Genomic DNA, 72,089 nt, shown 5'->3' with positions numbered 1-72,089 from the left:
GGACATAAACCTGCCCCTCCAAGGGCTCACTCTGTTAGCGACTTTCCCATACAGCGGCTCCCATTCCGCTATGGTTAGTTTCTTGGTCGAGATCGGGAGGCCCAAGTATTTAATCGGGAAGCTCCCTAGCTTGCAATTAAGTAGATTCGTAATCCGAGTGCTTGCTAGATCATCCATCCCAATGGTGATCACTTCGCTCTTCAGAAAGTTGATCTTAAGCCCCGATAAAATCTCGAAAGCAAGCAGTAGTAACTTGATGGTAGCTATGCTGTGGTCGTCGGGTTCGAATAAGAGCATCGTATCATCTGCGTATTGCAGATGTGTAACCCCACCAGGAATAAGGTGGGCTACCAGCCCTTTAATGTGCCCCACTGCCCTTGCTTTATTAATCATGGCCGCCAGGGCATCCACAACAAAGTTAAAAATGAGCGGCGAGCTTGGGTCTCCCTGACGGAGACCACGTTTGTTACGGAAGAACTTGCCCATTGTGCCATTGACATTGACAGCCGTGTGCCCACTACACACGAGGTGCATGATGCGATGTACGAATCCTGCCTCAAAACCCTTTTTGAGGAAGACCTCTCTCACGAACTCCCAGTTCACGCGATCGTACGCTTTCTCGAAGTCTAATTTAAGCAGCACTCCCTGTGCCTTGGTCCGTTTCAACTCGTGGACGATCTCTTGTAACGCAATTGGTCCCTCGAGGATGTTACGATGTTTGAGAAAACCCGTTTGACTAGAGCTAATAACTCGTTGAGCGACCGGAGCCAAGCGCGAGGCATAAGCTTTCGCACAGATTTTGAACGGGACGTTAATCAAGGTAATGGGTCTAAGAAGCTTAATGTTATCCGCCCCTTTCACCTTAGGAATAAGGCTAATGGCTCCATAGTTCAAACGGGATAGGTCAACCGTGCCTAAAGTGAAGCCGTTGACAATATCATAGAACAAGTGTTTAAGGCAGGGCCAAAACTTCTTAAAGAACTCGACAGGCCATCCGTCCGGCCCAGGCGCCGTGCTCGTTTTCATGTCGTGTAAGGCCTGGTCTATTTCCTCAGGTAGGAAAGCAAGGGCAAGCCTATCGTTCTCCTCCTGCGAGACACGTTCCGCGGTATCCCACAGATCACCGCGCAAGCGTAACGGTTTTTCAACGGCCGTCCCCAAAATACCTATGAAAAAGTCTTAGATATGAGCCACAATTTTTTCCTGCGTCAACAGGATACCGTGATCTGTTTGGAGACGCAGAATGGAGCACTTCCTTTTCCACCCGTTCGCATAGGCATGGAAATATCCTGTGTTTGCGTCTCCTTTCGTGACCCATTTGACTCCGCCCCTGCGTCGCCAATATTCCTCTTCCGCGCGCAATATCGCCGTTACATGATTTTCTAATGCGTACCTATGAGCCCACTCGGCCTCCGAGAAGGGACGGCAATCTGCCTCAGCATCTAACAGCGCAATTGTCTCTACAATGCGCTCGCGCTCTTTCTTGGACTCGCTACCATGGTTAGCGCCCCACCCGCGAAGGAAGGCACGAAGCTTGCCGGCAGCCGCATTCCAGCTCTCTGCTGGCCCGCGTTGGGGCCCCAGATGGGTACAAATCTCACCCCAACGATCTACCACCATCTGGGCAAATCCCTTCGCTTTGAACCAAACCGTTTCGAAGTAAAACCTAGGGCTACGACGGATGAGATCCTCCCCTGAGGAAAAAAATCAGCGGAACATGGTCTGATCCGATGCGCGTCTCCGCCACGAGAGAACACATGGGAAACAGCACCTCCTATTCAGGCATAAAAAAGACCCTATCCATCACGCTACGGACCGGCTGCGTTTGTTTGTTAGTCTAGGTATATCTGGCACTAGTCCGTGCTACTTCCCGCAATGCTGCTGCCGCAATGGCATTATTGAATAAGGACACCCTAGTCCAATCAATATTAGCATTATTCTTATCCGCCCCCGAGCGAATCAAGTTAAAATCACCCCCCACCACCACAGGGAGGTTGATTGCCCTTTTGGCCCCGACCAGGTTGGTCAGTTCGAGCAGGAACGCCGGCGATCTGGAGTGGTCGGCAGGTCCATAAACACACACGACCACCCACGACAAACCAGATACACGATGTTTAATAGTAGCGGATAAAAGGAAAATGCCAACATTCCAATGCAGAACATCACATACATCCTTATTACAACCCAACAAAATGCCACCAGAATGCCCAACAGAGGGGACCCAATGCCAATCAAAACGTTGTAGGGGGTCATAAGCAAGCAGTTCTCTGAAGGTAAAATCAGTTTTAATCGTCTCTTGAAGCGCAACCACGTCAATACATTCTTTGGCCATGTATTCTTTAAGTTGCGTGCGCCGGCCACCGTGGCCACAGCCACGGATATTCCAGAACATGTACCTCATCTAAATAACCCTGTTACGTAGGCGCACACCCCGAGAGGTCACCGCCTTCGCCACTCTCTTCCTAGCCGCCACTCGGCCATTAGAAGGAAGGACACCAGCTTCCCTAGCTTGTGTCACCTCGTCGGGCACTCTCTCGTCACCAGCCTCTACTGGAACAATGGCTAACTCATTGCTGTTAGCGCAGCGCATGGCGGCGGCCGCCAGCGCAGCCTGCGCCTCTTCCCTAGCACGCACGAGCGATATAATATCGGACTGAGACCCTCGGGTCTCGGCACCACAATCGTCTAAAATGCTCGCCAGGTGATCATCCGAGAAGGCATTTAGAATGCGGAAAGATGGCAAGGGGTTACCTGCGGCGTCCATGTTCTTGTCTGCGATGCGGAGTTTGGCGCTCTCCAAGGAAGAGAGATCACTGAGCTTGGCCTTGGCCCGAACGCTAGGAGCGCGCTGCACCACCGGGATCGCCTTGGTGCGCCTGGCCTTGTTGTTAGTACCCGTCGCCCCCAGCGCCGCCCCCAACTCTCCACCAAGGTCAGAAGTCTCCACCTCCGCCACCACCATGGCCTGCTTGTTAGCCAGTTTCCTCCCCGCCATTTTCTTAGGTTGCCGCCCAGCGCTGTTGGAGCCCCGACGCGGAGCAGGCATAAGGTCGCCACCCTCGATCACCACGCAACCAGAGTCCGCCCCCACGGCCACTGGAGAGGATGAGGAAGGAAGAGAAGCAGCCGAGGAGACCCCGCCCGCGCCACTCAGAGTCGCCGCCACCTGGATTGGGGCAGGGTTGGTCCCGAACTCGTTGAAGGAAAGCTCCAGTGACCGGGCGAGCGGAGGCACGCTCACCACGGTGTCCTGAGTCGCCACCCCAATGGCACCAGTCTCAGCGGACAACGCACCCAGCTTATCCCAAGTTTCCGTGTCAATGGATGTATCCTGGATGCTGTCGTCTTGTTCCTCCCCCCTGTCTTGCATCTTGGCATCCTGGATCGCCGCATCACTAGGGCCACCCTCGCACCCATGCAGCTCTTTGCCTAGTTCAACCCTACCATGTTTGTCATTGCCCAGCGGCCGCGTGCCCGGATTCACGTCCTTGGCAGGAGGATTGGAAGGGCCAGATCCAAGCACGGCCCGCTCACCACCCCTTTTGGGCAGGGTCTCACGCTCCACCTTGATTTGCTATCCCTCGTGGTTGAACACACCTCGACGACACCATTCAGCTTCTCCGGGGCTTTGCAAGCGAGCTTCATCCGAACAGGCCCCAACCTGATCAGAGACAGTTCATCGACCACGATTGGCCGGCCCAGCATCCGGAACCCCTCCCTGATGCGGTCTTCACGTCTATGCTTCTTTGGAATGCCATGGAGCCGCACCCAAGTCTCCGGCATCACCATGGGCTGGACCTCCTCGTGAAGCATGTCGCGCAAACGCGTAGTAATGTCATTGATAGACAAAAACAACTTACCGCTTGATTTCGCCATGTGTAACAGATCTGCAGAAGGAAAGACCACCACGAAATCGTCATCGCCCACTTGTGTTACCTGCCAATCCCAATCTCCGGTCACCATGTGCTTTAGTTCTTGTTTGAGAATCCGAAGATTAAGCTTCCCCGGCTCCGCAGAGAGGATGGCAGCGTTCTTGATGCGAGCATCGATGGGGGCTTCGGTCTCATCCTCATCCTCAAACTCTAGGCAAAAGAAACCTTCCCCAGAGATGGCACTTCCCATGATTTGAAGGTGAAGCTACCGGCCCCTAGTCGGACAGTGAGCGGACACGTGCCCTTCTTCCTTGCAGAGCACAGAGAGGGGCAAGAACTTGCACTTGGATTGGTAGTGTCCGAGGCGCCCGCACTTGAAGCACTCCACGTCCGGTGCCTCCTCCACTGGGATGGGCTCCTCCGCTGTACCCTTAGATGTGGAGGGCAGCGCCACCGCCAGTGGATCTGCAGGCGCACGCGGCTTCTTAGCCATTGGGTCCCCGTGGCCCCCACCACAGTTGGGGTGAGCCTCATGCTTCCTCTCAAGCTCGCGCCGCCGCTGATGAACCTTCTTCTTCTTCTTGCGCTCCTGCTGCTGGATCCACCACGGGGGAGGAGGACCCCAATCCCCCTCACGCCCGCCATGGTCGCGAGATCCGCCACGTTCTTCTCTGGCCTCGCGGCCACCCGAACGCTCGCGCATCACGTGCTTCGCCTTGTCGCGCAGCTCCCGCTCCCTGCGCCGCTCCGCCTCCGGATCTGAAATCTCCATCGGTCTCTTGTCTGCACGCCGATCTCCCATCACCACCGCCGTGAAGGAATGGAGGAGGGGGAAGGAGGGGGGCAGATCTTGATCGTGCGGGCGGAGTGAGTGAGGCGCCGCACCTCGCGAGTGGTGGCTGGAAACCCTAAATGGGGATCCAGGCAACCCCTCCTCACCCACTTATAGCCAGTGGTCGGGCGAGTACCGGACCGAGGCGCGTTGGGCCGATGAGGCATGTGGGGCCGCATGTCCGAGGCCATCTCCAGGCCCAACCCCACTGGAGGGTCAGATACGGACCCAGACTGTCCCCACAGCCCAGGCCCAGAACCGTCAGCCAGCCCCGCACCCGACGTCAGCCCAGGAAGGACCCCGCAGACGGCCCGTCCGGCCCAACCCTAGGGCACGGTGCCGAGCGCATCGCCTCCAGACCGCACGGCGCCCCCGCCGCCTCCGCCGCCGCCAACTCATGGGGCGCCGGCAGGCACGGCCAGTCCTCCCTGGACAACTCCGTCTGAGACACCATCAGGCTCGCCGCCGTCTTGGATCTAATAAGCGTCGCCGCCCCCGACGAACCGCCAGCACCCGGGCCCGAGCTGCACGACCTCGTCGGCAGCCAGATGCGCGAGGCCATGGTTCTGAAGCCTCGGCCGCCCGGCGCGAAGCGCCTCCCATGCCCCGAGCCCGAGCCCGCACCACTCTTCTTCGCCGTAAAGGCCACGAAATCTCCGATCGACGGCCCTGCAGGCACCGCGCACAGGCCCCGCTCCGAATCCAGCTCCCCGTCATCGGCCTCGTCCTCCGAGTCCTCCGCCGCCAGCGCCTAAAAGCGGTGTGGCGACCGCCGCCCCCCGCTGCAGGTGAGCCGGCGCGGCCCTCCCCGCCGCTCACCTGGTGGCCGCTCGCGCTGCGCCGGACCACAGACCAGTCCGCCGTCACCTCCGCGGCCGGCTCCCGCACCGTAGCAGGCGCGTCGCCCGCGCTGTCGCCTACCCGTCTCATACACCCAACCTACGGCACCTCAACATGAAACAAAAAGGCATGGGCATGATGTACAGGTAAAGCATTACAAAACATGAACACAGAGCTATCCCCAGAAACCACTAGAACGTGCTCAAAAGAACATGGCAAGATAGCGAATAATAACAGTTCCACAGACTTAGCAGAAAATCACTGGGCATGGCAGAAATAACATCATGTTGCAATGTTTAGAGGTAGTAAACTACCAGTTACAGCAAGCTAACATGGCAACCTTTTGCATGGCATGCTAGTACTGAAAGCACTTAACAACACTTCCTTACTTAACTTATTCCAAGGATCAACAGAAAACATGGTAGCATCCATGTAAACATGGCAACTAATATGACAGATTCAGACTTAGTGAAAATAACAGTTCATGGCAGAAACAACGATAAGTAGGCATGTTGGTCAGCTTGTACCACTCACCACAGAGCATTACATGGCATGTGAAGTCAACCAACAGTAATATGGCATAGTTATGAAGCTAAGCATGGAAATAGCAAGTTCATAGGGTGCACGGATCACTAGGAAAATACATGGCAAAACTGAACTTAAAGTTAACAGGCTGACAGCAACATTATTTAGCAATTTTAGAGCACGATAACAACAATCTACGGCAAGCCATAATTTCAAAAAAGGGCATGAATAGATAGAGCATAACATGTAAAACAAAACATCCTTAGTGAACATCTCCATATTATGCATAGAACTCATGGTAACAGCAGGTTTACATGGCATCACAATGTTTCAGCTACAGACTTAGCAGAAATGACTAAGTCATAGAAATCAGCAACATCACGGAGGCTATTTTGCATGCTTGTGCTACTCACCACATAGATCACAAAAATACAAGACAAGCACATCTGTAAATATGGCGTGATTTAATTCAAAACTCATGTAGAGATCATGCTCATATGATGCACGCACAAAATACAATGAAAAAGACAAATCACCAAGTCATAACAGTCTCAGCAGGTTAACATCATATAGCACTCTTGCAACGATGATTAGGGCATCAAGTTGGACTCAAACAAGCATGGCACAATGGAACAAAATGAATAGCATCTCACAATGAACATTTTTACATATTATATGCACAAATCGGAGCAATATGCATGAAGTTATGGCAGGTCAAACATACATGGAGTTTGAAAATCAGGGACTTAGACATATTTCACCTCGCAGAAAACTGGATGGAGCCGTGCGGGATGGAGGGAACCAGGGCGGTGGCGGAGCGTTTGGATGCGGGGATGGGTGGATCTCATCCATCTTCCCGGATCCGGCGCCGGCGAGAGCTCCGGTGAGCTCTCCGGCGAGGGGGAGGCCGGTGAGGGGCGCGGGACGATGGAGGAGGTCGGGGACGGCGCGGGGCTCCTCCGGTGAGCTCCGGCGTGGGGCGGCGAGCAAGGCAAGGGACGGGCCAGCCACGGCGCGGGGCAGCGCCCGCGGCTAGCGGCGCGGGACAGCGGAGATGCAAGGCGGCGGCGGGGCCACGCCGGCGAGGAGGCACGGCGCACGGCGGGGGGGCGCGGACGAGCGGCGGGCTCCCGGGCGGCGGGGACGCACCAGGCGGCGGCAGGGCAGGCTCGGCCCGGTTCCGGGCCGCGGCGGGTGCGCGGAAGTGGGGCGCGGTGGCGCGGGACAAGTGGCGGGGTGCGGTTGGCTGCGGCGGCGGAGGACACGACGTGTCAGCGCGCGATTCGCTGGGGTGAGGTGGAGGCTGGACGTGTCTGGTGGCGGGGATCTGTCCGATGGCGCGAGGTGGAAGAAGGCTAGGGTTAGGGTGGATTCATCCGCGAATTTCGAGGGAGGGTGTGTTTATATATGTAGAGGGAGCTAGGAGAGTCCAAATGAGGTGCGGTTTTCGCCCACATGATTGTGATCGAACGACCGAGAGCATGGAGGGGTTTGGATGGGCTAGTGGGCTGATTTGGAGGGGTGCTAGGCTGCAAAGAGAGAGGGGTTCCGGGCTACGCGGTTAACCGTTGGGGCGTCAAGCGGACTCCGAATGCGACGAAAATTAACAGGCGGTCTACCTACTCTAAAACAACACCGCACGCCAACTTTCATCCCATTCCGAGAACATTTTTATGCCACTTATAAAATAATATTTCAGAGGTGCCGCTGGCGTGTGCGAGTGTGGTTGGGCTCAGAACGGACAACGGAGAGAACTGGGGAAGCCCGAACGGATGCAAGTTTGAAAAACATGCAGATGAAATGCAGATGATGACATGGCAAAATGCAACACGCAAGCAAATGACATGGCAACAACGGCGAATAACTGGAGGACACCTGGCGCATCAGATTCGGGGCGTTACAGCTGGGCACAGGGGCTGCGCTCGGGTCACGCCCAAGCGTACGCCACCCAGCCAGGTCCCCCGGACCTGGTCGTCGCGCGCCCCTCCCTAGCCGAGCCTCGGTGAGGGCAAAGGTATGAAGGTCGTTTGAGCGTCAAGGGGGACTCCTGAGCATCACGACTCAGGAGCCTAACCGGCCACGTAGCCCCTCACTCCTTGGTCTCGTCCTGGTGATCCGGACGACCCAACGGCGGTTGAGGTATGTGCAGGGTCGGGCCCTGCCGACATAGAACACTAGACCTACTCCTGCATCTCCTTTGCGTAAGCTGTTTGCGCGTCAAGGGGGACTCCTGAGCATCGCGACTCAGGAGCCTAACTGGCCACGTAGCCCCTCACTCCTTGGTCTCGTCCTGGTGATCCGGACGACTCAGCGACGGCTGAGGTATGCACGGGGTCGGGCTCTACCGATGTAGAACGTACAGCAAATGGGAAGGAAATCACAAAATCTCAAAGCAAATATTACAAGACATATTGTTCTCCCAATACCAAACGCAAGTTTAAAACGCCTCCACGAAGCATGGTGCATGTTGCAGGAGTTTAAACAGGAAAGGAGCCGCAAGCAAGTGACCCCTGGACACCGCCGTCGCCCGCAAGGGATGCGCCTTCCTTGGTGGCGTTGCCTTCACCTGCACTGCCTGCCGGAGTGGCAGTATCAGTAGCACCACCGATCGAAGGCGCGGGAGCGAAGGCGTGGAATTTCTTCAGCAGGGCCTCCACCTAACCCTTCACGGCTGTGGCAGCGGCTGCGCAGTGCTCGTCGTCCACAGGCTCCAGCAGCTCGTCAAGGCGGGCGGCGGGATCGCGAAGATGGAGGTGGCTGAAGACACGCGTCAACACGGCTGAGGAAAGGACGCGGGCTTCTCCCTCTGCCATAGGGCTGATACCGCTCAAGACATCCTCAAGCGCCTCGACCAGATAGGGAAGCAGCTGGGCGGGGCCGTCCTCGTTGGTGGTCAGCGGCTCCTCCAAGCCCTTCTTGCAGAGTGCCCGCAGTGCCGCGCGGGACCTCTCCTCTAGAAGTGCGAAGGCCGCGCGGTCCTCCACCAGGACCTTCGCCTTGGCATCAAGTTCGGCCTTCTCTGCCTCCACCTTTTGCTCCAGCTTCTCCAGCCGGCTCCGTTCCGTGGCCTGCGCCTTCGCCAACTCCTCCAGATCGGCGTCGCGACCCTTGATGGCGTCCTCCCGGGCCTTCATCTTCTCCTCCTCCGCCTTGCGGCCATGGTCTTCTTCCGCACGCTCGTTACGCAGGGTCTTCAGCTCGGCCTCCAGCACCCGGCAGCGATCCTGGGCGGCCTCAACATCCTTCAGCGCTACCTCGCGAGTGGCCGCGGCATGGGCGGTGGCCTGCTTCTCCTTCTCGGAGGTCGCCGCGGCCTGGCTCAGCGGTGCCCGAATGGACATGTCTAAGTGAAGCCAGCCGGAGACTAGCTCCAAGCGCCCGGCTACCAGGTGGGGGTCGGCGCCCTGAAGATCTTCTCGCAGCCGGGTCATCTTAGAAAGACTGCGCTCCAAGACGTCAGGGGAGGCGGAAGGATTTGGAATCTGCGGTGCAGCAGGAGGAAGAAGAGGCAACATCGTCACCATAGCCTGTGAGACTGGGGGCTCCCGAGCTTTGGGGACCCCAGCAGCCGAACCGGACACCGGCGCCTTCGGAGCCAGCGGGGCCACGGGGGCTGACTCCTCCCGAGGATCCTCCCCCAGGCCTCGCGAGGACGCTCGAGCCGGAGAGACGTGAGCGCCAACACTGTCCCTCTCCACGGAGGGAGGCGCAGCCGCGGCGGGCAGATTGGTCCCAAACAGCACCACCGCCTCCTCCTTCCTCTTCTTCACCGCAGGCGTCGGCCTAATTGCACAGCGGAGCGGCATCAAGAATAAGCATCATAAGCAAGAATGATGTGGATCAAGAACACTTACTAGTCCACCGCGGTGTAGTCCTCCACTTGTTAAGCTTGAAGCCTGAGAGCCTCGCAGCCTGAGGCCCGGGCGCACGGGCTCTAGGAGCAGAATCAGGGGCAGCAGATGGGACAGTGGCATCCCTAGGCGGCGTCAGAGCAGGAGCGTCATCGTGGGAGATCAGCGCCAACCTGCCCCTCGTCGGAACCACGGGAGGCTCCCCTTTCTACGAGGGGACATCGGACTCATCATCGTCATCAGGCATGGTGTGGAGGGCGTCGTCCTGGCGCAAGGGGGAGGTCTCCCCCATCCCCTCGGGGGTCGCCTCCGAGTCACGCTCCTCGCCCTCCTCCTCTTCCTCCTCCTCGCAGGAGTCGCCAGAAGACACGTCCACTAGCGCCATCGCCTTCGGGACCACAAGGGGCGCCGGCGGCACTAGGCCGTGCTCGTCAAAGGTGGGCATGGCGGCCACAACCTGCGCCCCGTCCTTGTGAAGGAACAAGGGAACGATGGCGCTCAGCGGATACTCTTGGTCGTCCCTGACCAACAGGCGGAGAGCCACAGCTAGCTCCTCGTCAGACAAGGCCCCCGGACTCAGGCGAAGCTTGTCTTCTTCTCCCCCAAGCGTCCACAAGGGGCGCGAGCGCGCCTGGAGCGGAGCTACCCGTAGCATCAGGAACTCCCTCAGGAGCATTGCCCCCGTCAGCTTTGCCGCCTTCGCGTTGCCCGGCTTTAGGTCGGCGGTCATCTTCTCCAGCACCGACGTTGCCCGGTCATCAGTAAGCTTCACGCGGGACCACCCCTCGTCAGACTGGGGCATCTCCGTCGGCAGCCTCAACCGGGGGTTGACACACTTGGCATCCACCATGACCCACTTGCTCTTGAAGCCATCAGCCTTCTTCCGGGCCTTCGATATCGCGTTGGCCTTGCCGGCCGCGACGAAGTTGGCACTCCCTGAGGTGTGGCCGTTGTTGATTCGAAGGAAGAAGAAGTGGCGCAGTAGAGCCACGGACTGCATCACGCCAACATACGCCTCGCAGTACAAGGCGAATATCGACAAGAGAAGATGGAGTTGGGATGGAGATGAAGGGCATGCAACCTGTATTGGCGGAGGACAGCATAGAAGAAGTCGGAGAAGGGGGGAACCAGGCCCGCGACGATGATGCTCATGAAGAAGGGGTAGAAGGTGCTCCCCTGAGCCTCCGGCTCGGCGGAGGCGGCCCGGAGCTTGGTCTCCCCTTCTAGTTGCTCTCCCCCACCATCAACAGGCGCGTGGCGGCGAGGTTCTTCTCCGAGACATTGGGCGCGTCCAGAGCCAGCTCATACACAGCAGGCGGCGCGGCAGCCTTGGCCTTTCGGGGCGCCATTGGTCGAAGCTCGAAAGGGGATGAAGCAGATCTAGAGATTTCGGAAGCAAGGAGCGAGAAAAAAGGGGGATCTGGAGCAAGGCGCAGGAAAGCAATGAAGGCAAGCATTGCCCGCGCCAGCCTTTTGTCAGACGGGCAGTTGCCGAGGCAGCGTGGGGAAGTGGAGACGCCCACGTCCAATCAATCGCCACACATCGACAAAGGCTGCAGGCTGTTGGGGCCCGTAACGCTCTACACTTGCACTTTGGCTTCGCCTCGAATCCAAGTCCGAGCACGCCTTGGGCCCGGGGGCTACTATCGGCGTCCTGGGAATGGGGGTCCCCAGACTTGCCTGCCTGCGGCCCATGGCGTGGCTCCACCAGCGGCCCCGTACATCCCATCTTCACCAGCAAACACTCAAGACCCTCACGAGGGGCCAAGCCTCACGAGGCGGACGAAACAGGACCTCCTCGGGAGCGACCACACCAGGCTGGCTCGCGAGGGGCGGAGAGATCAAGGCAGGGGACACATCGCGAGGTTCCTATGCCGCAAGCCATGACGACTCAAGCCAGGCGAGCGTCAGGAGGGCAACAGCGCGCAGTGTCCTTGTTTCCTCTTTGGTGCTAAATGGGCAAGCGCAGGCGAGGAGTCCCGAGGCATCAGGCAAAGGTTTCCATATGGGTGCAACGAGACCAAGACCAGCGGGACCACAAGACGGAGGTCATCGTGGAGCCCAAGACGGCGTCACCACCAGAGCCTTTGGCAGGCGAAGACTACCTTTAGTCAGGATAACTTGTACTAGTTGTCTCCCTTCGAATTTGGCCGTTGTTGGCTGCCTTCCCGCTCAATATTTGGGGAGAGGACTAGGGCCTCTATAAATAGGACTAGCCACCACAGTAGGAGGCAACTCATCTTGGACAAGATCCATTCCATCCTCACGCTCATCGAGCACAAGAACACCTCTCCTCAGGAGGCTGTTCTTCCTCTGTAACTGCTCATCCTCAGCCCAAGAGGCAATCCACCACACCACACTGGAGTAGGGTATTACACCACAACCGTGGCCCGAACCAGTATAAACTCTTGTGTCTCTCTTGTGTTGCGGGTTCGTCGAGCTAGGCTTTGAGATCGCGGTGAAGCTGAGGGCGTGATTAGGTAGGGGGAGATCTTTGTGCGCACCCCAGTGTTCGACCCTCAAGGGTTTTGCCGGAACCCGAAATCCGACAAGCGTGGTGAGTAGTGAGGGTGTCCAGGGCAGCTCCATGCTTATCCTCCAATTCCTTGGTGCGTTGCTGCACCAGAGCCTCCAAGTTTTCGTCCTTGGCATGGAGGGTAGCCTCGAGTTTCTCCTCTCGAAGGGAGATCTCTCGCTCCCTGGCGTCCAGAGATACCTTGCGGTCCGCAAACGTGTTTCCCTAGCCATGACATCCTCCCTCGTCATCAGGAGGGTCTCTTGCTGCCTCATTAGCACCTTGAACTGCTTGTCGTTCCACTCGCGCAGCTCCACGCACTTGTCCTTCAGCCTCTGGTCCACCTTGCTGGCGGACTCACGCCGCTCCTTGAGCGACTGCCACTTCTGGTTGTGCTAGGCCTGCATCTCCTTCATGCCCGCCGCCATGATTCCATGAAAGACAGGTCCATGGCAATGGCAGCTGAGTCAGCGGCCTCTCCGGCTCCCTGGTAGAGCAGAGCCAGGAGGCGTTGGAGATCTTCATCGAGCTCTGCATCCGTGGTGAGGGACAGGCCGGGGGCTCGAGCTCTGGGTGGTGACAGCACCATTGCCAGCGCTCGAGGGAGGTGACGGAATCTCAGCAACGGTCCCGCTGGTGGGTAATGGGCCCATGGTCTGGAGTGGGATCTTCATCACAATGGCCGCTTCCCCTACCGGGGCGTCCTCTGAAGAACGCCCCATCACCGCCAAGGAGCCCTGAACATCCCCAGCATCGAGATCCTGACCCTCAGCGGCTGCGAGCTCCGTGGCTTCATCCGCAGTAGCCCTCCCTATGTCAGCCACCACCTCCAGCAAATCTGGTTCTTCGGTTCGAGGGGCTGCATATGAAAGGACCAGTGAACAACGAACAAATGGAAATTTCGAAGCGTATAAAGAAACCAGTGGAAGTAATCAGAGCATAAAAGAAAAGAAGAATTATTAAGAAAGATACCTGGGGAGGTCTGTCGGGCTGGGGTCTCTGTTTCCCCGGCAACGGCTATTGCCGAGTCATGAACCTCGTCCTCTGCCGCGGTAGACTCGGTAGCCTTCCGTGCAGTCTCAGCTTCGGAAGGTTCCACGATGGTTTCTTCGGCTTGAGCGGCAGAGGAAGCATGCCCTTCAGGGAGGGGCTCGCCCTGCGTCGTCTCGCCTCCTCCTCCTCTTGGGGGACGGAGAGGCTGTCTCCATCATCTCCGGTGGGCGGGGCCAAGTCTCCGCTCCTTGTCCGAGGGCTGGACTGGGGACTTAGTACTAGGATTTCTGCGTCCTCCCCCTCCAAAGCCGAGCCCTCCATGCCCTTCAATGACCCAAGGCGTCGGAGCCTCTTTCGGGAACGATGGACGAGGATCTCCATGTCCTCCTCCACTTCCCTGCCGACAACAAAAGGTTAGTCAGCAAAAGCACTCAAGTCTGCCTGAAAGATATCTACCACAAAAGGGAATCTTCCTTAATCTTCTACGATGAGCACGGAGTTCAAGTTGAACTCCGTGGGAGGGGGATACTCCCGTCCTCTCTTTAGAGGGGAAGACGAGATCTGTGAGGTGCTCGAGCCGGCGCGGGGGCTGGACTCTGCCTCCGTGACCGCCGGTCGTTTGGCGGAAGGAGCCTTGGACTAAGCAAGGCGAGGGGATTGGCGACACGCCACCTCGGCCTTGGAGACTTGGTGGAGGTATTCTTCACCCTCTTGGTGGCGGGCGTTGGGTTGGAGGTCGCCGCCCCTTGGGCCGCGGCGCGCCGGCGGGTGCGCTGGTCTGGGTCCGGTGCAGGGGCTTGTGGTCCAGCCGCAAGCCACTCATATTCAAGGCCTGCTGCCGCGTCCTCCTCCCTCTCATCCTCCTCTTCCTCCTGGAGCTCCGTTGCTGCTGTGGCTAGGGCGTCCACCCCAGCAAAGTCAACCCTGGCAGATCCTTCTGCGGCTTGCGCTTCGCTGCCGCCCTGGGACGAACTTCCGTTCCCAGCTTTCCCTTTGCCTTTCCCGGCCTTTGTGGCCTTCTCTATCACTGCGTGGCGGGCCGCCTTGTCTTCCTCGACACTCTTCAGACTATATGCCACCTCCGCGACAGAGGTACGTTTATACATCCCACCCTTAGTCCTGGTGGCCCTTTCCACCAGGGAGCTTGACTACTGGAGCTCTTCATCGAGAGTGGGGAGCTTCCAAGAGCCCGATACCCCTTCAGCATTGCTATCCGGCATCCACTTCAGTATCTGGTCCTAGGCAGAGTTGATGTTCAGGGGGATGACGGTTGCCGGAAGCTTGAACAACTCAAAGCGGCCAAACAGTTGGTCGCACAACCAACCGTGGCCATAAACTGACAAGTTGTTGGCCAATCCTGGCAGCAACCTCATCTTGTTTACCATGTCTCCATACAGCCACGCAGGTCGGTCCCTTTCCTGCAGCGGTGAGATGCAGCGGAGAAGAAAATCTGCCCCCACATGCTCAATGGTTAACCCGGCAGCCGCCAGACGGGTGATCCTGTTGATTGTCGGGCGCAGCCTATCCTTAGTGAGCCCTCTCAAGCTCCAATCCTTGCCTCGCTCGACGCACTCCTGTCGTGCTTCGCAGAACTCAGGGGCTTCCTTGTCCTGGATCCAGCACCAATCTCCTCTCCATTCATTCCACCTCTCGTGCTGGTACCCAGGGAGGTAATCCCATGTCTTCCATGGCGAGCGCGGCATCTAGCTGATGATTCCGGAGCGGTCGACTTTCCTCTCGACCCTCGAGACGAAGTAATGCCGAAACATATCCACATTGGGCATCACTCCGATGAAATTCTCGCACAAATACGCGAAGATGGCCATAGGCGCCATTGCATTGGGCGTGAAATAGAGGAGATGGAACCCATAGATGTTCATAATCGCCTTGAAGAACTCGGAGAAGGGGGACAGAGGCCGCAGATGAAGTAAGCGGCAAAGAACCGATAAGAATCAGGGGGATACACCTCACCCGCCTCGTAAACTATGGGCGCCCCATGCCCTTTCTCAACAGGCCGCCCCACAGATACCCGGACTTCACCTGAAGAACGGGGCCGCTCAAGGTGGACGGAACGAAGACGACGTCCTTGCAACGCTTCTTGTTCAACTCCGCCGACCTCTTGCTCCCCTCGGCAGTGGCCTCCTTCGCCGCGGCCATCGGCTTTCTCTTCTTCGCGGGTTTCTTCCCCATTCCCGTGGCAACACAGGGAGGGGAGGGATTCATTGGGGAGGGTGGCGGTGGAGGGAGGAGCGAGATGAGGAACTGTCACTTGGCTTGCCGAGGAAGAAGTTGGAGGAGCGGGAAGAGAGACAGTTGAATCGTGCTGCCCTCTTTTTCCCTACTCTTATGGGGGGAAAAGCGGGCAGATGCGCGACACTTCAGAAAGTTACCGTTTTACCATAACTGCAACTGTGCCACGACCCCACGACGCGCAGTAATTGCGCAAAGTGGACGTTGGATTGACATGTCGTCATGGCGAAACGACGCGCACAACCCTCTCCTGCCACATGTTCGTGCACTGTTTGGGGCCTAACCCAACATGCCATGCGACACGTATGGCTCAGGCCCGGGGGCTCATGTCGGGGAAAATATACAAGGGTATGCAATTTCCCCTGACTCGTGCACGGACAAGCCAAGCCCAGGCCAGAGTTCATAGAATCAAGATATTTGAACAACCAGCATGCAGCTCAGAGAGACTAAGGCCAAGCCAGAGGAGCAAGATATCACCAAGAGAATAGCCTCTCTTGCCGGACAAGCAAGCCCGGCAAGGGGCCAGGCCACCCCCAGAAGCAGGCGCCCCGGCCGGGCCTGCCGGGACTCGCGGAGGCAAAACCACATCACCAACCACTCAAGCCGCAAGGTGGTTAAGTGGTAGCCATTCGCCGCATGGAAGCCATTTCCTACAGAAGAACCCCACAGATGACACACTCCTGCGATGTGTCAAGAGAACAGGCGCGGAGCTGGCAAGATAGCCCGGCAAGCCTTGCCGGGCAACCAGTGATGTTACACTAAGAGGTGCTTTTAATGCGCCCTGTCAGCCCACAGAGTTAGGTATGATAGCACTGTTTGCTATCATATCAGTGCATAATGACTACTTTGCCATTATGGTGACCCCTTGATCTATAAAAGGAGGCCCATGGCACCCGTAGAACGGGTTTGGAAAGTTGATGAACCCAGACCCGCATACGCGTGTAGTCGCTACTGCCCAAAGGCAGCCCTAGCCGGGCAAGTGTACTATGCTTCACAACATCCATTCCACCATCAATCCACCAAAGCAAGAGTAGGGTTTTACGCCTCGCGGCGGCCCGAACCAGGGTAAATTGCTTGTGTGCTCTCTGCCGTGCTGCCGTATGCTGGTCTGCTCTTTGTGCAATGCAACGTCCCCCTGCCGAACCAGCAAGGGTCCTCCCGGTCCCATAGTTGGCCCCGGATATCCCGCGACAAAGTATATAATTCATACTACCATGACAATGGTCTAGAAGTCTTCCTGAAGGCGGTAAAGGATGGGCGAGCGATCGTCACAAGGGGTTGGACAAAAGTTGTTCGCGCCCACGGCATGCAGGAGGGCACATTATGGGCACTACGCTTCTTCAACACCATCGGCTGCCAAAATGATTTACACTTCTCTCTTCACCTTTACTGCCTATAAATATTGTGGTTCGTCATAGTTAATTGCTGCCTAATCCTATAATTACTAAATATATTGTACTGAGAATTTTATTGATGGATTGGTTGTTGAAAATTTGTGCAGAGAATTTGAATTCCACATTTCATATTTCAAAACTTCCAATTTGAATAATAAACTACAAGGGAAAATAAATAGGAGCGAATAAAATAATGTACACATGGTTAGAAAGAAAACAACGTGCAGACGGTTCTGTGACATGAAACATTTGCGATGCTCAACGGATGCACACACGGTTTCATCCCATATGCGTGCGCGATTGCTACTTGTGATCTGCGTTGGGATTTCACCCAAGAGGAAAGGAAGATGCAGTATAGTAGAGATAAGTATTTCCCTCAGTTAAGAACAAAGCTTAGCAATCTAGTAGGAGAACCAAGCAACAACTTGTTAGCAGCACCTGCATACAAACAACAAATCCTTGCAACCCAACACAAACAAGGGGTTGTCAATCCCTTGACAGTCACGAGCAAGATTAAATTGTATGGTATTTATAGATAGAACTGTCAGGGTAAACGAACAGGGGTATGTGTTTCCCCCTGACTCGTGCACGGACAGTCAATCACCGACCAGCAAAAATCTAAGATCAGATCAAGGCACGAAGGGATCAGTTCATTGATGGATCAAAGTGCTGATCAAGAAGACCAAGACTAGCGAGAGGGGCAAAATATCACTAAGGGAAGAACTTCCCTTGGCGGGTAGGCGAGCCTGTCAAGGTTGGGGCTACCCCGGAAGGATGCCTCCAAGATCGTCCCGGCAAGCCTGCCAGGGCTTGCGCAGGCCAACCACTCCACCGCGCCACCTCACAGCAATGCCCGTCATCAATCAGCGCGGTGTCAAGCTCCTAAGTGACTAAGTGGATGCTTCCTGCCACATGGCAGACACTTCCTACAGAAAATACCTCCAAATGACACCCGTCCTGAGACGTGTCAAGCAAGCAGGCGCGAAACAGGCAAAACAGCCTAGCAGGGCCTGCCGGGCATGCTCTGATGTGACACTGAGTGGCGCATTCAATGTGCTCTGTCAGCCTGTAGAGTTAGGTATGATAGCACTGTTTTCTATCTAATCGGTATGTAAAGACTTATTTGCCATTGTGGTGGCCCCTTCACCTATAAAAGGAGGCCCATGGCAACCGTAGAAGGGTTTGTTCAGACTCTCACACCATTATCCACCATCAATCCACCAAAGTAGGAGTAGGGTTTTACACCTCGCAGTGGCCCGAACCTTGGTAAAACTGGCCGTGTGATCTCTGTCGTGTTGTGTTACGCTTCTCCACTCTTTGTGCAACGTGCCCGGCCCCCCGCCGAACCAAAAGGGGACCATGGCCCCGTAGGTGGCCGTGGTTTCCCACGACATCTTTGGCGTGCCAGGTTGGGGGATCTATTTCACGAACCCGAGAGCGTAAGCAGCGCATCATCTTCATCACCTGCTCTACAAACAACGTCATTATTTAATGGTGCCCGGAAGAAGGCGGAGAAGGACAAGGATGGAGTGGGAGAACAACATCGCTTCCCCCTCTGGTCCTGTCCGAATTGCATCACCTCCTTCCGATGCGGCCACAACAACGATGGAAAACCAGCAAATAGGGCGACAAGACCACACCATGCCGATCAGGCAGCGTGGATGCACCGCGTGCCCTGTTCGGGGAAGAGGGCGATGCGCAAGGGTACAGGGTTTCTCTCTCTCTCTCTCTCTCTCTCTCTCTCTCTCTCTCTCTCTGCCACTCTCACTTTTCGACAATCGAGCTACTTTGGGTTTTAGTATCATGAGCGTCGATGAGCCCGCGCGACACTCGGTTCAGCATTTACCCTGCTTAGGGAAATCCTAAGTAGAGCGTCGGTGCGAAATGTTGATCGATGCCCCTGCAAGTACGCTCCGGCAAGGCTATCCGTGTTGGCGTGACTTTTGTGCCAGTCGCCGTTGGATTGTTCAGAAAATGTGAAGAGAAGGAGGGAGAAACCCGCCGTGCCCAACATCGCATCCTGTCGCCCGCAAGATATATATGATCTTGATCGACCCCTGCCGGGGACTGGAGATCGATACACGTGCAGCACCATCCTTCCCAAAGCTTACGAGCCCAACAAGCGGCCACGGCAGAAAGGAGTACATGGGGACACAGATAAGAGCTAAGTTCATGCCATCCTTGCGTTATTACAGGTTCTTTTAGATCTACGTATTCGTTTATCCCTTGAGTACCAAAGTGTTCGTGCGATGAAATCTTTCACAAGATGGTACCTCTGATAGATTCCTGTTTGCACCCTCGTTCCGTTCAGAGCCAGCTCGCGGAACAAGTGGCTGCGTCAGAAACTACCGAGGAAAAACCTGCCAGGACGGATCCACGCCAAAATAAGTGTTAAGGGCCAAACCCTTACGACCATCGCGGCAATATGATACCGGCAGGCAACCTGAATGTGCATAGCGACTAATCATGCGGACACTGCATGGATGAAATTCAAAAGGGATAAACATGCGATTCAGATTAAACTAAAGTATCAAGCTCCCCATAAAAGCATGAACAGAACAAAGTCTAAACACATGGCATGCTTCATTGTTTTGATTACAGGACAACACAGTAGCAAGAGTAATTCAAGACCGGGCCTGCGATCTCATGGGGTTGCGCGAACACCGAGGACCTTGTCGGTGAGAGGGGTGGCGTTCTCCTTGGCGGCAGAACCGTCCGCGCCTGGCGGCGGCTTCCTGAAACCATCGGCAAGGTCGAGATCTGGGTGCCGGCAAGAAATATTGCTCGGGACCATGAAGTGGGCGATGCGGGCGAGCTTTCGGGATTCACTCGCGAAGCGGCCGGCCCTTCCTACTTGCTAGCTGAGTTGACTAGCCCTTCCATGCCCATTGTCGTAGTTTGGACAGAAAGCCGTTCGGCAATGTCACCCAAGCTCTTGGTCCAGAGATCGACCTGGCCAGAGTGGTTTGCCAACTTGTCTTCCGCATCCTTCCGGAGGTGCCTTGCGGTATCCAGATCCTTCGACAGCTGCTTCTCGCGAGCCTCGACGGATTCTATTGAGATGTCCAAGGAGCCGATCCTGGCCTACAGATCTTCAATTGTGTCGTTGGCTGTCACAAGGCCTTGGATCTTGGAGGAGAGCTGTGATTGTGTGTCCTTTAGAAGGGACTCTGCTTTCTGTGCCTCCTCGTTAAGGGTCGAGACCTCCTTGGTACTCCCGGCAAGCTTCTCTGTCAGCTCGGCCACATGCCGGTTGAGGTCCGCCTTGGTGGTACAGGCAGTGGCGAGGTCATCGGCAAGCTTCTTCTGCTGACCAGCAGAGTCGACTGTAAGGGCTTCCAGGGCAGCCTTGTGCTTGTCCTCCAGTTCTTTAGTGCGTTGCTAAACAAGGGCCTGCAGGTCATCATGCTTGGCACGAAGAGTGGTTTCGAGTTTCTCCTCCCGGAGAGCAATGCTCTGCTCTCTGGCGTCCAGAAGCGCCTTGTGCTCTACCAGGCACGCCTCCCAAGCAATGACGTCCTCTATTTTCATCGAGATCGTTTCCTCCTGCTTCAAAAGGACTTGAAACTGCTTGCGATGCCAGTCGCGCAGCTCCAGCCCCTTATCCTTCAGCCTTTGGTCCACCTTGTTGGCAGACTTGCGTTGTTCCTTGAGCTCCTGCCACTTCCGGCTGTGCTGCTCCCGTATCTCTTTGAGGCCCATGGCCATAGACTCCATGAAGGATAAGTCCATGGCAACAGAGACGGAGTCGTCCACCTCCTCTACCCCTTGGTACGGCGATGCCAGTATGCGCTGAAGCTCTTCATTAAGCTCCGCACTCACCGCCATTGACGAGCCAGGGGCTCCAAGTCCGGGCTGTGCAAGCACCAATGCCAGGTTGCTTCAAGATGGTGGCGAGACCTCCGCCGAGGTGCCAAATGAGGGAAGGGGGGGCATGGTTCGGAGGGGTACCTTCTCTTCAATCAGAACCCCTGACCCTGACTTGCTGCCGGGTGTTTTCTCGGGTTCCTTCAGGGGTCCCAGGGCACCCTCGACAGCATGTTCCTGTCTCTCTGAGGCAGCGATCTTGGCAGCCTCCTCCGCGACATATTTGCCTGTGATGGCCACCTCCTCCAGCAAATCTGGATCCTCGCTTTAAAGGGGTTGCAATCAGGATCGACAGTCAATGACGGGAATACAAAGTTGTTGGGAGGACAGGGATGCGAAGCAGAATGATAAGGAAGAACAGGAGACGAAAAACAGATAAGTTACCCGGAGAGGTTTGCCAGGCAGGAGCTTCAGTTTTCCCCAGCAACATCAGCTGCCGGGCCAAGACTATTGCTCCCTCCTTCAGTAACCACAGCGTCGCCCTGTGGAGGCTCTTCCGTGGGAACCCTTGGCGGGGTTTCACCAACTCTATCAACGGGTGGAGTGGGCCCCTCATGGAAAGGCTCACCTTGGGCAGTCCCCTCCCCTCCTTTGGCCTCAACAATGGAGAGCTCTCCTTCATCGCTCCCCGCGGGAGGGACATCTTCTGCACTCTTGGGCCGGGGACTGAGCTGGGGCTTGGTGCCGGGGCGCTCGTGCTGCTCCCTGCCGGGCACGTCCCTTCCACTGTCCTCGGTGGCTCCAAGCGTTTGAGCCGCTTGGTCCGGTGGACGAGGGTCTCTGTCTCCTTCTTCTCCTCCTCCTCACTGTCAGCAACAGCAGACAAGATCAATCAACAAGTACAAGCGGACATATTGGAGTTACTACAAGAGAAGGAGAGAAGGAGGGAGTGGTCTCCCTTACTCTTCATCGATAAGCATGGAGTTTAGCTCAAACTCCATGGGTGGCATGGGAGCCTTGCTCCTCTTCCAGGGCGGGGGAACAGAGATCTCTGGCAACTTCGACCCCTTCCAGGATGAAGGAAGCTCCGATGAAGACGAGCTCTGCGAAGAGCCTTGACTCGATCGGGCACTGAGGTAATCATTCGTGACCGCTAGCTGCTTGGCGGGAAGGGCTTTGGCCCCGGAAAGACGAGGAGTGTGTCGACGCCCATCTTCAAGGACGCTGCTCTTGGACATGGCATCCTTCACCTTCTTGATGGCGGGCATAGCATCGGAGACTGTCGCTCTCGGTTAGCAGCCCACATAACAGGATGTGGGTCCAAGACCGGCTTGGGAGCCTGAGTGTCTGCCGCGAGCCACTCCTCCGCGGGCTCTTCCACCTTCGTGAGCTGCTCTCCATCCTGGGCCTCCGTCGCCGCAGTATATAGAGCCTCAATCCCGGCAGGATCCTCCCCTGCAGGTTCGTCATAGGCATCCTCACCTCCTGCAGGATTATCCCCGGCAACCCCTTCCGAGGCTTGTGCCTCATCTCTGCTGCGGGAGGAACCCCCCTGCTCTGTTTTTCCCCTTTCCACTGCCGCTTTCTTGGCCTTCGCCATCGCTGCGGCCCTCAACACCCTGTCCTCCTCCAGCCGCTTCTTGATGTATGCCACCTCTACCATGGAGGCCCTCTTGTACACTCTGGTCTCCACCCTAGAGGCCCACTCCTCCAGCGTGTAAGTCCATTCAAGCTCTTCGTCAAGCGTGGGCAATTGCCAATTGTCGGATTCAGGGTTCCGCAGACCCTTGAGAGGTCTGAACTGTGAGGTGCGCGTGACGAACTCGTCCTCCCCAGTCTGCCTACTCACCGAATCCATGGCCTAGCTCGACGAACCCCACGAACAAGAGACACAGCAGTTTATCCTGGTTCGGGCCACCTTGCGGTGTAATACCCTACTCCAGCTTTGTGGTGGATTGCCTCGAGGGGCTGAGGATGAACTAGTACAGTGGTTGAATAGCCTCAGGAGGTGAGGTGCTCTTGAGCTCGATGAGCTGGTGGATGAGAGGATGATCTGAATGACCCATCCCTTTTCTATGGTGGTGGCTAAGTCCTATTTATGGTGGCCTTGGTCCTCTCACCAAGTGTAGGCGGGAAGGGATCCCACAACGTCCAAATTTGAAGGGAGACAACTAGTACAAGTATCGTGACAGAAGTCGTCTTCGCCTGCAAAAGCCTCTGGTGGTGACGCTATAGTGGGCTCTGCGATGACCTCCGTCCTGCCGTGCTGGTAGTCTTTGTCTTGTTCACTGATATGGAAACCTTTGCTTGATTCCTCGGGACCCCGCGCCTGCGCTTGCCTCCTTAGCACCAAAGAGGAAATTGGTATACTGCGCCCGCTGGCGCCCGCCTGGCCTTGGTCGTCATGGCTCACGTCATATGAACCTCACAAGGTGCACCTTGCATAGATATCTCCGCTCCTCGGGAGCCAGCCTAGTGAGGCCCCCCCAGGAAGGTCTTGGTGTCGTCCGCCTCGCGAGGCTTGGCCCCTCGCGAGGGTCTTTCGTTGTTGTTCCTGAAGCTGGGCCATACCGGGCCGTTGACGGTGCCATGCCGTGGGCTGCAGGCAGGCAAGTCTTGGTACCCCCATTCCCAGGACGCCGACAGTAGCCCCCGGCCCCAAGGCACGCTCGAACTTGGCTTCAAGTCGAAGCCAAAGGGCAAGTGTGGAGCGTCGCGGGCCCCAACCGCATGCATCCTCGGGCGATGCGTGGCGATTGATGGGATGTGGGCGCCTCCGATTGACTTGACGAGACCCTGCTGCATGTAGACAAAACCATCATTGCGTGCGGTTGTGGCAGCCGGCTATTGGCCTCCTCTTGGCTATAAATGAGGAGAGGGGCGGAGCCCCCTTTGCTCCTCTCCTTCTTCCCTTCGCTCGCTCCTTCTTCTTCCTCTTTGCCTTTCCGTCTTGCTGTAGTACCCATGGTGCCGATCAGGAGGTTTCCCGCAGCGGAGAAAGGAAAAAGCCCCCGTGAGGAGTAGGGGCTGCTCCCGCCGAAGAAGAGGCTCGGCCCCCCCCCCATGATGCCGGCGTTAGGCCAGAGGTGACGCGGCCTTGGTACGAGCGTCCTCCGCCCGGCTTCCCACTTCCTCTGTACGGCCAGGTGTCGGTGTCAAAACTGGCGGATCTCGGGTAGGGGGTCCCAAACTGTGCGTCTAGGATCGATGGTAACAGGAGACAGGGGACACGATGTTTACCCAGGTTCGGGCCCTCTCTATGGAGGTAATACCCTACTTCCTACTTGATTGATCTTGATGAATATGAGTATTACAAGAGTTGATCTACCATTGTAATGGCTAAACCCTAAAAGTCTAGCCTGTATGACTGTGGTAATGAGTCTGTCTCCTCCAAACTAAGTCCTCCGGTTTATATAGACACCGGGAGGATCTAGCGTTACACCAAGTCGGTTACAAAGAAGGGAATCTACATGTTTGGTCGCCAAGCTTGCTTTCAATGCCAAGGAGAGTCCCATCCGGACACGGGTGCAGTCTTCGGTCTTCGTATCTTCACAGCCCATCAGTCCGGCCCATGGCTAACATGCCGGACGCCCGAGGACCCCTTAGTCCAGGACTCCCTCTGTAGCCCTTGAACCTGGCTTCAATGACAAGGTATCCGGCGCATAGATCTCTCTTCGGCATTGCAAGGCGGGTTCCTCCTTCCGAACGCCAAGATAGTCTTCGGACGTATTAAACGTGTCCGGACCTGTAACACACGCACCACACACAACCGCAAAGGGAATATAATATTCCACGAGTCCCATCTGCTGACAACTTTTGCAAGATGACATCATATCTGCTCGGTCACTATATCGAACCGTTTTTGTCTGTCGTTCCGCGTTTTGAGATGCGGTTTCCATTGGCATGTCTTGTCAAAGCAGCGATCGTGTCCCCTTATTGCGGGATTTTCATCAATGCGGGCGTGGGTAACCCAACCGTGCCGTTTACATAGCCCTTGGGAATAGGCGAGTTTTAGGGCGAGTGGGGAGGCGTTCGATATTCACTACCTTTATAAGGAGACAAGGATCCCCTTTCTTCACACACACGCCTTCTCTCTCTCTCTGCCCTTCCATTCTCGAGCTCCAGCGCCCAAGTTCTTGACTTTTCCGCCTCAAGCAAGCGTTCAACCATGTCCGGATCTGGAGCTGGAGGCAAGTGGATGGCCTCCTCCGTTAAGAAGAAGGACATCAATGAGCTCCGGGAGGCCGGATACCTGGCCAAGGAGATCGTTCGCCGACTCCCGGCCACGGGACATATCGTCCCTACCCCAAAGCCCCATGAGAGGGTTGTGTTTCTCACACATTTCGTCTGCGGGCTGGGATTCCCTCTCCACTCGTTTGTCCACGGACTGATGTTTTACTACGGGCTAGACTTCCATGATCTAGCCCCCAACTCTATCCTCAACATCTCGGCATTTATTGTTGTGTGCGAGGCCTTTCTCCGCATCCCACCGCACTTTGGCCTATGGCTGAAGACCTTCAATGTGAAGCCAAAGGTGGTGAGTGGCAAATAAGCAGAGTGTGGAGGCGCCATGGTGGGCAAGATGCCCAATGTCGCCTGCCCAAAGGCTCCTTCGTGGATACGGTGAAGGGGTGGCAGTCGGGGTGGTTCTACATCACCGAGCCGCACGACACCAACTGGGCGGCGGACCTTGAATTTCGATCCGGAGTTCCGATGCGGCTCACCTCCTGGCAAGAGAAGGGCCTGACCTAGGGTTCTTCGGATGAGCTGACTGGGCTCCAGACGTGCGTCCAGAACATGATAACCAAGAAAATCAAGCTCGTCAACGTGATCCAGGTTATGCTCATTCGCCGGGTCCTTCCATGCCAACGTCGGACTTGCTATTTGTGGGAGTTTGATCCGGCCAAGCACCAGACGCTACTAGAGCTCTTCGGCATGACGCACGAAGACATCTGGAAAGTGCTCTTCAAGGCCGGTGAGACACCACCGCCCATGACCGAGTATCTCGGGCTTAGCTTAAAACGTCGGGCTAACTCGGTAAGTGCTTTCATGTTTTCAAGGTATACCATTTACTGGCATATTTTGAGGAAGGAGTCTAAACCTTTCTATCAATTTTTTCAGGCCTGGATAGAGGTAGCGGGGCGGATTAACTGTCTGGCTCCGCTACCCGAAGACCAAAAACCCCACTTCTGACAAAGATGTTGTTTCCGGCACCATATGTGGTGCCGGAGAAGAAGGCCAAGAAGAAGGCCAAGGGGGCCAAGAGTGGACCTCGCCGAAAAGGTGCTTCGGACATGACGTCCGAAGACGACGAGTCTCACTCCTCCACCACGGAAGACGTCGACGAGGAGGAGCAGGAGAACAAATCTCCCCCCGATGAGGGGAGGAAAAGGAGGACGGCCTCCACAAATCTGGAGGCGGAGGCGCCCAAGAGGGGGATGCGCGCCCATGCGGATAACTCTGCGTGCGACGTCGACAGCAGTCCGGAGCGACCCCCCCCCCCCCCAGACCAAGCCCCGGGCTGCGTCGTAAGTACCAAAGAGCTTGTGCATGTCCATGTCTCCGCTTCATGGTACTAATATGTTGAATTATGCCATTACAGTCCGGCCCACGACAGCCCCCTGCGATCCTCATCAGGAGGTTAGCTAGATTCAAAAGCGATGGCTAGTGAGTCTCCGCCGGCCGCTCACTCTCCTCCGACCAAGGGTGACGACGAGGTGGTGTCCCAAAGGACTTTCCTAGGCCAGGGAGAGGTTTAGGAGGCCGTCGGGGTGGTGCCAGAGGATGATTCCTCGGCCGTCGGACACACGGGGGAGGAAGCCCCCATGGGAACTGGCGATGGGGGCCATATACAAGTCGGCCCCCAGCCGAATACCCTTGCGGAGACCCATACGGTTCCGAAGTCAAGCGAGTAGCCTTCCCTGAAAGGAGGAGGGATGCCTGCTCCGCCGGTGACCTCTGTCCAACCAGAGGCATCGAATAATCTGCTGGAAGCGCTAAGAGGCGCTTCCATTGTGGATGAACACCATATCCTTATGGGTACGGTGATTGAGAAGGTCCAGTCCGCCAAAAGCGGACTGACCGAAGCCTGTACTAGCCTCCTAACCGGCTTTGAGGTAAGTAATGTAATTGTAGAAAGAATATCATAGTGTAGACAGTAGCCCTTGATGCTCTGTTCGGTGTTCGGAGAGAAAAAGCCGAACAGAGGATCAAAATAATTTTCGCAGGAGTCTAACATAAGATGTCTATGTGAATAAGCAGGCGTCGCTTCTGGCTACTGCCGCTCATACTGCGGAGGTCTCCGGACTGAAGCAGAACCTGAAGCGGGCCGAGGAAGAGCTCGGCCTCGTGAAGAAGCAGCTGGAGGACAGCCAAGGTATGCAGTAACCTGCTTGTATTTTTAGGAAGGATGAATGGTTCGTGATGACTACAGTGTCATGAATTTTATTAGGGGCCACGACCGAGGTGGCAGTCCTTAAGAAGGCGTTAGCTGAGGATGAGGACAAAGCAGCCAAGGAAAGCGCCGCGCGTGAGAAGCAGGAGGCCCGGATCAGCGAGATCCAGCAAGAGCTCCAGGACGCCGTCAAGAAGTACGAGTCCTTGGAGCGTGATTCTAGGACTCAAGAGTCCGAACTTGCAAAGGCCCACCAGAGTGCACAAGATGCCCGAGCCGAAGCCCAGAGCGCCCTCCAGGAAATCCAGGTGGCCAAGAAGATCGCGGCGGGTAAGGCTTTCATTATGCGAAGCAAATCTGCAAAAGAAACGTTCCTTTTACTTACCCGAATTTTGAGCTCTCCAAGGGCGTTTACGGATCTGCCGCGCAGCACATCAGATGCTGCAGAGTTCTATCGAGCCGAAGAAGGGAGCTCTACAGAGAAGCTGTTCTGGTCTCAATACCTTAGACCGGAACATCCGGTGCCCTTTAGTGACCAGCTGAAACAGCCGGTCGAGCTGCACAAGGCGGCCGAACTAGCCATGAAGGACCTAATAGTCCGGCTATGGCCTGCCGTGCCCATGCCCGGCAGCTACTTCGGATTTGTGAAGCGGCTTGTGAGTGCCTGCCCGCGGCTTGAAGTCATAAAGCGGCCAGTCTGCATTAAAGGTGCGCGGATGGCCATTGCCCGCGCCATGATGCACTGGGTGAAGATGGATGCCAAGAAGCTGATGACCGAGGGGCCGCCTGAGGGCAAGGAGCACCGCCGACCCGAGCTATATTTTGATAGTGTCCTGGAGGGATCCCGCCTTGTGGCGGAGAAAAGTGCGAAGGATGTGATCTTTGAATGAATAAATTCATATTTGTCTCGCCCTGTATTACGAAACAAAGACAATTTGTGTAAGATAATGCTTTGTGTTAAATTTTTACCTCCTGTGCGGCCGTTTATTAAATCTGAGGGTTGGCCAGTCGTCGGCTTCAGCCCCCACATAGGTAGTACGGGGGTGTTCGGGATGGAATCTAAACACTCTTGATCCAATTATTTGGTCCTTGAAGGAGGTGTTTAGCGCAACGAACAAGGCAATCTGACTATAATGCTTTATCACCCTCACTTAGCCATAGGAGTTTGATAATAAAAATATAGGCGCAACCCCTAGCATCCAAACTAGGATGTTGTAAACACCTCATAGGGTAAGTACCGACCCTTCGCGTAATGCGGAAAAAAACCTCTATCGATTTGAAACCTCCGAACAGCTGACCGGCTCTCGCCGCATCATGACAGTTAGTTTTCGGCTTTCTCTACTGAGGTGCTCATCCGGATGAACCGGGACACACTCGCAGTAGTTCTCCCTTTACTACCCTAGCCGATATAGTGGAACGTAAGGTAGTACGCATAGGAGCCGGGCAACCCAACTATTGACCAAAGACATGATTCGGAGCAAATGCATATAATGCTAAATTCGGGGTGTCGAACTATACTGTTAGAGAGTTCAGACTTTGTTGCCGTAGTGCGGGACGCTATGAAGCCCCTGGCGAATATGAAACATACCAAAGTGTACGGGTGCTATGTGATAAAATTATCATCAAAAAACAAAGGAGAACAGAAAGAGAGCAAAGGTAATAAGATGGGGCCTTAAAAATTTGGGCTGCAAACTGTTTTCATTATAATTTGATAAATACGTCAAGGCGTATTGATACAAATAGTGTGATAAGCAACATGCTATTTAACATGCCAAAACCAAGGGAGAGCAGCGTGTGGGTCCCGAAAACAGGTAGAGTGATCGTTAAAGAAACCACCTAGAAATTCCACCGTACGTCTGTGCTTCTTGCCATCTTGGTATATTCATCCTTTATCAGGACCAGTGAACAGGTCGTCAGGGAAGACCTGTAGAAAAGAAACAAGAAAAGGAGAAAAAGTAGATAGTGAAAGTATGGATCACAAGGTAGGAATGCCTCCGTCTACGCCCATGGTATTTTGAGTGCGTAATTATGTACGCGCGGTACGAATACCGCCACTTGATTGGGGCTGGGACGGAGAGCGAATTGCTAGTCGAGCTCTTGACGAGCCGAGCTGTCCTGCTGCAGAATAGTCTGGTCCCTCTTAGTAGTGTCCGGGAGTTCGGCCACCGAATTAAGGTTCTGCTTGAAAAGGCCGCTCTGTACCTCTGCTGCTAGGGCAGTAGTGTGCTCGTCGGTACGGAGGGAGCGTTCCATGTTTCCATTGACTGTTATGATGCCACGTGGTCCGGGCATCTTGAGCTTGAGATAAGCATAGTGTGGCACCGCGTTGAAACGAGCAAATGCGGTTCGTCCAAGCAGTGCGTGATAGCCGCTGCGGAAGGGGACGATATCGAAGATTAGCTCTTCGCTTCGGAAGTTGTCTGGAGATCCGAATACAACCTCTAGTGTAATTGAGCCCGTACAGCGGGCCTCTACACCTGGTATGACTCCTTTAAAGGTAGTCTTTGTGGGCTTAATGCGTGATGGGTTAATGCCCATTTTGCGCACTGTATCCTGATAAAGCAGGTTGAGGCTGCTACGACCATCCATCAGGAACTGTGTGAGGTGGAATCTGTCGATGATTGGATCGAGGACCAGTGCGGCCGACCCACCGTGACGGACATTGGTCAGATGGTCTTGGCGATCAAATGTGATCGCGAAGGAGGACCATGGATTGAATTGTGGGGCGACTGGCTCCATCGCGTAGACGTCCCTCAGTGTACGCTTGCGTTCCCTCTTGGGAATGTGTGTAGCATATATCATATTCACCGTTTTGACCTAAGGGGGGAATTTCTTCTGACCCCCTGTGTTCGGTGGTCGAGTGTCCTCGTCATCGTCCTCGCTATGTGACCCCTTCTCCTTGTTATCGACATTTAACTTGCCGTCCTGTTTAAAGACCCAACAATCTCTGTTGGTGTGGTTGGCTGGTTTTTCTGGGGTGCTATGTATCTGGCACAGACGATCGAGTATGCGGTCCAGACTGGATGACCCCGAATTGTTCTTATTGTATGACTTCTTCCGCTGACCGGACTTAGAGCCACTGAATCCGGCCTTGACCGACGTGTCATCGGTATGGTTGTCGTTGATTCGACGCTTGTGTCTGTTGTGTCGGGGCTTGCGGTTGCTATCCTTGGCTTCAGAGGTGCCAGGTTCACTTGCATTATTGTTGCAACGGGCTAGCCAACTATCTTGGCCCGTGCAAAAGCGGGTCATAAGTGCCGTAAGAGCTACCATGGATTTCGGCTTTTCCTGCCCGAGATGTCGGGCGAGCAATTCGTCGTGGATGCTATGCTTAAAGGCCGCCAGGGCTTCAGCATCCGGACAGTCGACTATCTGGTTTTATTTAGTTAAGAACCTAGTCCAGAATTTCCTGGCTGATTCCCCCGGCTGTTGGACTATATGACTTAAATCATCTACATCCGGAGGCCGGACGTATGTTCCTTGGAAGTTGTCCAAGAAGGCCTCTTCCAAGTCTTCCTAGCTGCCGATGGAGTTTTCTGGCAGACTGTTCAACCAGTACCGAGCTGGTCAATTGAGTTTCAATGGGAGATATTTGATGGCGTGGAGATCATCGCCACGAGCCATATGGATATGGAGAAGGAAATCCTCTATCCAGACCGCAGGGTCTGTTGCCCATCGTATGATTCGATGTTTACGGGTTTAAACCCTTCTGGGAATTCATGGTCCATTACTTCATCCGTGAAGCAAAGAGGGTTTGCGGCGCCTCTATATCGGGCCACATCACGACGTAGCTCCGATGGAGTCCGTCTGCGGAGTTCGGCCCACGAGTGACTAGGCTTGTTGCGTGCGAATAGGTGGCCGTCGTCACGTGTCGGGGCACGCCCTCGCGATCCATAGATCGATCTAGTATGTCCTGCATTTTTATCCAATTTTTGCCGCAGGTCGTAGGTATGTCCCCGAGCTGATTTATCTCTACCCTTACGGTGAGGTGGAGCAGGCTGTTGTTCGGCTTGAGTTGCCGCTTTGTCCCGACCCCGTGGTGGTCGGTCAGCCGCATTGCGCGATGATGGTATGGGCTCCAACGCCTCATCATCAAACTGAGGTAGCAATTTACGCTGCGGGTAACTTTTGGCTGGTGCTTAAGGCCTTATTCTTCGGCTACCAGGACATCAGTCCATTTATCGTTGAGCAGATCTTGATCAGCTTGAAGTTGTTGCTGCTTCTCTTTCAGGCTCCTTGCTGTGGCTATTAGCTGGCGCTTAAAGCACTCCTGCTCGAGGGGTTCCTCAGGCACGATAAAGTCTTTGTTGCCGAGGCTCTCCTCCTCCTCAGAGAGCGGATAATAACTACCATCCTCCGAGTCTTCATTTATGGCCTGTTTGTCAGGGCTCACTTGCCCATCCTCCTGATTGTCCTCTTCGGCAGTTTGTTCGTCGTGGTCTTCTACGTCTTCGGCACCGTCTGGAGTGTTGTCGTCTCCTATGCTGGTATTTCTGTCTTTGCTGCGGCGTGGTTTAGAGCGATGCCGCTGACGTCGGCACTTTGGTTGTGTCTTAGAGGGGTCATCCTCCACTGGGTTTCCTTGTCATCGCCTCTATTGTCTTTTGGCGTATCCACCATGTATACATCGTATGAGGAAGTGGCCGTCCAGTGAATGGCGGGTTTTGGGCCTCCTCGTCTCCGGCATCGTCGTCCATACCGTCGATGTCTTCGGAGTCGTAGTCAAGCATGTCGGTTAAGTCTTCGACAGTGGCTATGAAGTGGGTGGTGGGTGGGAAGCAAAATTCTCCCCCATCATCAGCCTCCAGTTCAAACCGGACATAATCTGGCTGTGAGTCCCCCGTCAAGGACAGATTTCTTAATGAATTTAGCACATCGCCCAAGGGCGAATGCTGGAAGATGTCTGCGGCGCTGAATTCGAAGATCGATAACCGATCAAGCTCGGCGTCTGCGAATGCACATGGTTTGGAACTTATAGCCGGAAACAAGTCCAGAGTTTCGGTGATACAGATATAACATGAGGCTAAGTCTGTGTGCAGCTCTAACACCACGGAGTCTATGGCCTCCGTGGAGGGGTTGAGCTTCCAGTCCTTGGATGGCGCGATTTGCTCCGGATCTAAGGCCAGAGTAGTTACAGGAGCTATCTCCTGGATCTAGTCCGATGACAGATTTAAGTCATGTTCATCGAGGTGACAGGGAGCGGCTGCCGCGGTCTTGAATCCGTCGAAGATCAAGTCTCCACGGATGTCCGCGACGTAGTTCAAGCTCCCGAATCTGACCTGATGGCCAGGGGCGTAGCTTTCGATCTGCTCCAGATGGCCAAGCGAGTTGGCCCACAGTGCGAAGCTGCCGAACACAAAGATCTGTCCGGGGAGGAAGACTTCCCCCTGGACAGTATCGTTGTAGATGATCGAAGGGGCCATCAAACCTCTTGCCGACGGCACAGTGGAACTCTCAATTAAAGCACCAATGTCGGTGTCAAAACCGGCGGATCTCGGGTAGGGGGTCCCACACTTTGCGTCTAGGATCGATGGTAACAGGAGACAGGGGACACGATGTTTACCCAGGTTCGAGCCCTCTCTATGGAGGTAATACTGTACTTCCTGCTTGATTGATCTGGATGAATATGAGTATTACAAGAGTTGATCTACCATGAGATCGTAATCGCTAAACCGTAAAGGTCTAGCCTGTATGACTATGGTAATGAGTCTGTCTCCTCCGGACTAAGTCCTCCTGTTTATATAGACACCGGGAGGATCTAGGGTTACACCAGGTCGGTTACAAAGAAGGGAATCTACATATTTGGTCACCAAGCTTACCTTCCACGCCAAGGAGAGTCCCATCCGGACACGGGTGCAGTCTTCGGTCTTCGTATCTTCACAGCCCATCAGTCTGGCCCATGGCTAATAGGCCGGACGCCTGAGAACCCCTTAGTCCAGGACTCCCTCACCAGGCGCAAGGCTCCGGAGGAGGCGACACCACTCAACGCCGTACGAGCTGTGGCCGAGGTGGCCAGGCTGAGGTCGCACGGGCTGCTGGCCCGCGAACCCACGCTGAAGGCTCCTCACGCGAGTTTGTGGTGTGGGCGGCAACGCCACCGCGCACGTGGACCCAGCTTCCGCGGTTCTTCGCCGAGGAGATGCCGCTGAGGGGGCCACTTGAGTTGTGGCTGCAACACACCGGGTGCTGCAGTCTGGCCACGGGGGCGGAGGTCGAGGTCGTCCCCCCGGGCAAAATCTTCATGCCACGCAGATGGGGCGAGGTCGCCCGTGCCTGTCGCGCGGATGGGGCCCTCGCCATCCATTTTGAGTACGATGGCACCTCCATGCTGTTCTTCAAGGTCTTCGATGAGGAAGGCCGCCGCCTGGAGTGCTGCCCTGGAGGAAGCGGCCTGCATGGCGCGGCTGCGGGCACCAAGCCCGCCTCCGATCCCGTTGACAGCTCCTCCAGCAGCAGCGACAACTCTTGGGAGTCCAGCGACTCTCCTGAGCCTAGCGAGTCTCCGCAGTCGAGCAACGACAGCTATGTGCCCCCGAGCTCTCACCGTGCCCGGAACGCGGCAGCAGCATCCGCTCGGCGTCGACGATGATATGGATGAGGTTGGTGTCGGCCTCACGTGGCCCAGTGTTGATGATGGCATCGATAGCGATGCCCATATTCAGGGCTCCTTGAGGTTTTTCCTTCTTTTGTTCCCTGCGAGGAATCGAGACAAACCCCGTGGGGGTATGTAAAGAACTTGTAATGCTTTTGATCCAATGTTTATTACTCCTAGCATAAGGTTGCGGCTGCGCGTCCCGCTTCGGCATTGTTCCCCTTTTTCGTCCTCATGGTAGCTTAGCGCTCTATGCCGGCAGGTCCCAGTCCCTAGGCAAGCTTCGGCCGTCGCTGGTATGCCAGGTCGCGATGCCGTGGTCAAGGCCAGGAGTTGAGCGGCCCAAGGTCCGGTAAGAGCTCCTGAGGCATGATGCTCAAGAGTTCCCCTTTGGCGTGCAAGCAGCTTCCTGAAGGCCGAAAAGGAAGGCGGCATTGCTGGAGCAAGGCTGCAAGAATTGAAAATTCCAGACAGCAGCATCACGCTAACACAAATAGGTGACTTATCTTAACGAGCCTGAGGTGATCCCTTTGCGCGGCGCCCGATTGTGCTCTAGAAGTGGTGCTACCAGGTAGGGCTCACACCGGCCTCCCCTTTCCTCGCTCATCTAAGTGCTCTACATTCTCGGGTCCCGACTGTCGAGCGAGGCTCAGCGGCCGCTGGTATGTCAGGTCGTGATGCCATGGTCAAGGCTAGGGGGTGAGGGCTGGAGAGTCAGTAGGAGCTCCTGAGGCGCGGTGCTCAGGAGCCCCCCTTTAACGCGCAAGCGAATTGCGTAAAAAGGGGCAGCCAGCGGAGCCGCTTGTAGTTAAGCTTTGGAGGTCCCTATAGGTTAGTTCGAGAGAAGAATATAACTCATAATCGTGTTTGTTGTCCTGCCGCTGATCTTTCCGCAAGAAGATGAAGGCACTGAGGATCTGGTGAGGTGACGTGCACGGGGCGGGCTGCGAGCCAGAGCTCAATCTCTCAGATTTATCAGCGTTGCAGGGACAGACCCGAGCACAAACACGGGAGGAGTAGGAGGCCGGTCAGCAATGCGGGAGGCCGCGAAGGGCAACAGGCAAGCACGTGATAACGTAAACCATCTTATGGAAAGAGATAACGCTAGTTCTGATAGATGCAAAACGTTACATGCCACAAGGACAGACCCACGCGGCCTGGGGATGATGCAGCCCGAGGGGAGCCCCCAACGGAGTAAATCAAAGATGCAAAAGGATACATGTCGCAGGGATAGGCCCACGCGATCTGGGGATAATGGAGCCCAAAGGGCGCCCCCAACTGAATAAACCGGAAAATGTCACCTCGCACCGTTGCTGAAGAGGTGTTGAAGTAGCTGAAGACGCGTGCTGAAGAAGTTGCTCCTCATGAGCCGCCTGGGTCCTGAACCTCGGGAGGCTCTGGGTGCTCAGGGGGCTCGCGAAGAACCGCCACCATCTCTGCCAGGACCTCATGGTGCCTGGCCTCCTGAGCCGCTAGAACACTTCGCAGGCGACGCCGGAAGGTAACAGCCGTGTTTGGCAGACCAAAACGCATGCGAACGTAGCTGTGAGGGGGGCCTCACACCGACCGACGTGCGATGGCCAGAAGCGCTCCTGGGATGCGGCTCTGTTGAGCCCTGGAATGTTCACGCACACGCGCAGCTCGTCTTCATCGCCATGACAAGGAGCCGCGCCAGGTAGTGGGCGGCGATCGCCGCGCATGGCTCTCGCCTCTTAAAGCTCCTCGGTTGCCTTGGTGATGAACTCCCGAGCACCTGGCACCCCGTGCCTTGTGCCCTTGTGAGGGAAGCGTGCGATGAAGCATGCCTCCATGTGGTGCCCGAGCGCCTCCCTCGTCACATTGGCTAAGGCAGAGGCTCTCTAGAAGAGAGCCCCCGAGCCCAGCCTGTGGAGGGCGCCGGGCGTGCCCTCCTATGCAAGAGAGGGAGGCGCCCCGTCCGTGGGCGCAGGTCCTGAGGTGGTGCCGTTGGAGACACCGCTCTCCTGAGGCTCTTGGCGGAGCTGCTGCTTCTTCTTCTTCTTGGGGACAGCCTCAGGAGGGTAGACGGTGCCTTCATTGTCTGGGTCCTCGACCGCTACAGCCTGGTAGGCACGCTCGAGAGAGCACACCGCATCCTTCTCCTTGCAGGTGATCGTGATGATGTCTTGGTTCCCTGGCATCTTGAGGACATTGTAACTATGATGAGTCACTGCGATGAACTTGGCCAGGGCTGCATATCCAAGGATGGCATTGTACGGAAGGCGGATGTGGGCGTCGTCGAAGTCAATGAGCTCGGTGCGGTAGTTGTCGAGCAGGCCGAAGGTGATAGGGAGGCGGATCTGCCCTATCGGGGTGGTGGAGTCGTTTGTCACTCCTGAGAATGGCTTGGTGGGCTGCAACTGATCATAGGGCACCTGGAGGCGGTCGAATGTCTCAATGGAAAGAACATTGAGCCCCGCACCGCCATCGATGAGGGTCTTGGTGACGAGGACATTGTTGATGACAGGCGAGCAAAGCATCAGGAGGGCGCCTGCAGTTGCCGCGCACTTGAGCTGGTCGGACGAGCTGAAGGTGATGGTGCACTTGGACCACCTGAGCGAACGCGTGTCCTCGAGCCTGGGGAGGGTTGTGTTCCCCTCACGGGTGAACTGCTTGAAGATGCGTTGAGAGGCTAGGGCCTGAGTGCCGCCAGGATGCACGCAATGGCGCGAGGCTCCTGGAAGCCCCCAGCCCCCTCGTCCTGGTGGTGGTCGTCGTTCCTGCTTGGTGGTGGTGGCAGCGGAGGAAGGCCTGCGTTGCCCTGAGGACGGTCGCACCCTCGCGAGGTTGGCCCTGCCAGCGGTCCTCACGAGGCTGGTCGCGCCACTCCTGGTGGGTGCCACGGTCGTCCCAGCGTCCTCCACTTCGGCCTCCTCCGCGGCCGTAGCCTCGATCGCTGCGCTCGGGGCGTCGACCGAGGCGCCCGTCATGGATAGCCCTGAGCTCCTGACACTCATTGGTGATGTGGCTGTGTACGTTGTGGAAGACGCAAAACGGATGGCTGCCCTTGGATGACTCTGGGTGGTCGCAGCCGCACTTCATCTCTGGTTCAGCCGCGAGCACAGCCGCCCCCTTGTGCTTCACGTCCTTGGCCTTGGCCTTCTTGTCTTCCGGGTCGGCCGCTGGGAGCTCGAGGAGGGAGAGGCGTCCTTCCTCAGCTCTCGCACACTTGGTCGCCATGTTGAACATCTCCAGAGCCGTGCACAGGTCCTCGTGTATGGTGAGCTCCTCCTTCATCTTGACATCGCGGACGTCATCGGAGAATGCTGATATGATGGCTTCGTCCGATACCTTGGGGATCTTGAGGCAAACGTTGTTGAAGCGCTGGATGTACTTCTGCTGGGTTTCCCCCGGATGCTGCTTGATGCGCCGCAGGTCACCCGCGGCAGGCGGGCGGTCGCGGGTGCCGTGGAAGTTGGTGACGAAACACTCGCGCATCTCGCCCCAGGAGGAGATCGATCCCACGGGCAGGTTCCGGAGCCACGAGCGCATGCCATCCTTGAGAGCCATGGGAAACCAATTCGCCATGACCTTCTCGTTGCCATTGGACGCCTTGATGCTCAGCTCGTAGAGCTGTAGGAACTCCGCAGGGTCGGGGATATCATCGTAGCACGGAGGCAGGTCAGGCTTGAACTTCCCCGGCCAGACCACGCTGCGTAGCTCGGGAGTGAAGGCTCGATAGACAGCGGTGGTCACGGGAGCCCGGCATGGAGGTGGAGCCTGATCTTGGTGCTCACGTGCCACCACCGCAGGCGGCACATAGTCTTGACGCGGTGGTGCAGGGACCGCTGGAGCATCTTCTTCTGGCCGCGGGACCTCCTGGCAGCTTTCTTCTTCACGCGCGGCGCCCGGCGCGGCGAGTCATGCCGTGGGGCCGGGCGCCTTGGTCTGAGGGCGACGTCTTGACGGGGAGGTGGTGGAGGCGCACCATGGGCTACGTTGCCCGCGGCAGGCGGCATGCAAGGTAGCCAGAGGGACGGTGCAGGCGAGCCCCCAGCGGCACTGACAAGCTCGGCGATGCGGTCCAGCCAGTCTTCGTAGAAGTTGTCGACGGGGCGGTTGCGCAGGAGCTCGCGCGCCATGAGCAGCGCAGCCTGCGCGTCCGCCGGCCCGCGACGAGCGTGAGACAATGAAGCAGCCGGAGTCAGCGACGGGGTGGCTGTGCACCCATCACGCTGCACGGAGGGGTGCAGCGATGAAGCTTGCTGCTTGTGCCCCGCCAGGCCGGTGGCGGCATTGGCAGCAGGCGATGGAGAACGACGGGGAGGCCCATCGACGGGCGCCGTCTGGGTGACGCAAGCGGTGAGGGCGGCCCGACGCTCAGCACGGGCTCGGCGGGCGTCAGCCATGGAAGCGGTGGAGCGGCGGCGGGTCGACCGATGGAAGAGAGGCTCTGACGCACGCCTACCTGGCGCGCCAAATGTCGGATTCAGGGTTCCGTAGACCCTTGAGAGGTTCGAACTCTAGGGTGCGTGCAAAGAACTCGTCCTCCCCAGTCAGCCCGCTCACCGAATCCACGGCCTAGCTCCACGAACCCCACGAACAAGAGACACAGTAGTTTATCCTGGTTCGGGCCACCTTGCGGTGTAATACAGTACTCCAGCTTTGTGGTGGATTGCCTCGAGGGGCTGAGGATGAACTAGTACAGTGGTTGAATAGCCTCAGGAGGTGAGGTGTTCTTGAGCTCGATGAGCTGGTGGATGAGAGGATGATCTGAATGATCCGTCCCCTTTCTATGGTGGTGGCTAAGTCCTATTTATAGTGGCCTTGGTCCTCTCCCCAAATGTTGGCAGGAAGGGATCCCACAACGGCCAAATTTCAAGGGAGACAACTAGTACAAGTTATCCTAACAAAAGTGCTCTTCGCCTGCAAAAGCCTCTGGTGGTGACGCTGCAGTGGGCTCCGCGATGACCTCTATCCTGCCATCCTGGCGGTCTTGTTCTTGTTGCACCGATATGGAAACCTTTGCTTGATTCCTTGGGACCCCGTGCCTGCGCTTTCCTCCTTAGCACCAAAGAGGAAACTGGTATACTGCGCCCTACCCTTGGTCGTCACGGCTCACGTCATATGAACCTCATGAGGTGCACCTTGCATAGATATTTCCGCTCCGAGGGAGCTAGCCTAGTCAGACCGCCCCCAAGGAGGTCTTGGTGTCGTTCGCCTCACGAGGCTTGGCCCCTCGCGAGGGTCTTGGGTTGTTGTTCCTGAAGCTGGGCCGTACCGGGCCGTTGACGGGCATTGCTATCTGGCATCCCCGTTCTGGCAAGTCTGGGTACCCCCGTTCCTAGGACGCCGACACCAATCACTTGCAACTCCATGGGCATTGCTATCTGGCATCCACTTTATAATCTGGTCCCTGGCGGAGTTGATGTTTAGTGGGATGATGTTCGCCAGCAGTTCGAATAATCCAGGGCTGCCGAACAACTGATCGCACAACTAGGCATGGCCATATACCGATAGGTTATTGACTAGGCCAGGGAGCAATCTCATCCTGTCAGCAGCATCTCCATAATCCTAGACAAATATGTCCCTTTTCTGCAATGGCGCAATTCGACGAAGAAGAAAGTCGGCCTCGACATGCTCAACAGTCAGCCCGGTAGCCTTCGGACGGGTGATCCTGTTTAGCATCGGGCGGACACTGTCTTCACTGATGCCAAATGCTCTCTAGTCATTGCCATGCTCAAGGCATTTCATCCGTGCCTGGCAGAAATCTGGGGCCTTCTAGTTTTGAATCCAACACAAATCTCCCCTCCACTCCTCTTACCTACTGCGTTGTTGGCCGGAGATGTAATCCCAGTTCTCCCTTGGCACTACCCATGGCATCCAGCTTATATTCCAGGAGCGGTGGCTTTTGTTCTCCACCCGCGGGACAAAGTAGTGCCTGAACAGATCAACATTGGGGGCAAAACAGCACGGCAAGGCCTGCCGGGCACGCTGTGATGTGACATTGAGCGGCGCATTCAACGCGCTCTATCAGCCTGCAGAGTTAGGTATGATAGCACTGTTTGCTATCTAATCAGTATGTAAAGACTGATTTGCCACTGTGGTGACCCCTTCATCTATAAAAGGAGTCCCATAGCAACCGTAGAACGGATTATTCGGACTCTCACACATTCATACGCGCGTAGCCACTCTCGCCCCAAGGCAACCCTACTGGGCAAGAGCGTCGCGTTTTACACCATTATCCACTATCGATCCACCAAAGCAGGAGTTGGGTTTGACGCCTCGCGGCTGCTCAAACCTGGGTAAAACTGCCCATGTGATCTCCTCTGTGTTGTGCTACACTTCTCCGCTCTTTGTGGAACGTGCCCGTCCCCCTGCCGAACCAAAAGGGGCTCATGGCCCCATAGGTGGTCGTGGCTTCCCATGGCAAGATCAGACAAAAATACAAAATAAAATAAATAGCAGAAAAGCGCAGCAATGTATTTTTCATTTTAATATATGATAAAAGATAGACCCGGGGGCCATAGTTTTCACTAGAGGATTCTCTCTTGAAAATAGCATACAGTGGGTAAACAAATTACTGTTGGGCAATTGATAGAAAAGCAAATAATTAGGTTGATATCCAAGGTAATGATCATATATAGGCATCACCTCCGAGACAAGTAGACCAAAACGATTCTGTATCTACTATTATTACTCCACACATCAACCGCTATCCAGCTTGCATCTAGTGTATTAAGTTTAAGAAAAAGCAGAGTAACGCCTTAAGCAAGATGACATGATGTAGACAAGATAAACTCACGTGTGAATAAACCCCATGTTTTTACCCTTAATAGCAACGATACATATGTGTCATGGCCCCTTCTGTAACTGGGATTGAGCACGCAAGATCAAACCCATTATAAAGCACCTCTCCCATTGCTAGAAAAATCAATCTGGTTGGCCAAACCAAATCAATAGATTGGAGAGAAATACGAAGCTATAGTAATCATGCATAAAGTAGTTCGGAGAAAGCTCAAATAATATTCATGGATAGATTTATTCATAAACTCACACTTCATCGGATCCCAACAAACACACCACAAAAAGTCATTACATCGAATAAATCTCCAAGAACATCAAGGAGAACATTGTAGTCAAGATCAAAGAGAGAGCAGAAGCCATCTAGCTACTAAATATGGACCCATAGGTCTGTGTTAAACTACTCACGCATCATCGGATGGGTAGCAAGGTTGATGTAGAGCCCCTCCGTGATCGATTCCCTCTCCGATAGCGTACCGAAGAACGCCTCCAGATGGGATCTCGTGGTTCTAGAACTTGCAGCGGAGGAAAAACTATTTCGGGTGTCTCGCTAATGTTAGGGGAAATTTTGAGTATTCACAGAGGTAGAATTAGGGTTGGATGTGCCATGAGGGGCCCACAAGCTTGGGAGGCGTGCCCCCAGGACGCGCCCGTAGGGCTTGTCGGTCCCTCGTGGCTGTACTGGCCTTCTCTTGAACCTTCTGGGGTCTCTTCTGGTCCAGAAAAAAGTAATCCAAAGTTTTTTCTCCATTTGGACTTCGTTTGATATTGATTTTCTGAAAAGCCAAAAACATGCAAAACATAGCAACTAGCACTAGACAGTAAGTTATTAGGTTTCCCAAAAAAGATACATAATTACATATAAGGACACATAAAACATCCAAGATTGATACTATAATAGCATGGAACAACCAAAAATTATAGATATGTATCAGAATCGTCATATAATGCAACCTATCACATTCATCATATAATATTTTCTTTTGCAGCATGGATATTTAGACATGAGTGATTCAAAGCAATAGTCTATAATTTGACATGAAAGCATCAATACTCAAGTTTACCAACAAGCAACAATGTCTTTCAAAATATCCCTAGTCCATTATGCTCAGTCATTGATCCATTCATGAATCACACTCAGCATTAGCTACATCCAATGCACAAGTATGGCAATAATGTTCTCTACTTGGTGCTTTACAAGAGAAGTTGAAGACTCAAATAAAAAAATTTGCATGAAAGTAAATAGATAGTCCCTTCGCAGAGGGAAGTAGAGATTTGCGGAGGTGCTAGAGCTCAAAGTTCAAAATAGAGATAAAATTGTTTTTGAGATAGGCATGCGTTTCCTGTCAACGAAAACAACCGAGAAATCCCAATATATACAATGCTAGAGAAATTATAGGCGGTTCCCAAGCAGAAAGTAAAGTTTATTTCCTTTCCACCATTCTTTCACAATCCATGGCTAGCCGTATCCACCGGTGCCTTTCATACCAACATTTTCCAAGGAATTTATTATTGATTACTTTTTCATTTCGGGACTGGGCATCCCTATTTCCTTTCACACTCTCGTGCAATGACAAGTGAATAAACACTCATCGTGAGAATAAAAAACCTAGCATGGAAAATATTCGCCACCCCCTGCCACTTCATGAGCGGTACAGGCACACCAAACAGATTTTTTTTGAATGATTAGAGTTGGCACATGCAAATTTACTTGGAACGGCATGTAAATACCACATCTAGGTAGGTATGGTGGACTCATTTGGCACAAGTTTAGGTTTAAGAAATTGGATGCACAAGCAGTATTTCAGCTTAGTACAAATGGAGCCTAGCAAATAGATTGAGAAGCGACCGACCAAAAAACTAAAACGGTAAGTATTATCTATATGTAAGTTTTTATTATATCCCTCTTGGATATTCATCACATTAGGACCAAATTCATATCTTGTGCAAAGTACCATCACTATTATCAACTGTCAAAAAGATATAAGTGAAGCATGAGAATGCAAATATTTCTATAAAATCTTATCAACTCTCAAAATAATATAAGTGAAGCATGAGAGTGTATGTATTTCTTTAAAATATAACCTCCTCCATCCTCAAAAATATATAAGTGCAGCACTAGAGCAACTGCGTAGCTCGAAAGATTTAAGTGAAGCACATAGAGTATTCTAGCAAATCATGATAGCGTGTGGCTCTCTCAAATAAGTGTGTTCAGCAAGGATGATTGTGACATACTAAAAAGCAAACAAATCAAAGACTCATATAATACGCAACACTCCAAGTAAAACTCATGATATGTGACGAATAAAAATATAGCTCCAAGTAACATTACCGATGGTTGGTAGAAGAAAGAGGGGATGCCTTCCGGGGCATCCCCAATCTTTGTTCCTCAGGATGCCTCGGGCATCCCCAAACATAGGCTCTTGCTACTCCTTATTCCTTCATCCATCATGATCTCACCAAAACTTGAAAACTTCAATCACACAAAACTCAACAAAACTTCGTGAGATCCGTTATTATAATAAAGCAAATCACTACATTAAGTACCGTTGCAAACCCATTCATATTTATTTTTGCATTACAACTACTGTATTCTAACTTCTCCATGGCCTATCCCCCAATACAATCCATAGTTTCATCAAAACAAGCAAAACAATGCATCAAAAACAGAATAGTCTGTAGCAATCTGAACATTCACACTACTTCTATAACTCCGAAAATTATGAAAACTTAGGACAATATGGGCAATTGTATATCAATCATGTGTAAAAAGTTTATAATTTTATCATGCTCCAGCAAATTTTAACAATTCTACTACTGGATGCAAAAGTTTCTGTTTATGCATGGAATCAAAGCAAGTATCACCCAAATCATCCCAAAGGCTTTGCTTGGCACAAACACTAATTTAAACACTAAAACACAATCATAACAGTAGCATAATTGTGTGCTTATTGAAAAACAGAAAAGAAACAAAAATTAAAGGATAACTATTGGGTTGCCTCCCAACTAGCGCTATTGTTCTATGCCCCTAGCAAGGCATAATGCATAGTTTCAAGTATTGTCATCTTTCATCTCATTTTCTAAGGGTGCGTTCCCATCAGGAGGCTTTTCAAAGGTAATATGAAACACATCATCCATAGATACTTTAGCATTAGCAGTTGGTCCCTCCGCAAATCCCCCTTGATTACCGGCTACAATCCAAGAGTATTCACTATTAACACTACTTAAATCTTGTTGGATCATATTCAAAGGAGGGACTTCCTTTACAGTATTCTCATCAAATATGTGGTCATTGCATAACAAATACCTCAACAAGTAATGTCTATTGTAAAGGATCTCATCTATCAGGAGGATTTTTTATCACAGGCAACTCATAAAAGAATCTTTGCAAAGTAGTATAAGTGCATATAAATCTTCTCTCAAGTTTAAGAACAAGTGCGGAAATAGCCTCAACATTATTTTTTGGTTCTTTTAAGTACACGAGCATCATCACAAGTCAAACTTCCAATGCAATTAAAGAAATCTTGGATGATGCTTTTTCCTATAACATTCCCTTGGCCCAACACAAAAGTTTTAGCATCATGATTAGTAGAACTTCCAATTTTAGGAGTTCCACAATCATCCATTCCTGCCATGCTAAAATCACTCATGGTAATAGTTTCAAACGAGCAAACAGGAAAACACGCAAAAAGGCAAACGAAACATATTTTTTGTATTTTAGTAAAACTTTTTAGAAGTGGGGGAGATGAAGATGTGAGGCAAATGGAAAATAATGTAAATGCAAGGAGATGAAAGTTTATGCAAAGGTACTTGATAATTGTTGACTATGTCTCCCCGGCAATGGTGCCATAAATTTTTGCTGCTACTTGTGATGTACATTGGGATTTCCCTAAAGAGGAGAGGATGATGCAGTACAGTAGAGATAAGTATTTCCCTGAGTTAAGAACCAAGGTTATCAATCCAGTAGGAGAACGAAGCAACAACTCGTTAGTGACACCTACACACAAACAACAAATCCTTGCAACCCAAGTAAACAAGGGTTTTCAATCCCTTGATGGTTACGGGAAAGAATAAATTGTATGGTATTTGATAGATAGATCTGACAAAAATAAAAAGTAAAATAAATAAAAGAAAAATGCAGCAAAATATTTTTGGTTTTAATAGATGATAAAATATATACCCGGAGCCATAGTTTTCACTAGAGGCTTCTCTTTTGAAAATAGCATATGGTGGGTAAACAAATTGTTGTTGGGAAATTGATAGGAGAGCAAATAATTATGATGATATCCAAGGCAATGATCATATAGGCATCACGCTCGAGACAAGTAGACCCAAATGAGTCTGGATCTACTACTATTACTCTACACATCGACAGCTATCTAGCATGCATCTAGTGTATTAAGTTTATGAAAAAACGGAGTAACGCCTTAAGCAAGATGACATGCTGCAGACAAGAGAAACTCATGTATAAAAACCCCCATATTTTTACCCTTACTAGCAACCACACATACGTGGCATGTACCCTTCTCTCACTAGGATTGAGCATTGTAAGATCAAACCCATTACAAACCACCTCTCCCATTGTAAGAAGAATCAATCCAGTTGGCCAACCCAAATCAATAGATTGGAGAGTAATACGAACTATAGTAATCATGCATAAAGATGTTTAGAGAAAACTAAAAAATATTATGTCGAATTCAAGGCTCCGCAGACCCAAGAAAAGTTCAAACTATGGGGTGTGTGAAGAACTCAACCTATGCAGCCTACCAGCCCGTTGCCCCACGACCTAGCTCGATTTGCTCAAACAAGGAAGGAGACGAACACAATGGTTTACCCAGGTTCGGGCCACCTTGCTGTGTAAGACCCTACTCCTGCTTTATGGTTGATTGGCCTCACCAGGGTCTGAGGATGAACTAGTACAAGGGATGAACAACCTTGCGAGGTCTATCGATGAGAGAGTGAGTCGTCCCCTCTATGGTGCTGGCTAACCTATATTTATAGTGGCCTCGGTCCTCTTCCCCGAAAAAACCGGTGGGAAGGGATTCCACAGTGGCCAATTTGAAAGAGGAAAAGTAGTACCGCGTTGTCAAAGTACATGACCCAGCCATCGGGCGCCTCGTGTCCAGGCACGAGGGAGCGATCTTCACCCATTCCCCGGTCAGGGGCGTCAGTCCATTCCACCACAAAGTCAGCGAGGGTCACACCCTTGATGACCCTAGTGCTGCTGAACTCTAGCCGAAAAGCTTGCAGCTCGATGTTCCATTCCCAATCCTCCCCGTGGCATTGGGGCTACGGAGTACCTTCTACAGGGGGTACACAGAGACGACCTTGATGGGATGGCCCTCGAAGTAGTGTCGTAGTTTCCTGGAGGTGATACGTCTCCATCGTATCTACTTTTCCAAACACTTTTGCCCTTGTTTTGGACTCTAACTTGCATGATTTGAATGGAACTAACCTGGACTGACGCTATTTTCAGCAGAATTGCCATGGTGTTATTTTTGCACAGAAATAGAAGTTCTCGGAATGACCTGAAACTTCACGGATAATATTTTTGGAATATATAAAAAATACTGGCGAAAGAAGCAAGGCCAGGGGGCCCACACCCTGTCCATGAGGGTGGGGGCACGCCCACCCCCCTGCGGCGCGCCCCCTGCCTCTTGGGCCCCCTGGAGCTCCACCAACCTCAACTCCAACTCTATATATTCATGTTCGGGGAGAAAACAAATCAGAGATAAGGATTCGTCACGTTTTACAATACGGAGCCGCCGCCAAGCCCTAATCTCTCTCGGGAGGGCTGATCTAGAGTCCATTCGGGGCTCCGGAGAGGGGAATCCGTCGCCGTCGTCATCATCAACCTTCCTCCATCACCAATTTCATGATGTTCACCGCCGTGCTTGAGTAATTCCATTGTAGGCTTGCTGAACGGAGATGGGTTGGATGAGATTTACCATGTAATCGAGTTAGTTTTGTTAGGGTTTGATCCCTAGTATCCACTATGTTCTGAGATTGATGTTGCTTTGACTTTGCTATGCTTAATGCTTGTCACTAGGGCCCGAGTGTCATGATTTCAGATCTGAACCAATTATGTTTTCATGAATATATGTGAGTTCTTGATCCTATCTTGCAAGTCTATAGTAACCTATTATGTGTTATGATCCGTTAACCCCGAAGTGACAATAATCGGGATACTTACCGGTGATGACCGTAGTTTGAGGAGTTCATGTATTCACTAAGTGTTAATGCTTTGGTCCGGTACTCTATTAAAAGGAGGCCTTAATATCCCTTAGTTTCCAATAGGACCCCGCTGCCACGGGAGGGTAGGACAAAAGATGTCATGCAAGTTCTTTTCCATAAGCACGTATGACTATATTCAGAATACATGCCTACATTACATTGATGAACTGGAGCTAGGTCTGTGTCACCCTATGTTATAACTATTGCATGAGGAATCGCATCCGGAATAATTCTCCATCACCGATCCAATGCCTACGAGATTATCACATATTGATCTTTGCTTAGTTACTTTACCGTTGCCACTTTTACAATTACTACAAAACTGCTACTGTTACTTTTGCTACCGTTACCATTACTTCCATACTACTTTTCTACTAAATACTTTGCTGCAGATATTAAGTTATCCAGGTGTGGTTGAATTGACAACTCAACTACTAATACTTGAGAATATTTTTTGGCTCCCCTTGTGTCGAATCAATAAATTTGGGTTGAATACTCTACCCTCGAAAACTGTTGCGATCCCCTATACTTGTGGGTTATCAAGACTATTTTCTGGCGCCGTTGCCGGGGAGCATAGCTCTATTCTTTGAGTCACTTGGGATTTATATCTGCTAATCACTATGAGGAACTTGAATGACGAAAAAACCAAGATTTATCCCTCAACTATGAGGGGAGGTAAGGAACTGCCATCTAGCTCTGCACTTGATTCTCCTTCTGTTTTGAGTAAACTTACGACACCTAAACCTGCTTCTGCTATTAATTCTGATATGTCGCATGTTACTGATGATGCCACTTCTACTATGCATGATGCTTATGATGAAACTACTTCTATGCTTGATACTACTGTGCCATTAGGCGAATTTCTTGATGAACAACTTGCTAGGGCTAGAGAGAATGAAATTATTGAAACTGATAATATTGATGAAAGTGATGATGAAGATTCTCCCCCTAGATATGAATTGCCTATTGTGCCTGAGGGTTATGTTATGGATGAAGAAACTGCTAGAGACTATCTTGCTTGCAATGATAGATATGATCTTAAGAAATTATTAGCTAAGCTGAAAGAAAAATCTTTGAATGCTAGAATGAAATATGACCCTGCTTTTTCTACTTCACCTATTTGTATTTTTGATAAAGATTATGATTTCTCTGTCAACCCTGATATAATTACTTTGGTTGAATCTGATCATTTTTATGGCTATGAATCTGAAACTGTTGTGGCACATCTTACTAAATTAAATCATATAGCCGCCCTATTCACTAATGATGAGAAAGCTCGTTACTACTATATCCTTAAATTATTTCCTTTCTCATTAAAGGGTGATGCTAAAACATGGTTTAAATTCTCTTGATCCTGGTTGTGTGCGTAGTCCCAGGATATAATTTATTACTTCTCTGCTAAATATTTCCCCACTCATAAGAAACAAGCTTCCTTAAGGGAAATATATAATTTTGTGCAAATTGAAGAAGAGAGTCTCCCACAAGCTTGGGGGAGGCTTCTCCAATTACTTAATGCTTTGCCTGATCGTCCTCTCAAGAAGAATGAAATACTTGATATCTTTTGTAATGGACTAACCGATGCTTCCAGAGACCACCTGGATAGTTGTGCTGGTTGTGTTTTCAGGGAAAGAACTGTTGATCAAGCTGAATTGCTACTGAATAATATGTTGACTAATGAAAATAATTGGACACTTCATGAACCAACTCCTAAGCCAACTCCGAAGAAAAGGGGTATTCTATTTCTCAGTCCTGAAGATATGCAAGAGGCAAAGGACTCTATGACAGAAAAGGGTATTAAAGCTGAAGATGTTAAGAATTTACCACCTTTAAAGAAATACATGGTCTTGATAACCCGACACAGGTAGTAAAGGTAAATTCTCTCTATATATTTCATGCAGGTGATATTGCTCGTTATAAGTCTGCTAGCCAATGCTTAGATGAGTTTGATAATTTTATTGTTAAACAAGAAAACTTCAATGCTTATGTTGGTAGACATTGAAACGTAATGATTATATGATTGAACACATGAGTGATTATATGTCTAGAGTTAAAGGTGAACTTAAACTCATTAGTAAACATGCTTCTATGGTTACCACACAAGTAGAACAAGTTCTTAAAGCTCAAAACGATTTGCTCAATGAATTAAATAATAAGAAAAATGATAATGTTGTTAGAGTTGTGACTAGAGGGGGTAAAATGACTCAGGAACCTTTGTATCCTGAAGGTCACCCTAAGAGAATTGAGCATGATTCTCAGAGAACTAATGTTGATACGCCTAGTCCTTCTAAGAGGAAGAAAAAGAAAAACGATAGGACTTTGCATGCTTCTAGTGAACCTCTTGTTGACACACCTGAGAATCCCAATGATATTTCTATTTCTAATACTGAAACACAATCTGGTAATGAACATGAACCTAGTGATAATATTAATGATGATGTTCATGAAGATGCTCAACCTAGCAATAACAATGATGTAGAGATTGAACCTGCTGTTGATCTTGATAACCCACAATCAAAGAATCAATATTATGATAAGAGAGACTTCGTTGCTAGGAAGCACGATAAAGAAAGAGAACCATGAGTTCAGAAACCCATGCCTTTTCCTCCTAAACCATCCAAGAAAAAGGATGATGAGGATTTTGAGCACTTTGCTGAAATGATTAGACCTATCTTTTTACGTATGCATTTGACTGAGATGCTTAAAATGAATCCGTATGCTAAGTATATGAAAGAAATTGTTACAAATAAAAGAAAGATACCGGAAGCTGAAATTTCCACCATGCTTGCTAATTATACTTTTAAGGGTGGAATACCAAAGAAACTTGGAGATCCAGGAGTACCAACTATACCTTGCTCCATTAAAAGAAACTATGTTAAAACGGCTTTATGTGATCTTGGAGCCGGTGTTAGTGTTATGCCTCTCTCTCTTTATAACGTAGACTTGATTTGAATAAGTTGACACCTACTAGAATATCTTTGCAAATGGCTGATAAATCAACTTCTATACCTATCGGTATTTGTGAGGATGTGCCTGTTGTGGTTGCAAACTTTATTATTTTAACGGACTTTGTTATTCTTGATATTCCCGAGGACGATAGTATGTCGATTATCCTTGGTAGACCCTTTTTGAATACTCCAGGGGATGTTATTGATTGCAACAAAGGCAATGTCACTTTTCATGTTAATGGTAATGAGCATACGGTACACTTTCCGAGGAAACAACCTCAAGTCCATAGTATCAATTCTATTGGAAAAATTCCAACGATTACTATTGGAGTTTTTGAATTTCCTCTTCCTACTGTCAAGAAGAAATATGGTATTCTTATTGATGGGGATGTGCATATCCCCTTTGAGGTAACCTAGTGCTATTCGAAAATTCTCTGGTTTCATGCGATTCGGAAAGAGTTTGTTAACAAGACTTGATCAACCTTGTGTGGATTCCTTTTGATGAGCATGAGATGGATGAAGTTAGAAAGCACAACCTTATGTACACTCCTTTTACTTTCTGTTATTTAGATTAAATAAAGCAAAAATAGTATTTTCTGTCTGTTTTCTGAATTATCCTTGCAATAAAAAATACCCCAAAAATAAAAGTTCTCCAAATGCCCTGAAATTGAAATATGATTTTTTCTAGAATATTTAAGAATATTTGGCACTGAGAACACATCAGGGGGAGCCAGCACCTGGCCATAAGGGTCCAGGGCGCGCCCCCTGCCTCATGGGCCCCACGTGGCCCCCTCCACTTATTCCAGCACCCACACACTCCTTCTTCCTCCCGAAAAAATCATCCACCAGCTCAAGCACGAGTTCTAGCTCGGCTTGCTGCCATTTTCAATCTCCTTGCTCAAATCTCCATTCACAAAACTGCTTTGGGGGATTGTTCTTCGGTATGTGACTCCTCCAATGGTCCAATTAGTTTTTGTTCTAGTGCTTTATTGATTGCAAATTTTTGCTGCTTAGGTGACCCTGTTCTTGAGCTTGCATGTCAAATTTATTTGGTCCCAAGTAGTTTTAATGTATGATATAGTATCTAGGCACTTGTAGGAGTAGTATCAATTTTGTTGAGTTTGGTTCACTTTTATTTTGAGTTACTAAAAATTTCAGAAATTTTCAGAAAATGATGAAGAGATTATTGAGGGGCTCTTCGTGCCGAAGCTCGAAGGATAAGCAAATTGAAGAGGATAAGAAGCCCAAATATAATCTCCCTCGCACCGCAGAGGTTCGGCCGTGTGAATGGCCTTGTGATGAGTTCTTGAGAGCGGCAGGGATTCATGATGATTTTTAATATTTGGCTGAGAATGCGGGCCCCACCGACTTCCTCTGCGACCAGCTCGAACAGTATCTCCTACTCACTAATATTTTTGTGCAAAATTTTCATTTCCATGCTAGGAGGTCACCACCTTCGGTGGATTTTTATTTATATGATGAGTATAGGGAGATGTCCCTTTATGATTTTTGTGAGGTTTGCAAGTTCCCTTTTGAGGGCAGCATCGAGGAACCACATCCTAGGGATGTGGCGGGATTTATTGATATGATTGCCGTAGGGGAAACGAGAAAAGTGTTAGAAGCAAGAACTACTAGCATACATTTCCCTGTTCCACGTTATTATGCAATATTTTCTAGTAGATGTTTGATTGGCCGCGGGAACAGTGGGGGCCTCAGTGCTCCTGACCTCGCCATTTTGTGCCATGCTTTACTCCGTGATAGAACTTTCAGTTTAGGTGCTATGGTTGCTAAACAGTTGAGTCTAAACCGTACAAAGGGCCCCATTTTTTGAGGTATCTTTGCTTCACGTCTTGCTAAATATTTTGAGATACCTATTAGAAACTATGAGAAAGAAGAAAAGTTGTTGCCCCCTATTTTCTTAGACTATAAAAGTATGGTAGCACATGATTTTATTTGCGATGACAAGGAGAAGAGACTCATTTATAACCTGGTATTCAGTGAAAGGACTTGCCGGATTATTACCCTGCCTGCACCTTCTTTGTTTAACATTTATTCAGGCACATACATCATCCTGCCCGATGACATTTATGCATATTGGGAGCAAACACGATCCCTAGAGCCTGAGCCTAAGCCATCTCCTGACCAATATCAGGAGTCTATTTATCAGTGGGATCCGGAGGAGCTCGCTAACCAGTGGCACCCCGAGGATCCTCCTCAGTACACTAGAGAGGACCATTTTGATCCATGGGCATAGACCAACTTAGGCCAAAAGCCTAAGCTTGGGGGAGTACGTATTTCTCACCGACATTACATTCATGTTCACACACTCATTCTAGTTGTCGGTGCTCATACTTTTTCATTGTAATATCCATGCTAGTTTATTTTCTGTTTTAAGCCTTCTTCTTGTGTGTTTGAAAAACCTTAAGAAAAACCCAAAAAAATTAGTGTAGCTTTTAGTTAGTTTACTTTCCATGCTTGTAGTAGTAGTAATCAAAAGAAAACCCAAAAAGATTTCTCGTTCTTCTTTTGCTTGTTGGGAGCTTTCCCATGTAAATAGTTTTATTTCGTTTCTTTTCTTTGGGGGTAAAGAGGAGAAGACCATAATGAAAATGTTGAAGTGGCTCTCATATGCATTATTGTTGATTTAACCAACAGCCAATATTGCCTTGTCTTCTCCTTCGTATTAAGTGCTTGCAGATTCCAGCTTAGTCCAATGCATGTGCACCATTATTATTATTCACACCGTTCGGTCGTGCAAGTGAAAGGCAATAATGACGATATATGATGGACTGATTGAGATGAGAGAAGCTAGTATAAACTCGACCTCTCTTGTTTTTGTAAATATGATTAGTTCATCATTCCTGATTCAGCCTATAAATGAAACATGTTTGCAATGACAATTAGAGATTATAGTTGCTCATGCCATGCTTAACTAGCTAGGAGTTTATAATGGTTTACCTTGCGTGCCAACATGCTATTAAAATGGTTGTGATGTGGTATGATAGGGTGGTATCCTCCTTTGAATGATTCAAGTGGCTCGACTTGGCACATATTCATGCATGTAGTTGAAACAAAATCAACATAGCCTTCACGATATTTATGTTCATGGTGGATTATATCCTACTCATGCTTGCACTCAATGTTTATTAATTTTAATGCATGTTCATGATTGTTGTCGCTCTCTAGTTGGTCGCTTCCCAGTCTTTTTCTAGCCTTCACTTGTACTAAGCGGGAATACTGCTTGTGCATCCACTTCCATAAACCCAAAAGTTATTCCATATGAGTCCACCATACCTTCCTCTATGCGGTATCTACCTGCCGTTTCAAGTAAATTTGTATGTGCCAAACTCTAAACCTTCAAACGAAATTCTGTTTTGTATGCTCGAATAGCTCATGTATCAACTAGGGATGTTTGTATCTTCCATGCTAGGCGGGTTATTCTCAAGAGGAGTGGACTCCGCTCCTCACTCAGAAGAAAATGGCTGGTCACCAGGATGCCCAGTCCCATGCTCAAACCAAAATCAAAATAATTGCAAACAAAACTCCCCCAGGACTGTTGTTAGTTGGAGGCACCTGTTGTTTCGGGCAAGCCATGGATTGATGCTTGTTGGTGGTGGGGGAGTATAAACTTTACCATTCCGCTTGGGAATCGCCTATAATGTGTGTAGCATGGAAGATATCGAGATCTCTCGGTTGTTATGTTGACAATGAAAGTATGCCGCTCAAAATATTATTTATCTCTATTTCAAAATCGAGCTCTGGCACCTCTACAAATCCCTGCTTCCCTCTGCGAAGGGCCTATCTATTTACTTTTATGTTGAGTCATCACCCTCTTATTAAAAAGCACTAGTTGGAGAGCACCACTGTCATTAGCGTCCATTAATATTAATTTATATTGAGTATGACTATGATTGGATCTCTTTTACTATGAATTACAATGTTTAGTCAATCCTTGATCTTCAGAGGTGCTCAGCATTTATGTTTTACGGTCTCAGAAAGGGCTAGCGAGATACCATCTTGTTATATCATATTATGATTGTTTTGAGAAAGTGTTGTCATCCGAGATTTATTATTATTGCTCGCTAGGTGATTATGCCATTGATATGAGTAAACATGAGACCTAACTGTTATCGTGAATATGGTTAGTTCACAATCTTGCTAAAAACTTGAATGCTGCCTTTACATATTTGCAACAACAACAGCAAACAGAGTTTGTAAAAGTTTTTCTTTATCTCTTTCAGTTTGTCAACTGAATTGCTTGAGGACAAGCAAAGGTTTAAGCTTGGGGGAGTTGATACGTCTCCATCGTATCTACTTTTCCAAACACTTTTGCCCTTGTTTTGGACTCTAACTTGCATGATTTGAATGGAACTAACCCGGACTGACGCTGTTTTCAGCAGAATTGCCATGGTGTTATTTTTGTGCAGAAATAAAAGTTCTCGGAATGACCTGAAACTTCACGGAGAATATTTTTGGAATGTATAAAAAATACTGGCGAAAGAATCAAGGCAAGGGGGCCCACATCCTGTCCACGAGGGTGGGGGGGCACCCACCCCCCGAGGGCGCGCCCCCTGCCTCGTGGGTCCCCCTGGAGCTCTACCGACCTCAACTCCAACTCTATATATTCACGTTCGGGGAGAAAAAAATCAGAGAGAAGGATTTATCGCGTTTTACGATACAGATCCGCCGCCAAGCCCTAATCTCTCTCGGGAGGGCTGATCTGGAGTCCGTTCGGGGCTCCTGAGAGGGGAATCCGTCGCCGTCATCATCATGAACCTTCCTCCATCACCAATTTCATGATGCTCACCGCCGTGTGTGAGTAATTCCATCGTAGGCTTGCTGGACGGTGATGGGTTGGATGAGATTTACCATGTAATCGAGTTAAATTTGTTAGGGTTTGATCCCTAGTATCGAATATGTTCTGAGATTGATGTTGCTATGCTTAATGCTTCTCACTAGGGCCCGAGTGCCATGATTTCAGATCTGAACCTATTATGTTTTCATGAATATATGTGAGTTCTTGATCCTATCTTGCAAGTCTATAGTCACCTCTTATGTTGTAACGCCCACGATGCGGCTATATCTCCCACGTGTCGAGGCACGACTTAGAGGCATAACCGCATAGTGGTTTTGTCACAAGAAGGGTCATCTTCACACAATCCCATGTAATGAACAAGGATGGGATAAAGAGTTGGCTTACAATCGCCACTTTACACAATACATAAATATATCTCATACATCATCCAAAATACAAGTCTATAGACTGACTATGGTCAAGATCCAAATGAAAATAAGACAACCCCAAATCCTAGATCCCCAATCGTCCCAACTGGGCTCCACTACTGATCATCAGGAAAAGACACATAGTAACGACCACGTTCCTCGTCGAACTCCCACTTGAGATCGATCCCATCGTCTGCACTGGCATCGTCGGCACCTGCAACTGTTTTGGTAGAATCTGTGAGTCACGGGGACTCAGCAATCTCACACCCGCGAGATCAAGACTATTTAAGCTTATAGGAAACGAAGGTGTAGTGAGGTGGAGCTGCAGCGGCAAAAGCATATATGGTGGCTAACTTGCGCAAAAGAGAGCGAGAAGAGAAGCAACGGAGGGGTCGTCATCTAGCAATGACCAAGAAGTGATCCTGAACTCCTACTTACGTCATACATAACTCAGGCCGTGTTCACTTCCCGGACTCCGCCGAGAAGAGACCATCACGGCTACACACGCAGTTGATGTATTTTACTTGGGTCAAGTGACAAGTTATCTACAACCGGACATTAACAAATTCCCATCTGCCTCATAACCGCGGGCACGGCTTTCGAAAGATAATACCCTGCAGGGGTGTCCCAACTTAGCCCATCATAAGCTCTCACGGTCAACGAAGGATAAACCTTCTCCCGGAAAGACCCGATCAGTCTCGGAATCCCGGTTTACAAGAAATCTCGACAATGGTAAAACAAGACCAGCAAAGCCCCCGAATGTGCCGACAAATCCCGATAGGAGCTGCACATATCTCGTTCTCAGGGCACAACGGATGAGCCAGACGTCGGGTTGGCATAGACCCTGGTTGCCCAGGGGGCGCCGGACATCGCTCGGTTTGGGCCAGCACTCGAAGGAGCACTGGTCCGGGGGTTTAAAATAAAGATGACCCTCGGGCTCGCGAAAACCCGGGGGAAAAGGCTTAGGTGGCAACTGGTAAAACCAAGGTTGGACCTTGCTGGAGGAGTTTTATTCAAGGCGAACTGTCAAGGGGGTCCCATAAATCACCCGACCGTGTAAGGAACGCAAACTCAAGGAACATAATCCCGGTATATCAGTAACTAGGGCGGCAAGAGTGGAACAAAACACCAGGCATAAGGCCGAGCCTTCCACCCTTTACCAAGTATATATAGATGCATTAATTAAATAAGAGATATTGTGATATCCCAACATATCCATGTTCCGACATGGAACAAACTTCAACTTCACCTGCAACTAGCAACGCTATAAGAAGGGCTGAGCAAAAGCGGTAACTTAGCCAATCAACGGTTTGCTAGGAAAGGATGGTTAGAGGCTGACATGGCAAAATGGGAGACATGATATAGCAAGTGATAGGTAGCGCAGCATGGCAATAGAGCGAACAACTAGCAAAGCAAAGATAGAAGTGATTTCGAGGGGTGGTCATCTTGCCTGCAAGGTTCTCAGAGTTGTCGAAAGCTTGATCCTCGTAAGCGTACTCGATAGGTTCCTCATTCGCGAACTCGTCTCCCGGATCTACCCAAGACAAGATCACAAGCAAACGGAACCACAATCAATCACGAGAAATGCACAAGCAACATGATGCAAAACATGTATGATATACAAGATATGATATGCGATGCATATGCATGCTCCGGAAGGAAAATGATGAACATGGCAGTAACTTGGCAAACAAAGCATTCCACTGGAAAGATGAGATGATTTCGGTCGAAATCGATATAAAGATCCCGGGAAACGGATGCACGGTTTGCAAATGGCAAGCAAAACAAGAATGACACGAATCTGCGATTAACAGCATGATAGCACTTAAAATGCAACAAACAACAATGCTACAGCACCCCAACATAGCAACAAAGCATATGAAAGTAATCTACAGGAGATGCTTGACAAAATATGAACAATGAGCTACGGCTAGTTCACAACATATCAAGCTCAAACAAGCATGGCAAAAGTGCAAAAGATAACAGGATCACAGACTTGGTGAAACACTGGACATGGCAGAAAACAGCATCAGGTAGCAATGTTCAGAGCACGAAATCAACATGCTACAGGAACTTAACATAGAAAAACAAGTAACGGCAGTGTTCTACTAAATGCATATGACAAAAGTCCCTTACTGACCATAAGCCAAAAAGGACCAGAAGGTATGATGGCAAGCATGTAAACATAGCAAGTTTCGTTATCAGGTTTCAGACTTAGCAGAAAACAGAGCATGGCAGAAATAATAATATGTGGGCCTCTTTGTGAGCTTGATGAACTTACTACAGAGCAATTCATTACAAACCAAGACACCTTCAGCAAGATGGCATGTTTATGAAGCTAACCATGGCAAGAACAAATACATAGCATGTATGGATCAACTACAATAAGCTTGGCAAAATTGCATATCATGTTAAGAATCTGCCAGAAATATTTTATAGCAAAAGTAGAGCAAGATTGATTCATGCTATGGCACTCCATAATTGCAAACAAGGGCAGGAATGGATCACGTACGACTATAGATACAAAACATCCTTAATGAACATCTCCAAAGTATGCATGGATATCTCTGTAGCATCAAGTTTACATGGCAACAAAATAACAGCAGACAAAGACTTAGAGAAATCACCAAGTCCCTGAAATCAGAAATATTACGGAGCCTACTTTGCATGCTTGTGCTAGTCACCAAAGAGATCATAAAAATACATGGACTACACCACTGGAAGATGGCATGGCATACTTCAAAACACATGTAGAGCTCATGCCCATAAGATGCACAGAATAAATGATACAAAAATGACAAATCTCCAAGTTCTGCTAAGAACCAGAAGATAACAGCAACTAGCCCTCTTCCAATAGAGATTTGGTCATCAGGATAACCTCTAATGAACATGGTGCAATTGAACAAAATGAAGAGAATCACGAGACGAACAATTTGACATATTACACGCGCGAATCAGTGCTACATGCAAGAAGTTACGCACTGAGGAACAGAGGCATATGCTGTAAATTTGCAGGACTTAGAAAAAAAAACGGGATCGAGAAAGTGTAACTGCTCGAGATCTGGATCGGGAAGAGAGCTCGAGCTCAGCCTCGATGGTGCTCGCCGGCGAGAGGAAGAGGAGGCGGCGAGGTCGGCGGGGCCGGCGCCGGAGGAAGAGAGGGAGGCCAGCCGGGGCTCCGGTGGAGGGGGGCGCGGCCTGAGGCGGCGGTGGCCGCGGCGGCGGCGGCGGCCGGTGGCGATGGCGGCGGCGGCGCGTCGGCGCGTTGGGCGGCGGCGGCGCGGGCAGGCGTCGGGCCGCGGGGGCCCGCGGCGGGCCGGGCGGGCCGGCGCGGTGGAGGCGGCGGCGGCGACACGTGGCGCGTGCCGATTCGCCGGGCGGCGCGGCGGACGTGTCCGGCGCGGGCGGACTTTGTCCGGCGGCGCGAGGTGGACGGAGCTAGGGTTGGACTGAGTTCGTTTTTCCGGAGGGTCACATATTTATAGGTAGAGGGAGCTAGGAGGCTCCAAATGAGGTGCGGTTTACGCCCACACGATCGTGATCGAACGACCTAGAGCATGGAAGAGAGTTTGGTGGGTTTTGGGCTAGTTTTTAGGGGTTTTTTTGCTGGACACTCAAATGGACTTTGCGGATGCCCGGTTAACCGTTGGAGTACCAAACGACCTCCAAATGGAACGAAACTTGACCGGTAGTCTCCGGGTGGTATATTAAGGCCACTTGACAAGCCTCGGTCCATTCCGAGAAAGTTTGACACCCGCACACAAAAGAAAACGAAAGGGATGCGCCGGAGGAGATAGGAGCACCGGATTGCAAAACGGACAACGGGGAAAATGCTCGGATGCATGAGACGAACACGTATGCAAATGCAATGCACATGATGACATGATATGAAAATGCATGGCATGACAAAATGCAAAACGAAAAACAAAACCCGACCACGGAGGGAATATCATAACACATAGCCGAAAATGGCAAGAGTCGGAGTTACAAATATGGCAAGTTACATGCGGGGTGTTACATATGTGTTATGATCCGTTAACCCCGAAGTGACAATAATCGGGTTACTTACCGGTGATGACCGTAGTTTGAGGAGTTCATGTATTCATTAAGTGTTAATGCTTTGGTCTGGTACTCTATTAAAATGAAGCCTTAATATCCCTTAGTTTCCATAGGACCCCGCTGCCACGGGAGGGTAAGACAAAAGATGTCATGCAAGTTCTTTTCCATAAGCATGTATGACTATATTCAGAATACATGCCTACATTACATTGATGAACTGGAGCTAGTTCTGTGTCACCCTATGTTATAACTATTGCATGAGGAATCGCATCCGGAATAATTCTCCATCACCGATCCAATGCCTACGAGCTTTTCACATATTGTTCTTTGGATAGTTACTTTACAGTTGCCACTTTTACAATTACTACAAAACTGCTACTGTTACTTTTGCTACCGTTATCGTTACTTCCATATGACTTTGCTGCAGATATTAAGTTATCCAGGTGTGGTTGAATTGACAACTCAACTACTAATACTTGAGAATATTCTTTGGCTCCCCTTGTGTCGAATCAATAAATTTGGGTTGAATACTCTTCCCTCAAAAACTGTTGTGATCCCCTATACTTGTGGGTTATCAGGAGGCGACGAGGAGCGCGAGGAGGAGCTTCTGCGGCATGGGGTAGCGCGCGCATGCGTCACGCAATACCGTGGTTACAAAGTACACGGGGTGCTCGACAAGAGAAGGGGTGTTGACAAAGTCTAGCCCCGCTTGAGGCGGGGGGGCTGAGGAGCCTTGCCGTCCAATTGGATAGTCGAGGCCTCAGGAGCACCATCCTGAGGTGGCAACGACGCGGCTATAAGCGGGGCGCTACGCCGCGCACCCGCGCCTGTGCGCTCTTCCCAGACCGCCACGAGCGCTGCGCTAGTTGAGTGGGGTGTGGTGGCTAGGTAAAGCACCAGGGGCTCGAGAGGACGGGGCGCCACCATCGCTGGTTGGCTGGTGAGATACCTCTTGAGGTCTTGGATGGCCGCCTCGGCCTTCAGGTCATTAAAATGGGCCCTTCTTTTTCATCAGCTTGAAGAACGGGAGGGCGCGCTCGCCGAGCTTGGAGATGAAACGCCCCAACAAAGTCATGCAGCCCGCGAGCTTCTGCATTTCCTTGAGAGTCTATGGCAAGCTTCTGCATTTCGCTCTGTGCGACACTAGGAAACCCAGCAGCTTGCTGGATGGGACACCGAACAGGCACTTCTCCGGATTGAGCCGCGGGTTTACCTTGCATAGGTTGGTGAACGTTTCCTCCAGATCCTCAACATGGGTGCTTGCTTATTGCGACTTGACCACTATGTCGTCGACGTACGCCTTGGCGTTCCTCCCGAACTGCCGGACGAGGGCGATGTGCATCAATTGCTGGAAGGTTGCGCTGGCGTTGCGCAGCCCAAAAGGCATGCAGGTGTAGTATTACACCCCGCACGGGAGAGCAAGGTTGTCTTCTTGACTTCATGCACTGCCATCTTGATCTGGTGGTAGCCCGAGAAAGCGTCCAGGAAGCACAGCAAGTCACACTCGACGGTGGAGTCAACGATTTGGTCAATGAGCGGAAGAGGGAACGGGTCCTGAGGGCACGCCTTGTTGAGGCTCGTGAAGTCAACGCACATGCTCGTGAAGTCGTCGCACATACCTCTTGGGGACAATGACCGGGTTGGCCGACCAATCCGGGTGCCGCATTTCCCGAATGACGTCGGCTTCTTGCAGCTTGTGGACCTCCTGGATGATGAACGACTGCTTCTTCGGGGCTTGCCGTCACGCCTTCTGCTTCACCGGGCGCGCACCGGGGCACACCATCAAATGGTGCTCGATCACATCTCATGGGACGCCGACCAAGTCCGTTGCCTCCCATGCAAATACATCCTTATTCGTACGGAGGAAACCGACCAGCGCCTCTTCCTGGTCTGGGGGGAGGCCAGCGCCTATGGTGAAGGTGGGGCCTGAACCCCCGTCGTCGACTGGCACCTGCTTCGTCTCGACCCGATCTTGAGAGAACAATTGCTTCATCTTTGCGGGCACGGCTTCCGGGATCTCTAGAGTGTCTTCAGCACCCGGTTGTGCGGCTGTCGTGGCCTTGAAGGCGAGCTTGAGGGCCAGGAGTGCATCTCAGGTGTCCACCGCCACGGTGATGATCCGCTTCTTCCTGGCATCTTTGTAACATCCCAAAATTCTAAATTTTGGAATGTTATAATAAACAGATAGATTGGATTGATTGTTTGATTGATTGACTGAAAGTGAGTGAATTCGAAATCTTTTGAAAGTTAAATGAGAGGGAATAAAAGGACTTTCCCAAACTTTCATTTTGCTTTTATGATCTCCGTGAATTCAAATTCTTTTCAAATACAAAACCCTAGAGATAAGATGACATGACTTCTTCCATTTTAAATAAATGAAAAGGGTTTTTGAAAATATTTGAATTTCACTTGGAAATATTTCAAATTCAGAAACTTCAAGCAACTCAATGATTTTCATGAGAGAAGATAAAATGACTTCTTCAAAACATATGAAATATGAGTTGGAAGTTTAAAAGGATCTAATTTAAAGTCCTTTTGGAAATTATTTTCAACTTGGAGTATTTGGGTTTTATTCAAATTATTTTTCTCCAAAATAAAAATATATGGAAAATAGGGTAACATGATTCCCTACAATAGAAAATTGGAGAAAAATTAATTTGAAATCATTTTGTTATTTTTTTAAATGATTTTTATGAGGCTTTATTGCAGCAGTAGCACTCTTTGCTTTATCTGAATTTTTGTATATTTTATTTGACGCTATAGAAATGTTCATGTCGTAGAAAATATTTTTCTGAAAATTTTGATATATAATATGCCTATATAAATATTTTATTTTATTTGTTCTTTATTCGGTTTTCCTTCTGTTTCTATTTAAAAACAAATAATAAAAACTGTACATGTGGCCCATCACTAACTGCCGCCCAGGTGCACATCATAGTACCAGCGGGCGCCCCATCTTTTTTTTTCCTATATGGGCCAGGCCCAACCGGCCATATTATTTCCCTAGACTTCTTTTTTACAAATGATTTTTTTTCTGTTAACCGAATAAAAAAACTGCAGCCGCAGCTTACGCGCGCGCGGCCGGGCGAAGGCCTTTAGGCCCATGCGAGGCGCCTCTTTTCTTCTTTGTTTCTTTTCTTTTCATCTATGTTTAGTCCCACATTGCCTAGCCTTTGACCTTTAAGCCTTTTTTGCACCAATAAATATAGACCAATAGAGCCTCCAAAAATCATCCGACTCGGGTTAAATCAATATTTTGGTTTGACTAGATTCCTTAAATAAAAATATTTTTCTCCTCTCCGGCGCGACTTTTGAGAATTGTCTCCTCTCTTCGAAGTCATCTTTTCTATGCCTTGTAAAGGTAACTTTTTTTCTCTTTTTATATTTCCATAGTTTATTATTTTAGACTAATATGATAGAATAATTAGATTATTAATTAGTCTACGTATTTATACATAGACCTTAGCCGTAACTATTTTTCTTCCGTAAAACAGCTTGGCCCTGATTTTTCAAATAACCATAACTTTTCACTCGTTCATCCAAATTAGATGAAACCAACGATTGTAGTTTCGTCTTGTTATCACCTATCTAGTTAACCTGTCACATCAACTTTTTGAAATTTTCAAATTTCGAATTTTGTTCAGATTCATATTCAAATTTTTTTGTTCATAACTTAAGTTCCGTAACTCCGTTTGAGTTGATTCTTTTTGCAAAGCGAAGCTCACGAACTAAACTTTCTGATAAGGCCAAATCCACCTAACTTTGGTACTATTAAAACTGTTTTATATTGCAAGAGTTATTTGCTTGTTTTCGAAGTTTTCCGTGATCTTTTCTTCGATTCTTTTGAGTGATTGCTTATGTGTGGTTACTATTGCTTGCTCACGATAGATTGATCAGAGTGTGACGAGTAGAACTATCAAGAGTTATGAGTGCAAATCATCTTCATCAACATTGCAGGCAAGTTCACACATTGATCATACCTCTTTGACTACCCAGTTTTATTGCATTAGATCAACCCTCAAACATTGCATGATTAGGATCTAATTAAATTGTGGGTTCTGGGAAGTAGATGAGGTAGTACCTATTGCCCTGTTTATTATCAAACCCTTGGGAGGTACTTCTACGTTTCCTTATATTGTTATGCTATGCTAGTAGACGTGGATTGGGTTTGAGTGTTACCATGACAGATGTGAGATTGTTAATTAATGGTTAACCTTAAGGTGGCAACTAAAACACACATCTGGGTGGATTGAGGTACCTGGGTATTCCAGGATTGCCTGTTTTTCTTTTGGACCGCCACCCAGGCTCAAAGGGATCATAAGATTATTCATACTAAAAACTTCCGTGTGCAGCCACAAGCTATTATGGGCTCTAGCATAGTTGATTAAGTCGTGTGAACTCTTACAGTGGTAGACTAGCAGATGTAGGGGGTGTAGGTGGTACGGTCTACGCATCATAAGGTGCTAACGCTTCTGAAAGACTGTGTCTCGGTCATCCGTTTCTCAAACACCATGTAGTGCGAGAAATCCAACGGAGGAGATCGAGTCTTGTGGGGAAAAGTGCATAAAGCTCTGCAGAGTGTACAAACTAATCATGATTAGCCGTGTCCCCGGTTATGGACAACTTGAGTATCTAGTACTTGGATTATCATGTGAATCTCATCATGTTACTTTAATTAATCTTGTTGGGTTAATGATGATACTTAATTGGGATTGAGATGCTGTCAACCATCTTAATGTTTAACAACCACCATGATAGTCAAATAAGATTTATTCCTTTGCAATAGGGAAAAATTGGCTTTTCGCAAAAACTTGATAACCATAGAGCTTTTCCACCAGCCAAATATGCATGTAGTGATAGCCATATTTCAGCATTGCTCTACAGTGTGAATTTGCCAGTACATTCAATGTACTGACCCTTTGTGGCTGCAACGTCTCATGTTGCAGGATTCTTACGACGAGTAAGTAATACGTTAGGGTTACGATTTCTACACTCAACTTTGCCGTTGGTGTTGATGGGAATCCACAACCTTGTTACTTCCGCTATTTGGATTGAGGTAATAGTATTTACATTACTTTATACATGTGATTTACCTCTGTTATAAATCCTCGAGTACTGTGTGTGTCAGCATACCGATCCAGGGATGACACTTAAGCATAGAGACTTGATCCATTCGGGTTGGGTCGCTACAAGATGGTATCAGAGCACATGTTGACTGTAGGACATGACCCTAAAAACTGGCAAGCCCATAGGAAAAGAATTTTTTTCTCTACAACTTTCTTTTCAAAAGGATCTTTTACCTCGTTTCTCTTCTGAGCTTATTCAAATATTCCCTTTTAGTGAGACCATACCCTTTTCCCTTTTGACCACTCGAAGATTCGATTGATGAGACCACTCCAAGAAGTACAAGATATTGGACAACTAAGACCACTTCGGAATGAAGAGGATTTTATCGAGCATTGTTATAATTGGAACTACAATGGTTAAAGACTCTGAAGACTAGGAGAATTTGAAGGCTCCGAAGAATTTCCAGATTGGTATAGGAAGGCTACCCTTATGGAACTTGGCAGACTATGGAAGCCGTCAATACCAGAGACCAAGGTGTATCGGAGAAAGACCGGAACATGGAGCATTAGAACTCAAAGTTTTTGTTAAGAAAACCTAGAGACAGGAGATATCAGTTATGGAATGAAAGCTCATGGCAGTAACATGGGCATAGACACGGCTGACCATGGTGTTATTACCCGTTTATGCTATTGTCACCGTGCGGAGTTAAGCATGCAGATGCATGGAAGGATTGGATGGTAGAAGGCTGATGGAGCACCTATCAGCAAGATGAAGTTTTAACTTTAGACCGGTGTATCACCAGGATCTGGAGTATTACATCAAGAAGTTAAGATGGACCTGCAGGAAATAGTATTTGATAAGGAAGCGTTTCGTGAAGAACTCAGGACCCAGAAGCTGAAAGTAGCCAAGCTAGAGGAGCAAAACCTTGAGACATCAAAGATTCGTCAGGAACTGAAGGACAGTAGGATCATGGTTCATGTCAAGGATGTTGAAACCCAGAAGTGTGGAACGCAACTCCAGAAATATTAAAGGACAACACTCGAGTCTTCACGTCAACAGAGGTGATCTGGCAAAAGAACTTGCGAAGGACAAGCATGATCTGAAGAAGCCATTGGAGACATGAACAAGACTTGAAGAGTTCAGCGACGTTGAAAATTTATTGACCCTTAGAAGACCAAACCCCTGTTATATACCTACGTTAGATGCGACGATTGTGAGCTGTCATTTGTTTGTTGTTTTCCGACAGCCACAAAATAAAAATCTGTCTTTTCAAAACTTTTGTTTGTATTGTGTGCATCTCTCTCTATCTCTCTTATCTCACCCCAAACCCATGGACCCAATAGAGGATGAATGGAGATGAAGTCATATTTTCTGGACCGATGAGTCAATTGGAGACGGACCGATCGATTCAGAACATGGAGGATCATATGGAGAATAACCCTATAGTCGGAAAAGATATGGCCCAACATGCTCTTCAGTGTTTTGAAAGAGGTGTTGCTACTTGGTGGAGGATGTACCAAACCATCAACGGATGGCAAGGAGTAACCACTTGGAAGGAATTTAAGTGGACTTTGTTAAAGTCTTGGCTTGTGTCCCAAAAGTTGAGGCCTTATGGAAAGGATATGAAGAAACCTTGTGCATACAATCTTTGTGGATAAATAGGACACAACCATAAAGAAAACAAGGACGAATACCCTCATAAGCGGAGGATTAGCAAAGGAGTTAGCAGAGGATCTCAGGGAACTTCGGTTGGAGATTGTTCCCAAAGGTTTTGTTGCAGCAATGGAAGTTCAGTCTACATTGTTGGGAAAGATCCGTGAAGCTCAGAAGAATGACAAAGAGATTGCTGAGGTAAAAGAGAGGATGAGCAAAGGAAAGGCCAAATGTTTTCGTAAGGATGAGCACGACACCTTATGGTTCGAGGACCGTGTATATGTGCCCAATAATGCAAAGATCAGGAAGTTAATACTTCAGGAGGCTCATGACTCACCATACTCGATTCGCCCTGGAAACACCAAGATGTATTTGGATTTGAAGGAGCGTTTCTGGTGGACTGGTATGAAGAAGGATATTGCGGAGTATGTAGCCGTAGGTGATGTATGCTAGAGAGAGTAAAAGCAGAGCATCAGAAGCCAGCAGGGTTACTACAACCTATGCCGATACCCGAATGGAAGTAGGATAAGCTTAGCATGGATTTCATTATCGGATTTCCCAGAACCCGAACGGGATATGATTCTATCTAGATAGTAATTGATTCGCTTGACCAAAGTGGCTCACTTTATCCCAGTAAAAACCACCTATACAAGTACGAAGTTGGCCTAGATATATATGACCAGGATCGTATGTCTGCATGGAGTTCCGAGGACCATCGTATCAGATAGAGGAACACAGTTTACCTCAAAGTTTTGGAATCAGTTGCACCAGACTTTGGGTACTAGGCTAGAGTTTAGTACAGCCTTTCATCTGCAGACAGATGGATAGACCGAGGGAGTCAATCAGACTCTGGAGGACATGTTGAGAGCGTGTGCGCTAGATTATGGATCTAGTAGGGATGATAAGCTACCTTACGCGGAGTTCTCATACAACAACAGTTACCAAGCCAGTTTGAAGACGGCCCCTTTTGAAGCTTTGTATGGGAAAAGGAGCCAGACACCATTGATGTGGGATGAAGTTAGAGACCGTAAGTTGTTTGGACCAAATGTGATCAAGGAGTCAGAAGAGAATGTTAAGTTGATTCGAGATAGACTGAAGGTAGCTCAGTCTAGGCAGAAGAGTTATGCAGACTAAAAAACGCAAGGAGGTAGTCTATGAAATTGGAGACAGAGCATGTCTTCGTGTGTCCCCTCTTCGAGGAATTAAACGATTTGGAGTTAAGGGAAAGTTAGCCCCGAGATTTGTAGGACCATACCGAGTTTTCGAGCGTATGGGAGAACTGGCCAACAAGTTGGAGTCACCCGAAGGACTGTCAGGAGTTCATGATGTGTTTCATGTTTCCCAGTTGAAGAAGTGCCATGCAGACATGGCCAATATTCCCCTGTAAGGACGCTTGACCCTGGAAAGGATAATGATGTTCCACGAAGTGGAGTATGGACTTCATAAGTATAAGTTTTTTTATCTCGGTATGTGGGATATCCCCCGAGGATGAAGAGATGAATTACTATTGGATATAAAGGAGGTATGATGTTGGAAATATGGATCAATGGAAATTCCATAAAATCATGTCCTAGTTTGGTGCCAATAGAAGGAAGGAAGACAGTACAATTGGATGGATTTAAGAATACTAGGAAGTTGGATGTTGGATTAAGGATCAGTTTCCCCGATGATGAGTTCAAGGTTTACCAGTGATGAGATGGGCCATAACCCACAGGCTCCAGGACCTGCCAAGAAGCAAGCACACTCTTACTGAAGGAAAACCCTGGAAAAGGATATACCTGTATCAACCGACGATTTTATAGGAGTTTACGCAAAACCTGAGAGTTGTGAAGGAACGATAGATGTTTGTTTGGCTTGCAGAATCCATGGATTTATCCGAACCTGGTTCGTCGATAAGAGAAAATTCTGCAATGCTTGTGAGGATGACCGAGTGTTAGAATGCGAGATTCACTAATCCATATACAGGGAAATGATTTGGGTGCGGGATGGATTAATCACCATACCGACTTACTCTTATTGTTCACCTTGCTATACGGGATGGTAAATCTGAGTGACTTACCTATAGTAGAGAGACGACGGTATTAAACCTTGTTTGAACCTTAGAATGGTATAAGAATGTTTCCCTTGTACACGGCAGTTGTTGCCAATCGTAGGTTATACGGTGAGGATCAACCATACCCATTTCCTGCAGGAGAAACCATAAATTTTTGACCACCATGAGATATCAAAAGTTGTTTAGCATTGGCGCCAGACCCGTCAGCTAAGAAGACCCAGTCTCGGAATAACCATACCAAGACGAAAGGATACAAAAGAATTGAGGAAAAAGGTTATGCCACTACCGGAATAGCCCAGAGAAGGAATTTTCCAAGAATTTGAGAAGACTGACACCGTCAAAGATAAGGATGGAGTATATGAGTTTTGATGGAACAGTAACAATGCTTCTAAGGGTGGTAGCACCCCAGACCCCCCTGTGATGATCGATGGATTTTGAGAAGACCCCAAACCTAACCTATTACTTGCTAGCCTCTCCGAATCTCGAGGACGAGATTCATTTTAAGGGTGGTAGGTTTGTAACATCCCAAAATTCTAAATTTTGGAGTGTTATAATAAACAGATAGATTGGATTGATTGTTTGATTGATTGACTGAAAGTGAGTGAATTCGAAATCTTTTGAAAGTTAAATGAGAGGGAATAAAAGGACTTTCGCAAACTTTCATTTTGCTTTTATGATCTCCGTGAATTCAAATTCTTTTCAAATACAAAACCCTAGAGAGAAGATGACATGACTTCTTCCATTATAAATAAATGAAAAGGGTTTTTGAAAATATTTGAATTTCACTTGGAAATATTTCAAATTCAGAAACTTCAAGCAACTCAATGATTTTCATGAGAGAAGATAAAATGACTTCTTCAAAACATATGAAATATGAGCTGGAAGTTTAAAAGGATCTAATTTAAAGTCCTTTTGGAAATTATTTTCAATTTGGAGTATTTGGGTTTTATTCAAATTATTTTTCTCCAAAATAAAAATATATGGAAAATAGGGTAACATGATTCCCTGCAATAGAAAATTGGAGAAAAATTAATTTGAAATCATTTTGGTATTTTTAAAATGATTTTTATGAGGTTTCATTGCAGCAGCAGCACTCTTTGCTTTATCTGAATTTTTATATATTTTATTTGACGCTATAAAAATGTTCATGTCGTAGAAAATCTTTTTCTGAAAATTTTAATACATAATATGCCTATATAAATATTTTATTTTATTTGTTCTTTATTCGGTTTTCCTTCTGTTTCTATTTAAAAACAAATAACAAAAACTGTACATGTGGCCCATCACTAACTGCCGCCCAGGTGCACATCATAGTACTAGCGGGCGCCCCATCTTTTTTTTCCTATATGGGCCAGGCCCAACCGGCCATATTATTTCCCCAGACTCTTTTTTACAAATGATTTTTTATCAGTTGACCGAATAAAAAAACTGCAGCCGCAGCTTACGCGCGCGCGGCCGGCCGAAGGCCTTTAGGCCCATGTGAGGCGGCTCTTTTATTCTCTGTTTCTTTTCTTTTCATCTATGTTTAGTCCCACATTGCCTAGCCTTTGACCTTTAAGCCTTTTTTGCACCAATAAATATAGACCAATAGAGCCTCCAAAAATCATCCGACTCGAGTTAAATCAATATTTTGGTTTGACTAGATTCCTTAAATAAAAATATTTTTCTCCTCTCCGGCGCGACTTTTGAGAATTGTCTCCTCTCTTCGAAGTCATCTTTTCTATGCCTTATAAAGGTAACTTTTTTTCTCTTTTTATACTTCTGTAGTTTATTATTTCTAGACTAATATGATAGAATAATTATATTATCAATTAGTGTACGTATTTATACATAGACCTTAGCCGTAACTATTTTTCTTCCGTAAAACAGCTTAGCCCTGATTTTTCAAATAACCATAACTTTTCACTCGTTCATCCAAATTAGATGAAACCAGCGCCTGTAGTTTCATCTTGTTATCACCTATCCAGTTAACCTGTCATGTCAACTTTTTGAAATTTTCAAACTTCGAATTTTGTTTATATTCATATTCAAACTTCTTTTGTTCATAACTTAAGTTCCGTAACTCCGTTTGAGTTGATTCTTTTTGCAAAGCGAAGCTCTTGACCTAAACTTTCTGATAAGGCCAAATCCACCTAATTTTGGTACTGTTAGAAACTGTTTTATGTTGCAAGAGTTATTTGCTTGTTTTCGAAGTTTTCCGTGATCTTTTCTTTGATTCTTTTGAGTGATTGCTTATGTGTGGTTACTATTGCTTGCTCACGATAGATTGATCGGAGAGTGACGAGTAGAACTATCAAGAGTTATGAGTGCAAATCATCTTCATCAACATTGCAGGCAAGTTCACACTTTGATCAGACCTCTTTGACTACCTAGTTTTATTGCATTAGATCAACCCTCAAACATTGCATGATTAGGATCTAATTAAATTGTGGGTTCTGGGAAGTAGATGAGGTAGTACCTATTGCCCTGTTTATTATCAAACCCTTGGGAGGTACTTCTACGTTTCCTTATATTGTTATGCTATGCTAGTAGACATGGATTGGGTTTGAGTGTTACCATGACAGATGTGAGATTGTTAATTAATGGTTAACCTTAAGGTGGCAACTAAAACACACATCTGGGTGGATTGAGGTACCTGGGTATTCCAGGATTGCCTGTTTTTCTTTTGGACCGCCACCCAGGCTCAAAGGGATCATAAGATTATTCATACTAGAAACTTCCGTGTGCAGCCACAAGCTATTATGGGTTCTAGCATAGTTGATTAAGTCGTGTGAACTCTTACAGTGGTAGACTAGCAGATGTAGGGGATGTAGGTGGTACGGTCTACGCATCGTAAGGTGCTAACTCTTCTGAAAGACTGTGTCTCGGTCATCCATTTCTCAAACACCATGTAGTGCGAGAAATTCAACGGAGGAGATCGAGTCTTGTGGGGAAAAGTGCACAAACCTCTGCAGAGTGTACAAACTAATCATGATTAGCCGTGTCCCCGGTTATGGACAACTTGAGTATCTAGTACTTGGATTATCATGTGAATCTCATCATGTTACTTTAATTAATCTTGTTGGGTTAATGATGATACTTAATTGGGATTGAGATGCTGTCAACCATCTCAATGTTTAACAACCACCATGATAGTCAAATAAAATTTATTCCTTTGCAGTAGGGAAAAATTGGCTTTTCGCAAAAACTTGATAACCATAGAGCTTTTCCACCAGCCAAATATGCATGTAGTGATAGCCATATTTCAGCATTGCTCTACAGTGTGAATTTGCCAGTACATTCAATGTACTGACCCTTTGTGGCTGCAACGTCTCATGTTGCAGGATTCTTACGACGAGTAAGTAATACATTAGGGTTACGATTTATACACTCAACTTTGCCGTTGGTGTTGATGGGAATCCACAACCTTGTTACTTCCGCTATTTGGATTGAGGTAATAGTATTTACGTTACTTTATACATGTGATTTACCTCTGTTATAAATCCTCGAGTACTGTGTGTGTCAGCATACCGATCCAGGGATGACACTTAAGCATAGAGACTTGATCCATTCGGGTCGGGTCGCTACAATCTTGATGATGTTCTAGCCAGGATGCATCGCCGCCATGAATTTGGCGAGGGCAGGATACCCAAGGATGGCGTTGTATGGGAGGCCGATGCGGGCGATGTCAAAGTCAATAAGCTTGGTGCGGTAGTTTTGGCGCGCGCCAAAGGAGACCGGGAGGCGTATCTTTCCCAAGGGGGTGGCAGAGCCGTCTACCAGCCCCGAGAAGGGCTTGGTGGGCGCGAGCTGGTCGTAGGGCACCTGAAGCAGATCGAAGACTTCCATAGAGAGGACATTGAGTCTAGCACCGCCGTCGATGAGGGTCCTGGTGACCGCAATGTTGCTGATGGTGGGCGTGCACAGCATGGGGAGCGTGCCGATGCCGACTGTAATCCTGGGGTGATCTCTGGCGTCGAAGGTGATGGCGGTCTCGAGCACGACGTGGCCTGGAGGAGCCCCCTGCCGCGGCTGAGCAGCCCCCAGCCAACAAAGGAGTTTCTTGACAATGGCAGGTGCCTGCAACCCGTCGAGGATGGCCGCAACCGAATGGGGTGCCGGGGCCGTGAAATGCGCGATGAGCAGGCTGCATAGCTCTTCCGAGGAGGCCAATTAAGACTCCGGCAGACTGAGCAGCCAGGAGCGCGGCACGCCAGTGAGGGCCATAGGGAGCCAGTTCACCATGACT

Source organism: Aegilops tauschii, chromosome 4 (assembly GCF_002575655.3).
Source record: "Aegilops tauschii subsp. strangulata cultivar AL8/78 chromosome 4, Aet v6.0, whole genome shotgun sequence".
NCBI lineage: Eukaryota > Viridiplantae > Streptophyta > Magnoliopsida > Poales > Poaceae > Aegilops > Aegilops tauschii.
This window is presented reverse-complemented; position numbering follows the sequence as displayed.